The 67,479-nt window shown below is 41.7% G+C and overlaps 2 protein-coding genes across 2 annotated transcripts; both read left to right on the top strand.

The window, feature by feature from the left end:
- Positions 1-7,770: 7,770 nt before the first annotated feature.
- Positions 7,771-25,200, top strand: XK (X-linked Kx blood group antigen, Kell and VPS13A binding protein). The gene is made up of 3 exons (XM_086618648.1): positions 7,771-8,015; positions 15,292-15,554; positions 22,484-25,200. Exons 1-3 carry the CDS (start codon positions 7,771-7,773, stop codon positions 23,308-23,310), a joined length of 1,335 nt encoding a protein of 444 aa, XP_086474774.1. The 3' UTR covers positions 23,311-25,200.
- Positions 25,201-39,581: 14,381 nt separating this feature from the next.
- Positions 39,582-61,971, top strand: CYBB (cytochrome b-245 beta chain). Its single transcript, XM_009987330.2, has 13 exons — positions 39,582-39,698; positions 42,298-42,393; positions 44,522-44,632; positions 48,356-48,440; positions 49,673-49,818; positions 50,588-50,778; positions 54,591-54,720; positions 55,551-55,643; positions 57,106-57,359; positions 57,649-57,811; positions 58,651-58,797; positions 60,021-60,145; positions 60,870-61,971. The coding sequence occupies exons 1-13, from the start codon at positions 39,654-39,656 to the stop codon at positions 60,994-60,996; spliced, it is 1,713 nt and encodes a 570-aa protein (XP_009985632.1). The 5' UTR covers positions 39,582-39,653; the 3' UTR covers positions 60,997-61,971.
- Positions 61,972-67,479: the final 5,508 nt, after the last annotated feature.

Here is a 67,479-nt window from a genome sequence, read left to right as displayed (position 1 = left end):
GATGAATTGTTCACTACAAACCCTGCAAACAATGCAAACCTTGGGTGGCATACTGATCTTAAGAAAAACCTGGTAACAAAACTCAAAATTGCTTCTTTTCCTGGTTAACAAAATAATGTATATGCCCAAATGATTTGTAGCTATAGGCATAAATGAGTTGCTTAAAACTAGTTGCACTAGCACTTAAGATTGCAATTACATGCTGTTTTATATGTATTATATATATGACATGGTACTTGAAAGCTAAAGAAAATGCTAACATAGATTTCTACTAAAAAAACTATGAAATCAATATCTATATTTAAAATATATTTACTATTTATTTATTTTTATTTATATGCAAATAATGTAATGCAGTTACCTTTAAAGACAGATTGGGAAGACCAGTATGTCAAAAATTGCAGTTAGGGTAGAAAAAGCTGACCTACATGCACTGCCAAACAATGCAGTCTCTCTTCATGCATTCTCAGCTGGAGGAGATTACAATTTCTTTATTTTTAATGCCTAATGGATTAAAGTTCCGATTCAATTTCAGTGAGCCTTGATCAGGCTATAAGTTGGAGCCAGGTCTTGCAATGCTTCGGCATTTTAATATAGTAATCCCATTCCTACTTTTGCCACTGTTATTTTAATGAGATGGCTTGCATTATTATGAGCTGCAGATTAGGATTTCTGCTATTTTGTCTTGCACTGTGCAGCTCTAATTAATTACTTAATCATAGAAGTAACCTTATTTCGTTGGTGAATAAAGCAATGCAGTTCTGCATCAGTTTGTCAGAAATTTAGGGATATTTTGGTGAACGGAAATGTTAAAATTCAATATAGAGTTGTTATGTGTTTATTATTTGTGGGATAAAAGGTCTTTTAAGAAAGCCATTAATGTCACTCTGAGAAGTGGGATGCATGCACATAGGAGGATACATTTCACAGGGAGGTATACACGTGAGGCTAAATCAAAAAGTCAATGGAGATGCGTGTGCTCTGCCCAGCCATCTTTAAATGCTTCTGTTAGGTCAGGGCGAAGTCAATCATCAGTAGTGAAGATCCTAAGTCCATTAGGATTCTTCTCTAGTTGCTTCGTGTGATGTGAGTGTCTCATATATTTCATAACTGGAACCCTTTAAACAAATGTTTAAGGAAGGTGAAACTTGACCTATCCACTTTCTCCCTGTGGTCAATAGCTTTTCAGTCTCAATTTTTATCTTAGGGTAATGTCATTCACCTAAAACATGTAAGTAACAACAGTTGTGCCATAGCATGTAGATAGCTACTGTAACTGTGTTCTATCGTATTGTAAGACAGAGAAATAGGTTTTGTCATGATTTGGACTCAAGCTGTGGCAATCCTGCGTTAATGGCCAGTCATTTTATTTAGAGATGCAAACACAAAACAAAAAAAGCCTAGTGTTTTGGTAACTACACAGTCAAAAAAACTCAAACTCCAAACTTAAGCCTTAACAGAATCCATGCATATCAGCCTAGTAATCACGACCTTTAGATTTCGTCCCCAGTGGCTACTTTTTCATTATCACTGGGCCACAATATTTAATTGTTTCCAGTTAGTTATTTCTCAGGAGACGCTTGAAAGAGAAAATCTTTGCCAAAACCTCAATAGATCTAGAGCACAATAAATCAATACAGCAACTTAGATCCTAACCAAGTCAAGATTGTTGATACTGTAACATACCACATATATTTTAAAATTTACCATAATAGGTGTAAAAAAAATCACTCTTTTATTATGCTTAACTTCTAACTATGGTGTTTGCATTTATCTTTTAATATAATTCTTCATAAATGGCAGGAATATGTTAAGAACTCAGTGTCAGTTTTCTGGTGGCTTTCCCTCAGTGTCTCTTTGTAGAATTAATTCCTTCTGATTTACATTCAGAGAAGACTCCGCTCTGTGTTGTGTTCAGAAGCACCTGCAAAACAATCTTCTGTCTCTGCAGCCTCTCTCCCCATAAAGCCATGTGTTTGGCTTCATTAAATACTAATCCTGTGAGAAAGAAAAGAGTTATTTGAATAAGAGTTAGTCCACCCAACAATGAGAAAACCCATGCAACTCCCAGTTTTCAAAATCTAGGTCCCAAACATCTCTGCAAGTTATGCGAGTTCAGCGCTGACTTCAGCAAGGGCAGCACGTGAACTTTGTTTACTGACACTTCAATCAGTAACAGTAACATAAATACCCAGTCTCATGGAATGCATCTTGTACAATCTTGGAACATAATTATTCATTTGTTTCATCAGACATGGCAGTTTGAGCTCATTCGTAGAGCTTCATGGCTTTTCTTAGATGATCTAGCTGGGTTAAGGTGGCTACCAGACACGCTGTAGCCACAGCTTCTAACACAGTGTAGATACACCCCAGGGGTCTTCTGAAAATGCCAATCATTACATGAGAAGGTTTTTTTCATCTTTTTCTTTCTCTTAATTGTCTATCTGCTTTTTTCCCTTTGTACTAGATGTGCTGTTACATACATGCTGTTGAAACCTTTATTTGTTGCTTTTAAGACATTGACAGGAAAGCAACCTGAGCAGAGCCGTCCGCTTTTCAGTGTAACAAAAAAATAAGGTCCTTTGTGTTCCCTCCTCACTGCTTCGAGAAATCGATCGTGCAACCTTTGCTAGACGTTCTCAGCTGGATGCTCTCTCCTCCTGCTCCCGAATCAGGCCCTAATAAACTGGAAAAGCGTATTCCTGAACAGATCTTGCTGTGACAAAAGGCTGTGTTACCAGAAACTTGAGAAGCCTCTTTCAAAGTGTGAAACACAAGTTACTACGTCACGTTTGCACATTAGTTTCTTACTGTGTTTAGTTTCTGAAGTGTAGGCAATAGGAATTTCAGCGATATAATAGTATTTCTGATTATACTGTTAAAGCAAAGAGGATGCATTGTGTGGGTATTGGTGCTTATTTGTGATGTACCTGTGTTTGTGTGGTGCTGTTTGTGAGTAAAGTTGTAGATTACAAATCAGTTTAAAGAGCTATATACTATTCATGACTTTTGGTAGGTCATCCACAGATTACTGTCACGGAAAAATTTTGAGGGAAACTAGAGCTGTAATGTCCAGATTTAGTGATCTCAGGATTCACAGAGCCAGATGCAATAAGTTACATCAACAGTACAGTTCTAACAAATACATCTTAATTTTTTCCTGCCACTCACAACTTCTCAGCATGATAACGTATTTGTTTTGTGCCACTACTTTTAATATCTGCTTTGTTTGCATCGTTGTTTCTTTCAGTTTCCCTGCCTTTCTTTCCTAACCTATGAATAACTTCAGAAGACTGAAGCAGCAGCCCAGGTCTTTTGTTCTTGAAAATGAGATCGATTAATTTTGCTTAAGAGGGGTGTTCCACTTATTTGCGTCACATTTTTTTACACTCCTAGGTGGTCTCTTCTCATTGGCTCTGCCATTTCCCACCTGCTCTAAGGAAAAATCATTGTACTGTATAACAGCTGTCACTGATGTTTTACATCTTTAGATTAAACAAAAAGAGACTTTCTAGGGAGCATGTTCACTTCTGTAGTATCTCAATTCTATTAAGACAATCAAAAACAAGTGAAATGGCTAAACATCCCAAAATACACATTTAAAAAGTTCTGGGAAATATGCACAAATGAATGCAAGTAAAGTGGTCACCCTTTTCACTACTCTGTGAAATTAATTAATGCCACCTAGATGTTCTAATAATAATTATATGGACATGTAGAGAATATGATAAGAATGCTGGTTAGTTTTTAAAATGCTGTGGAAAAACTGAAATGTAGGTATCCGATGTATTCCAAAACATACAAGTGCAATATGTGCAAATGGAAACTTTCACGAGCAATCAAATTTTTGTACTTGCATCATTACCTGCATATACAGTTATAGCATCTGACAACATGTTGCATGTTTTGTGCAAACAGTGACCTATTTTAGCATATGCGTGCATTTTGAGAATATATCCTTGTTACTTGGACCTGTAAGATCCATGGACAGAGTGTATCTCAGATCTGCCAAGTAAACCTCAGGTGTGGTAATCTTCTACATACCTTGAATATTCACTGGCATGAGTTCATATGTTAATCTGTAGGAAGATTAGTATATCAGGAATAAGAATTGCCCTGTAGATTTTAACAAGTAATCTTCCTGTGAAGAACTACACCGATGAGCAGTTGCTCAGTCTAGATTGCTCTGAGAAGATATTTCCGTTTCTGTAAATATGTCCTGGATTACGTAGTAAGCAGCATAAAAGCTAAGTTGAAAAGAAATAAAGCAACCAAAAATCACATTACTGAAGGAACAACATAATTCAAAGCCATAAGCCAAAAATACTCAGGGCCCACGAAACAATACAGCAATTTAGGGATGCGAATAGGCGTTTTCCAAGAGAACAGCAAAGTTTGCTTCATTGCACAGATAGTGGTAGGTACAGTGTGCACTGTACAGGTTTTAGCTGTCTTGAACAACGCTTCATTGCCAGTATAGCAAAGTCATCATATGCAGAAAAAAGGCTGCCTGTGAAGGAGTTGCCTGTAGCTGAACCTACTGCCTACTCCTATCATTTAATGGAATAAACAGGATGTACGCTATCAATGCTTAGGCAGTTTAAAAAAAAATAAGATCCAAAAAGCCAACGTGCACCAACTTTTCAACCTGCCTTCGAGCTATTAAACCTCCTGACTAATCTGTACTGTCACTGATGTCACTGTTGGTCCTGTACCCTGTGTATTTAAAATTTTACATCGTGCTCTGAAGAAAGTCAATTTATAAATAGCTATCTGCTTGAAAATACATAAGGCTGTTATTTATTTGTAATACTTACAAGGGAGTCCCTTGACTTTACGCATTGCATGACTCAAAGAGAAGGTGGAGGCATTTAGGTCAAGTATAGCAATACCAACTAGAATGGCAGAAAATTAATTAAAAACTCATTTTGCCTAGTGGTATAATGATATTTGAATGCAAGATACTTTATAATGCAGGGGTCGTCAGCAAAAGCACTGCATGACTACACATGCATACTCCCCAGAAAATTCTACGTAGAAGTCCTGACATCAGTGATTTCCCATAGTGAACAGAAAACAAATCCTATTCAAACATTTCTACTTCACATAGAACAGACAGGCTGTCTGACCAGAAATTGAACTCTTGCTTCTGTCTTCATTAGCATGACCACACATGAGAGAAGAAAGATTTCCTCTAACAATGCTCTGATTTTGCCACTGATCTGGCCTCCTGTGCTCGTTTTGAGGGCCTGAAGTGCCACCTGCTGATGTCAACGGTGAACCTCCGCTTGATTTCAGGCATGGTTAGGTCCTGCCACAGGTGTCAAATAGGGGCAACGCTGCATCACTTTGGGCCCTAAGCCTGCAAACTTTCCTCTACACAGAGTCCCATGGAATTAGTAAGGCTTGTTTATGTAGTAAAAGGAAAGCACAGGTGTTTGCATATGCAGGGCCCTATTTGACAGCAGTTTTAGTCCCGTTTTCCCCTCAATATATCTGCAATACACATGAATGCCAATACCAGTAGAAAGTACAGGGAACTTAAATGGCATTACTAACAAAGGGTGTTATTTCATGTCTAGTTTGTGTTGATGACACTTGATTATTCAATATATTCCAACATACAGTGTTCGTTTCTTGAGTCCATGCCGCACCCTAGATTGGTTTGTCAGTGTAACAGCCATCCGCAGCCATAATGTGGTACAGGCCCTATAGGATCAAGATTGATTTGATTCTTTAGAAATGCACCTTATCGTTTAAAAGCAGGAGTCCTGCTCTTCTGATGTTTTAAACACTGTGATCTTTCAGAATGTGTTTATTGTATTAGTTTTGTATTGTATATTATGATAGAAACTAGATTTTATAGCTTTTTAAAAGCAGCGATAATACTAACCATCATAGTGGCAGAAAAAACTCTGTGTATATCCATATTATGAATATTAAAGCTGTGATTATATTTTGCCTTAAGTAAAAGCCCAACCTTGAACAGTATGATTTTGCATTGGATTGCTTCTTTCCATACTTCTCTTTCATAGCGCTGGCAACTTTTCCTCCTGGAGCAGTCATGACTCAGGGCTCCAAAAACTTTTCAGTGGTACTGTGTTATCAAAGGTAAAATCATTGCTCTGAGAATTAGTTAAATCATCCAGGCTACACACAGCGATGAGGTCAAACTACCTCACGGTAGTTTCCCACAAGATAACAGAAGATGAGTTGTTACCCACTTCGGTGTGTATTTTCAGGCTACTTCAATCCCTGTACACGTGGCCTCTTCTCTTTCCAGAAACACCCCTCCATTCCCCATAAAGAGCATTAGAGCATTAAATTCATGTAGGCCCAACTGAAACAAGGCTTCCATCTTTGCCTTCATCATCTTTGATCTCAACTAGGTGTGACTCCAGATTTGCCAGTACAGCAGTTTGAGAAATGGCCCAAACAAAACATTACTGGCATTTTTTTCTGTAAATCCAATGACAATCTAAGTTGCATTAAAGAATAGCAGCAGACATGCAGAAGTAGCCATTAGTGTTATCCCATTAATAGGCTAACAGTGTCTCAAACTCCATCTTGCCTTTCTATTGTGCTCCTCATAGGTCTCTGGTCTGTAGCTAATCTCCACATGCAGATCTGCAGTTATCTAGGAAGAGGCAAGGAGAAACAGGATCTATCAGGGGAAGCATCAGAGCCAGCTGGGCATGAATCAAGTATCTGCACCAAGAGAAGGAGAGAAGTGGCCATGATTGGAGGCTCCCACTCTGTGGGATACAGGCACCATCTGCCAACCTGACTTGGTACCTCAGGAGCTGTGTTTCCTGCCAGGTGCTCAGATTCAGGATATTACAGAGAGACTGCAAAGCTTGTCCTGCCATTACCTTTTGCTGCTCATCCACGCAGGCATCAGTGATACTGCCAGGGTGACCTTATGCATATCCAGAATGACTCCAGAGCTCTGGTGGCAAGGGAGAAAGGCATGGGGTGGTCTCCTGGCTCCTGCTGGTGAAGGGGAAAGGCTCAGGGACAGTAGGCAAATGCTGCTAGCTTTGCAGCAGGGCTTTGGGTTTTGTGATCCTAGGAACTTTTGTGGGAAAAGGTCTGAGAGGCCAGGGTAAGACCCACCTGACAAAGTGTAAACTAGCATCTCTACCAGCACGTTCATTAACCTGGCGAGGAGGTCCCTGAACGAGGTGCATCACGGGAGGGTTACCAGGACTCACAGCTCCTTTTCTGCATCTTTTTTAATCAGCTGTCCCTCAGCCTTTATTGTTGCACGGAGTTATCTTCTCCCAGGTGCAGGACTTTGCCCTTGCCTGCTTCTTCCTTCAGGCCACTCCTCCAGTCTGCCGAGGCCCCCCAGAAGAGCAGCCCCACCTTTCCACCGACCAATCCCCCCCCCACACACACACCCTTAGTTCGGTTACCGATCTTACGGCCAAAGGAGACGCGAGCAGAGGACGCTCCCCATGCGCCACCGAGGAGCGCTCCTCCGCGTACGCCCCAGCTCCGCCGCTGCCAGCATCAAGCCCCGTGCAGCGCCGAGCTCACCCGCACCGGGTCCGCCGCTGGAAGGGGCCCGCCGCCCCCCGCCCCTTCCGCGGCCGCTCCCGGGCGGAGGCCGCGGTGAGGGCGGCGGTGAGCGCTGCGTTTTCGCCGTGCCGGCGGCTCCCCCTGGCGGGCGCCGTGACGCGCCGCGCCTCGGCTCGGCGCGTGGGGCGGCTGCGGCGCGGCGAAAACGCGCCCCGCGGGCGGGTGGTGCTGGCGGCGACGGCGGCGATGAAATTCCCGGGCTCCGTCCTCGTCTCTCTCATCCTCTTCGTGGCCGAGACGGCGGCCGCCCTGTGCCTGAGCGGGGCGTACCGGGCGGCGGGGGACCGCATGTGGCAGTGGCTGACGCTGCTCTTCGCCCTCCTGCCCTGCGCGCTGGTGCAGCTCAGCCTGGTCTTCATCCACCGCGACGTCAGCCGCGACCGCCCGCTGGTGCTGCTGCTGCACCTCCTGCAGCTCGGGCCCCTCGTCAGGTCGGTGAGTCCCGCTCCGCCCCGCGGTCCCTGCCCGCCTCGGCGGGCCGGCCGGGGGCGAGCCCGGGAGGCGGCCGGAGCGCCCCGGCCTTTGCGCCGTGCGGGAGTGTCCGCTGCCGGGCGGCGGCTGCTGCTGCTCTGCACCCGTGTTAGCCGCCAGAACATCCTTCCCAGTCTTATTTCTGAAGGCTGCGGGAGGGATAGTTTCCTTTTTAAAGGTCCGAGGGGCGTGGTGCTCCCTGAAGGTCAGGGAGCGTTGGGGAAAATGGGTTAAGCGTCTTCTGGGAGGCAGGTGGCGGGCAGGCTGTGCCCCTGCGGAGAGAGGGGAGCCTGGCAGAGCCTGCTCCCTCTTTCTGGTGGCGTTTTCTGCGCTTATTTTCTGTCCTTGTGGCTTGCTGCAAATGGTCGTGTCTGTTCACTGCTGCTTCATCCGTAACGCTTTCAAATTACTGCCCAGAGAAAGGCAGACTTCCTCCGTTTCTACTTTGAAACAACGATAGTGCCCATCCCATCAGTGCATCTTGGAAATACTCGTAAGGCTTGAAGTCTCTCTCTCCCTTCCGAAAGTGAGCTTCTTGCCCCAAGTTGCTTTGGAGATTTTTCAACTTCAGTTCAACTTCTGACTGAAAACGTCCGTAGGAAAAAGATGAAAAGTTACAGAGGTGGTGCAGCCCCATGACAAAATGTTTGCTGGGGGCTTTCATTTTAAATTTGCTTTCCAGTCTTTTACTTTAAAAGGAAAGAGAATTAAATATAGTACCTCTCTAGTAGAGGCTAGGAGAAGTATCCCCAACTTTTTGAAATTCCTGGACAGTGTAGAAAAGGAAGATTTGTTCACACTAATGAAGGTGAACAGTTTGGATATTACAAAACATCTTACACTTCAAAAACATTGAATTCCTCTGTTTCCTGAAAAAAACACAGCTGGATTTTTTTGTTTGTTTGTTTGTTTTGTTAGTATTTTAAAGAGATTTAAGTTACAGCTTAACAGTTTAGTTCTTGAAGGGGTCTGGTTTTCTAAACGTGGAGAACAAAATACTTCCACGTTCTTTGGAACATAAGAGCGGAACCAAAGAGAAAGCAACTATCAAAATAAAGATCATGTTCATTACTTGTGTCATTCTAAATCAATTTCTTGAGGTCAGACAAGGAGAGAATGTCATGTCAAGCTGAGACATGTGAGGAAGCAAACAAAGGATGTAAGCAACAACAACAACAAATCGGAGGATTTTCTGAAAGAGACAGACTTTTGCTTTGGCCTTAACCACTAAGCAGGATTTCACTTTCTCTTTCTTTCTCAACATCAAGTTTATGTTTATCTGTTTACAACACGAGTTTCATCTTGCACAGAACACACTTTCTGCTGTGTTGGTGAGCTCCCAGCTGCAGTCGCTGCTGCAAAACTAGTGGGCATGCAGAAGCCCTCTCCTCTCCTTTCCTCCCCATGATGCTGTGGTGTATGAGTGGGTTGCCAGCTCTGCACTTCTGCCTTTCTTAAAGATTTACGAACTTAGCTTTTCCAGGAGGTTTGAAGATGTTCTGGAGGCCTTACAGCATGCCTGAGCCACAGTCCCCACGGCATCATTTAGGCAGTATGAAGTGATGTGTGTTAACTTCTCTGGAATTATGATTACCAATAAAAAGAGGGTATTACATTCATGCCACCTGAAAAAAAAATGTAGAGTTCTTACAGCCTTTAGCAGGAAACAAGTTAAGAGGAAAAGTTTCATAGAAAAAAGCCTCTCCTTGGATTCAGAGAAATGTGTCTATTTGTAGGACACAGTGCAGAAGTGTGGGAAGACGAAGGTATCAGTCTGAGACAGACATTAAAGGTCTTTTATTCTCTTCGTTGCCTTCCTACCCACTGCCACTAAACATTGTTTTATCTCTCGGGAGAGGAAACTGGTTGCTTCCCATTGGGTGTAGATCTGCCCTGTAGAAGTTGAAGTCTTTTCAGCACATGAAATACCTTACCTTTCCCTGCTTTTCATGGGAGGCTTTATATCCCATGAGGACTGGAATACACAGAAATCTGAGGATGATAGCTCAAAGGCAAACTATTTTTCGGCAGTATCATCACTTCACTGTGGCTTTAACCATTGTAAGCTGAAAAGGACAGTTGTCCCCGGAGACATTTTGTCCCATCCTTTTAGGCAAACCTCTGCTCCTTTGCACCAGAGAGTCTGCTGGTGTTAGTCATCTGCTTCCTCAGTATGAAGCCTCATTGCATCCTCTGTGTTCGATCTCTCTTATATCTCACTGGCACAGCCCAGGGCCTTTTAAGGAGGGCTGGGTCAAATTAGGTCAAATAGGACGCAGAGAGTAGACCCGCCCAGGCTCTGTCCGCTTGCGGCACCAGAATGAAATGTTAAAGAGCCTTGAGTAAAAAGCCTTGGCCTTAAAAACGCTAACTTTTTAACCATCTCTGTTGGGTTTGTGACATGATGCAGGATAGTATTTCTCCATTCAGACTTAAATACTCAAACATCAGTGCACTGCCTTATGGACAGCCCATGTATGTCGTGTGACCTTTCTTCATTATCTTAAGAGCTAGACATTTTTCTCTCCTTACTTTTTCCCTTAAAAAGTTAAGTTTAAATTTTAAGGAATGGTTTGGAAATATCTTGGCAAGGAAGGAGGCTATTTAGCTTTGCAAGCCGAATGATCCAGCCTATTTTGAATCCTCTGTGTGACAGGGAAAAAAGTACATTCTCTTATAAAACCTTCTTGCATACCACCACTTTCCCCAAACACCCACTCTCCACCTGTTCAGGAAGAACTCACTGTCCTGCTGCTGCCACTGGAAGCACTAAAATTAGCAAGCATCCCTCTTCCTGGAGAGGACTTTTGCTGTACTGGAAGAGTACTGTTAGCACACCCTTTTTTAATTCCTCCTCCCACTCTCCTAAGAGTTTTTCCATCAATTCGGAGCAATTTGTAGTGTAAATTTCCTGCCTTCCCTCAGTGGCCCGGCACTGATCCCTATGATGTAGATATGCTGGAGACTATGCAGAGAGTTGGCTGGAACAAAGTGACTCCAGGTTTCTAGGCACCATGGGGGATTCCTGCAGTGTTCCAGGTTGGGGCCGCTCCTTGTGAGCGCACTAATTTGTCTGGATGCTTAGAAAATATATTTGGATACTTTCTCTTTTTTCTTTGTGAAAGGAGATTGTTTTACCACATAAAGTAAATTATGACACAAACAATTACTTAAAACGATAGCCAATGTCAATGAGAGATTTAATGTATTTTTCTTTTCTTTAGAGAAGACCATGATGAGCTTTTTGGCTCGTTATCGGCTACTCCTGAGCCAAGGACTGTCTCTTTGTTCCCTGTTCATTTGGACAGCACCTGTAGCACCGAGATCATCTTGAGATTTTTAGGTGCTGCTGCAATTCCGATAAATAATAACTGGATGTATTTCTGCTAGTGTCCTGTTCCACACTTAGGGATTTGTTCAAAGCTCAAATAACTCTTCACGAAGGGTGCCAGAGAACTCCCTGTTAACTTGCTTGCCCTTTTCTGTTCTGCAAGTAATAAATAGGTCAGGAGCTGAAGTGAGGAGTGCAGATTTCCAACGAACTGACTTGAACAGTCGGGGCTTATGGTCACGAGCAGAGGGTGTTGATGGCATTGTACCGTAAGTCGACTGGATGTGGCGATTCCCTACCATCCGATCTATTGAAGGCAATACCCAGGTGGCATATCCAGAAGGGACTGGTGTGAACTTGGCAGTGCTTCCTTCTGATACCGACTTCACGGAGAGGAGAGCTAAGTGACGGCTGGTGCCTTTAAAACTATTGTCCCTAGTGCTCTATCAGCTAAATGTGGGCCTACAGATTCTTCCTTATGAAGAACATGCAATTAGGAGATGGCTCGGTCGGCAGAATGATGAACTTCTCTTGCAAAAAAAAAATCAAAAGCAAATATAACAGGCCCCTGTATAGAACACTAATGACTGTTTTCCTCAGGTTTCAGTGGGACAAGGATATAAACAATAGACTTTTTTTCACCCTTTTTTTTTTTCTTGGAAATGGGCGTGGGCTTTGTTTCTCAAGGCATAAAGGCATAAGGAGAAACAATTTCATGTGTCTACGTACTGTGTAGACAGTAGCAAAGCAGAAGCAGTAGGAAGTTTGCGTCAAACTGCCAAAGGAGCTGCTGTTACAGCCAAAGTTAGATTCTGTGAGTTGCAGGAAGTGAAAAAACAAACAAACAAACAAAACCAAAACACCTATAGGCTTAAATTATTGGAGTCATTAATGCTTTGGACACCTAATTCTGCAGTTTGAAATCTAGTAAGCTCTAATGGTGCAGATAGTGCTTTAGTCCCATTGTGCAGAAGCATTGTCTCTTGTGGGTAGTCTCTCTTTCCTAGTGACTTGCTTTGTTGTTCAGAATAACACAGATCTAAAAACCTCTCTTCCTTGTAGGACTTCCATTGGCAGACCTTACTGTAGGAGATTCTGCTAGTTCTAAACTTTACAACTGTTGATACATCTCCCTCTTTTCCAGATGGGAAGAATATGGCTAGACCCTCTTCGGGCTTTTTTTTTCTTCATTCTTGAGCAGATGTGTTAGGTGTCCATGATGGGATGAACAGAAAGTCAGTGCAGATGGAAGGTAGAACAATGAGTGAGGAACAAATCTTTGCCTGGTGCAGGTAAGTAAATATGCAGGACTGATAAGTCTTTTGCACACTTCTCTAAAGAAAAGGAATTACTAACAGTTGAGTCATTAGAGAAATCTGCTTGTACATTCGCAGTGAGCGTGTATGGATAGGTCTCAAATAGACGTTTGCTCCTGGAGCGCTTGTTGGCTGTGGGAAGTTCTCTGTTTTCATTGCCTGTTCCCCCTTCTAACCACCATTATTTTGCCTGTATTTAAATCCCACGCATCCGTGATTAAAAGAGGGAATGAGGTGTTCACTCTCAGCAGGCGTATAAGGATAGGATTATTCCTCCTACTGCCTGTGTAGAAGAATGTGTTGCTGCTGAATCACTCTTTGTAGGCACCATCAGGATCCTTGAAAAAGTATAGCTCTTCTCTCTGCCAAGACTTGGCAGCAGGGGAGAAAGCAGCACCATCTTTTTCTTACCTCTTGACTTTCACTGTAGAGAGTATTTTTCTTCAGAGTATTTTTAGTTCCTTCAGAGCCCATACTGCAACTGTCATTGCTTTACATTTACATGCAGTGAAAATGGCCAGCTGCGTGCCTTCTGCTGTTGATGCCGTGTGAGGATCTGTTGAAAAGGCCCTAAACATCACTGCGTTGCAGGAGATGGATTGTGCAGCAGTTGGGATCTCTCACTCCTGTTCCTCTGGAGTGGAGCAGTGATGAGCATTGAGCAACTGGGGCTTCTGGGGAATTCCCCATTCCATACCAGTTGGTAACTGTGGAGGAAAACTGGCATGAAGCAGTCGCCTTCTCGAATTGTCTCTTAGTTGTGTTTCATAATAAAGAAGAACAAGCCAGTCCATTTAAAGACAAGACGCCCAGCCCTTCAGAACGCACTTCATAGGCGCAGTCGTAACCTGGCACAGGTACGTGATCGGAATCGATTCTTCATCGCCGTTCTGAACACTTCTCACCTGGATAGTTCAAGTGCCTACGCACCTCTTACACACTATTTCTTCAACATTTAGATTGGTGCTCTTTCCTTCTAGTGTGTCAGCTGCCAGTCTGCTCCTGTGTGAAGTAGTTGCTTGGGCAGTGGCACCAGCTGGAGTCTTGAGTGCATTTGTTATTTGGCCCAGAAGGCGTGACATCCAGAGACATTCTTGCATGGGATGGGCGGAGCTTGGGAGAAGATGGGCATCATTACTGATGTAATCGGAGTGCTTGCACATACCGGTTTTATTACTCTGCGGTATTGGTAAAAGTCCCCTTTGGCTCTAAGATTTGCTCATCAGACTATTTCACATTGCCTTTGCTTTTCTATACAGACATAAAATTTCCCGTCACAAACAGTATACTGCTACTTAATACCTAGCTAATAAATACAAATGAAATGCTTGCTCCAAACCCCAAAATTTTGTTGATTATAGTATTTACTATAGTCTTAAGAATCTTATCATCTCTTTTATGGGATTACTGCATTAGATGGGTCCTTAGGCTATATCTGCTTCTAATCACACAGTTCAGAGACTGATGCTGAGATCTCATTTTCTGTAATAGCTTCAGACTTGCCCTCAGCTCAGGACGAATAGATGACTGTGAATACTAAGCGAGACAAAAATGTTCTGGGATCTTTCTTTTGGAATAAAATCAATTTGTTGGTTTCAGAATCTCCATTGGCTTCATAAGCTGTTGTGCTTTATTAATTTTTCACATTTTATTTTTGGCTATGTGGATTGTTTTACATGGAACAAGACTGGTAGGGACTGAAAGATTAACAAGGGGAAAACTGAAAGTCACCGCTGTGAATGGAGCCTCCAGCGCACGGCTTGCTTCAAATAGCTTTAGTGATAATGGTAGCTGACACCTAGTGACTCAAGGATGGTATTACAGGATCCTAAAACTGCTCTCCATCTACAGCAGTTAAAACTTGCTAGTGGTCCAGTTAGGGGGAAAAAAATGAAGTCAAGTTTATTAAAATAAAAATCAATATGCTTTTATTTGAATTTTTATCAGTGCTGCTTTACAGTTTGGTCCGTGAGTTTTCCCCTAAAGGCTGTGATAGACCCTGACTTGGCAATTGTTAGAAAACAGTCAAGCTGAGAAGGAAATGGGAGTTCAAAGTCTCAGACAAGCATAGCTCCATGCTTTGTAATTGTGAGATACTTTCAAATACAAGATAAGCCTTATTTGTACATTACAAAAACTCACTGGCCAAATCTGACCTGTTAGAGACTTGGAGATGCTGCATTCCAGCAAGTATTACCTTCAGAGGCAGCCAGGTAGAGGAGACTAACCCCAGCAGACACTATGGAAGGAAAGAAGGCAGCTCAGTCCTCATCAGAGGATAATGCTTACACAAGAAGAAGATGCCATGTGTGTCAGGCTGTGGGAGGAGATGTGACCAGGGATGGTGCCACAGGTCACCCTCGCAGCGGGAGTTTCTCTCCCCAGAGCTTCCCTCTGAGCTAGAAGCTAGCCCGCACCAGTTCTGCTGCTCACACTACAATTGTTTTTCTTCTTGAAGCCTGTACCAGTGTTAGGCATAACAAATGACTTAGGACTTGGTATGTGATATCTTAAAATATTAAGAAGCAGGAAGACCTATGCTTTTCTTTAATTTTTTTCCTGTTACTCTATTTACTGATTTGCTTGTAGGTGTGTGGAAGTCTTTTACATTTACTTCCGCGCTGGCAGAGTTGAAGAGCCCTATGTCAGCATCACCAAGAAGAGGCAGATGCCCAAGGATGGGTACTCGGAAGAAATTGAGAAAGAAGTGGGGCAGGCTGAAGGCAAGCTGTGTACACACAGGTCTGCGTTCAGCAGGGCATCTGTGATCCAGGCATTCCTTGGCTCAGCACCCCAGCTCACGCTCCAGCTATACATCTGTGTCCTGCAGCAGGAGATCACGGCTGCCAGAAGTAGGTAGAGCTGTTGTTATCATCTCCGTATTTTGGTGGGAGGGAGAGGAGAAGGGTCAGCAGTCAGTGTAGCTGCCCTGGACAAGAACCAAACATATTGCAGTGGGTTTCATCTCCCTGACAGCTTTTAATGGTGATGTTGCTCTCAAGTTTATATCATCATGTTTTACACTATGACACTTCCTGTAGCATACTTGGATTGCTATAAAAACACTAATTTGATAAAGTGACCATTATGGCATGAGAGGGAGGCAGCTGGAGGGACTGAGCTGTCTTCATGAAGAGGAAAAAAAGATGATTTACCTCTGTTCCGTTTTGGGTTTTGAGCAAACTTTCTGGAAAATTCCTTGGGGTACAGTGCAGAGCATGTTTTGCCATGCTGCATTAAGGAAGGTGTACTTTGAGGAATGCAGTTGCACATATGGACTGAGGACGTGAACTGTCTTTACCTGTGCCAGACTCTGAATTTGGAATCAAAAGACAGGACTCAATAAGCTGGTATGCAAATGTGGTCATATCATCTCTGGACCCAAGCTGTTAAGCCTTCACCAAGCAGTGCTGCACCACATGGACTTACCAGGACACATCTCTCTTACAGTGGGTCTCTGCATCTTGCTCCATGATGTGCTCCAGCTCCTTGGAAAAAAAGCCTTGATTTGCTGGTTGGCCGTTAAATGAAGAACCTACTCCAGCTAGTTGTAGGACAACCAGCTTTTTAGTGTAAGAAAGGACTTTGGCAGCTATGCAAACTGGAGGTGTGTTTCCACTGAAATACAAAATAGCTCTTGTTATCTCTGAGGCCATGAGAGGCCAGGGATCTTTAACAGCTTCACAGCTAGGGAGGCTGAGGCTAGGGTGATATGTTACGAATCTGAATGCTTTTTTCAGTTCTGGTGCCTTGGTTGGCAGTGTAGCAAGGTAAGGAACTAACATTTTTGGAGAAGCCTTTATAGTAACATCAGGGTTCTCCCCTCAACTCGAGGAATGGAAAACTTCAATATACTAAAGGGCAAGTCAGCACATAAGGGTATTAGAACAGGTTAAGGTCTTTATACAAAAGTACTTGCTTAAGGTCATAGCAGTAGTTACTTGAAAGACATTGCCTCTGATGGTTTGAGTTCTTCACAGCAAAGGTAGACTCTTCAAATAACTATGGCATCTGTGGCATGGGATGAGAACAAAGCAACTGAATCCTTTGCTGAGAGGTGCAATTAGCAAAATTACGAATCACTTCACTGCAGATGGCATTTGCTTGAGAAAGGTCACCTTTTTATCGTATTTCTTCTATTACTGATGTTGACCTTACTGGTCATGATTGCCAAGGAGAAGCGCTGTGTTCCAGATGATTAGAGAATTGCATATTTAATAATGATTCGTAATGCCCTATTACTTCTGACTTTTATCAGTTACTGCTGAGGCAAATTCTGAATCACAGACTGCTAAGTGACCTTCTGTGGGTGAAGTGAAGTTAAACAACCAGAGGTAAACTGGCTCACCAGGGAGTTCAGTGAACCCAACAGCAAATCCAGTAGTCATCTCATGTCTCCCAGGAGCCATCTCGATAGCAGGTGCCATTCTAAAATATAGAAATTAAAAGAAAAAAAAAGTTTTGGGTTTTTTTTTTTTTCTTAATCAGTGATTTAGGAACAATGGCAAGGTCTATTAGAGCTCATTCATCAGAAAAACAAGAGTCTTAACCACATTCCTCTTGTGTATATTTTACCTTCTGAAATACTGAAACTTCCTGCGATCTTTTTAGCCAGTTTATTTCTGTAGTAGTACCTTTTGTCCATAAGTATTAGTCATCCTCCAAGAGTATACAGGAATGACACATAGCACAGTTTCAGCTTGTTGTTTGTTATATGTGCATGGGGATTCTCATGTATAGGGACATGGCTTCAAACTTTTGATCTTGCAGCATAGTCAAAGTAATTTAACAGCCAGTCCAGCTCTTCTTCCACACTTTAGATGTCTTCAGCTTCCCCGTTCTTTGACACTGGCCCTCCAAATTGCATGCTCCTTTCCATTTGTTTCTGTTACAATTATCACTCTCTTCTTGTATTTTGATTTCCACACTTTTTGTCCTGTATCCTCATCAGTCTCTTATTTTTCTGGGTTCCTACACTACCCTGTCTGTTATTCTGTGCAAATCCTGCTTGGTCAGTGGTAATGAAGTCAGTATCACCTGTGAACCTAAAGCTGTTTACCAACATGCTACATAGCATAGTTTGTCCCTTCCAGATCTGTTCGAAACTCATTATTGCTTCCAGTACTGAGTTGAACAGTTCTGAAAAGAGCATGCATCCTTGCGTAGCCCTTTGTCAACCAGAGCCATGCTGCATCTTTCTTGTGTATTTCATGGCATTCAGTAAATTCTCTGGATGTTTTCTTCTGGATGATCAGATTCTTACCAGTGTCTGGCATTCTCCCAAATTGTCATTTCACTGTCTGCCAAGAACGTTAAGATCAAGAGAACTAAAGAGAGTTGCAAAAGGAGGAAAAAGCCTCTAGGTTAGTGAAAGACATAAAACTTTGGTGACTGTTTAGCATGAAATGTATAGAAATGTTGTTGTATGAAATGCAGCATTGGAAACCCCTGTGTAATAGTTTAATCTGAGTCCTAGTTCTAGACATTCAGCTCTTCCTTTGGTTACAGTGTAACTGGGAAAAAAAGCAGTTCCTGACTGGTTACTGTATGAAATATCCAGGCTGACTTTGTAAATGCTGCTCTCAGAACTGACACCAGGGTTTCTCCTGTGCATTTGGCCGTCACCCTGCACTAAATGCTCCAGCATCTGTCAGTATCCTGCATCGCCTGAAAGCCGGCTGTAACCTTCTGCTGACATTGGGCTCAGGTCCACTCACACACTGTTGGGCAGCTATCAGGGCCTCTTCACTTAGGTGGTACCACCTGGAGAAGCGCAAGGCCAGGAGGTGCCAAAAAGACCTGAGTTAGGGTTAATTACAAAAATAGCTAGGAGATCTGGAGATGGGGGATGTGTGACTTGGCCTCTTACGCTTGAAAAAGGGCTCGTTCTCTGTGCAGTACTGAGGGCGGAAGATCCACTTCCGTGAAGAGCGATCTTTTTGTGAGTTTAGTTTTTGTGCTGATAACAGCAGTCAAGTTATCTTTTTCAAGTGTTGCTTGCAGTGATAAAATAATCTCAAAATGGGGATTTCCTGCCATTTTGTCGTGGGTTAGGCCCTCCAGCAACCAAACTCTACACAGTCGCTCACTCACCCTTCCCCACCCCCAAGGATGAGGGAGAGAATCAAAGAAGAAAAAGAAAAGAGACACGTGGGTTGAGATAAGAACAATTTACTAGTACCGCTACCAATGTATATATGTACGGATATGTACAAGGATAAATATACACAAACGAGTGATGTACAGTGTAATTGCTCACCACCCCTTGACCGAGGCCCGTCTCGTTACGAAGCTGCAATCCCGAAACAGATGAATCCCGATACTGCAATCCCAGATGAACGGGAGGCCCGAAATAGAGAGCGGGAGAGAGAGAAAGCACTATGAGAGTCCGAAAGTGAGAGTCCCAGAAGGGCAAAAGCCCTTCTTTCTGGCTGTCCCTCACTTTTATACTGGGCATGACACTGCATGATATGGAATACTAATTGGCCAGTTTGGTCTCAATCTTAAGTCCAAGTACAAATCATAAGGAGAGTCATGGATCCCTTGTCCCGGCCATGCTCCCCTCTATCCTGTTGTGCTCCTGCACACTGGCAAGAACACGACAAGCTGAAAAGTCCTTGAGACCTCAGTGCCAACTACAAACATCAGCTTGCTATCAGCATTCTTCTCAGAGTGAGCCTCTGAGTAAAACCAAAACACGGAGCTCTTCTAGCTGCTAAAAAGAAGAGCTGACTCTGTCCCAGCTAAAACCAGGATGCATTTAAAAATAAAATTATTTTGCCAAAAGGTTCATTCTTTTTTTTTTTTTTTTTTCTGAATGAAAATTTGTAGCAGTGACTGCCATCTTCAAGAACAGAAGTCTTGGGCTTATGATTTTTTTCAACTTACTAGTGTTTGTAGTGTCACCTTCCTAATGTTCATGACGAGGCTTTGTATGTGGTCTTACTAAATGTCGTAAGATGCTTCTACAGTTGCTTCTCCTCAACTCATTAAGCACTGACCACAGAATATTTTTCTTATTGTTTGAACAGTATAGTTTGAGTCGTTTAGTTTAATGAACAGGTTTGAGTTATTGATTTTAATAGTGTTGAAATTCTATTTTAAGGCAAAAAATTTTGTATCTAAGTGTCTTGCTTAAGTAACAAAATAAGTGCCCTTATTTTTCAAGGGTTCTGATTGTCGGTTTAGAAAACTATAGTATATATAATAGATAACTTGCGATTCTTCAGCTGAATGTAAGATTACAGTAATTTGTGATATAGCTCATCTAGAGCAGAATTAGCAATTTCTGAAGTGAGAAGGACCAGATCTTGAGAAGACTTAAAACATGAAAAAACCCAACAAAGTAAAACAGTGCCTCCTTGAATAACTCTGTGAGTGTGCACCTTTGATTTGTAAGAAAAGTACAGCCTTTTAGGAGTAGGAAGGAAGAAGAGAAATGCCACATTTATAAGGACTGTTAGGGGATTTGGGACTGTTCCAGGGAAAGATACTTTGCCTTTTACATTTTCACTTCTTTGCCTGCTCAGGATGAGTAAAAGCAACAATAATGTCACCTACCACACGTTTCCCCTTGTGATTGCTTCAAACCATCTTTCTCACAGACTTAAAAGTGATGTTTGAACTGAAGGTTTGGTGACAGTACTGAGCTTTTGGGAAAGGAGTGGGACTCTGTATTAAACCAGAGTCAGCATGACCTGGATTCTATCAATGGAGAACTACCTTTTTTGAAGGCTTGGGTTTTAAGACAAGTTTGAGATTAATATAGAATCCTTAAAATGAAATTTGATAAAAAGATGAATGTCTCAGCTTATCAAAGCAGAAAGCAAGCGGAGTTCCAAGGACAGCAGCACTCTGTCCCAGTGGGTAGGTATTTTGTTTCTTTAACTCTTTATATTCTTTTGCTTTATTAGCTGCTGGAACTTATTTGTTCTTTCACAGTTCTAAAGCCAGCTCAATACTAAAGGAAAGGTTTTTCTAAAGAGCCGCAGGATATCAAGCGGTATTCTTGACTGCACTCACTTGCTCTTCTGCTTTCAGTCAATGTTTTTCTAAGACATATCATTTAAAAATTCTCAGATCAAGTACAGTACTGTAAGAAAGATGTTTAAAAACACCTATGAAAAATTTAAGTGTTAAACAAGCAAATACATCACCATTTTCAGAGAATATATGCATCACTAAACTGGCATGTACAAAATTACCACATGACATGGCAAATGTTTTCAACTTACTGAGTGTTATTGGAAATTTAGATATAAAGAATTAATTAATTATTTTCCAAAATAATTCAGAGGTGTTTCAGGATAAGGGTGGGAGAGAGGTTAGCTAAAATGATAGAGAAAATCCTGTTAGAAAGTTGTTAGAGATCATAAAATACACTTGTTTCTTTCAAAGTCATGCTTAGAAATCAATAACTTTAATTAGAAAAAAACTCAGTCATGGCTATATAGCTATAGGAAAGCAGGGAATCTGATTCATTAGTAGGATATTGCAGAAAGCACTTTTTGCTAAGAATTGCAAAAGTAATTGACATAATCAAGAATTCTTAACTCTGATTATTTTGTTTTATCTGATGTAATATATTGCCCTGTAGCATGACCAGTTAGCTGGTTAGAGTTTCACTGAAACTCTAAAAGAAATGACTGAATCATTTTTACTGTTCTTAATTCATTTGCATTTGAAGTGTTCCTTGCATGGACAAAATGCTAAGATTGAAACTAAAAGTATTGATTGAGGGTGCCTAAAATTAGTCCACTAAATCAGCTATTCAGCGTGTTGGTAAAAATTGTGAAGAAAGCATGCAAATGCTAACAAAACCGTGGGCAGTTAGCACTTCTGTACATCGAGGTACTTCTTTACGAATGCTTATTCTATGTATCCAGGGTTCTTATACATCTGTACCTACTTAATGTAGCAAGACAGCAAGACAAGACTCCCTTCTGCAGTGCCAGAAAGCTTTTCGCCTACTGCATCGGGAGGGGAGACCAGGTAACAGCTGGCCTCTGCCTTCGCTTTCTGCAGAATTTAAATGCCATGAGACCTTCTCTTGAGGGATTCTGGGTAGATGAGAGATACAGAAAGTTGATCTGAATTTAAAGACGTTTTTAAAAGGAGTGTTGTTTTTAAATGCATGATATAGCTATATGTATAAGGAAAATAGATGTATAGGAAAACACAGTGTAGACAGATGAGGAAACATCTGTCTACATGGGCAGAAAAAGTGCCGGTGGTTCTGGGTTTAAATTGCTTTGGCTTTCAATTTTGAGCTCCATCGCAGAGCTCTTCTGTGAGCTTAGATAATTTGCTTCGACATAGAACTTCGCAAGCACTGAGGTATTTGCACGCCCAAGTAACTCCAGAATTTCAGCTTCTGTTTCGCAGTTCTTTATCTGTACAAAGGGGGAGTAGCTCCCCTGTGCCTTGTGGAGTACTGTGAGAGTCTGAGAGCAACTTGGATACATTTACTACTGAGCTGTGTAACTACCAAAGGCAGTAAATGTGTGAGCAGCCCTGGGCAGGAGAAGGAGGGAGAGACACCTGTGACTGTTAATTGCCTTTTTTTATTTCTAGCTACTTGGAAAAGTAACAAATGAGGGCCAAAAATAAGAGATAGAATTAGAGTAAGAACCCAGAAGCGTATACAAGGAATAGCTTTTTTGACATTACACCATGCTAGGAATGCTCAGGAGCGCTGTGAAGACAACTACTGCACTACCCTGATGCGGTGTCTTTAACTTCTGCTAAGCTGAAAGTCCTGATTTGTCTTTTCTCTTTGTAGGTATTTTTATGGTCCTTTCTCTCCTCTCGATTGTATATGGTGCCTTACGCTGCAACATCCTGGCTATTAAGATTAAGTACGATGATTATGACGTCAGTGTGAAACCAGCCGCCTACCTCTGCATATTCATGTGGAGAAGCTTTGAGATTGCTACGCGGGTTACGGTGTTGGTCCTTTTCAGTTCAGTCCTTCAAATCTGGACTCTCCCCGTTGTGCTAGTGAATTTCTTTGGTTTTTTCTTCTACCCGTGGATTCTCTTCTGGCAGAGCAAGTCCCCATTTCCTGAGAACATAGAGAAGGCATTGAGCAGGGTCGGCACAACCATCGTCTTGTGTCTTCTCACCTTCCTGTATGCTGGCATTAACATGTTCTGCTGGTCGGCGGTGCAGGTGAAACTCAATGATCCTGACTTAATTAACAAATCCCAAAATTGGTACCGACTGACTGTGTATTACATGCTGCGATTCATCGAGAATGCATTCCTCCTGCTGATGTGGTACATCTATAAAACTGATATCTACCTGTATGTCTGCGCCCCATTGTTGGTCTTGCAGCTCCTGATAGGTTACTGCATGGCTGTCCTCTTCATGTTGGTGTTCTACCAGTTCTGTCACCCGTGCAAAAAGCTTTTCTCATCCAGCATTTCCGAAGGTTTGCTGTCCTGTTTCAAGTTCCTCTGCTTTATTTGCAAGCCTCCCAAATCCACCGTACTCACGGACAAGGCAGAGGTGAAATCTCCTGAAAATACTGACGAAGCGTGGAGCAGTAGCAAGACACTGGATTCTCAAAAGGGGAATCCTCATCAAAGTGTGTCTTCCAATGCCTAGTACAACTGGAAACAAGTAGGTGCCTTTGGAAGGTGGCAGATCACCTGCTGGGAACGTTGTATATCTTGGATGTTGTTTCTTGCGGATGGGATTTCTTTCTTGCAGGTGTGGCACTGCATGACACCTGACAAGCCTACCTTTGTGGAAAACTTAGTGTATGAGTATGTGTATCTGTGTGTGTTTGTGTACGGAGAGCAGTCATGGTTTGTAGACTTCTGTTTCAGAGTCTTTTGCACATAAGTTTATTATCACGTGCTTATTTTGAAGTCATTATAGGAGACATCCTTCAAAAACTGACCTGATGCTCATCTTACTCAGGAAATCTGAGGATGGAAGGAAATGCATTTTATTTCAGATAGGATGTCATTATGGCATGCCACCCTAGCATGGAAACAGAGCATAGATCTTGACTATATATTGACTATAGCTGTGCTCTGCTTTGATCAAATTGCAGACTTTTTTACACTCTAATCAGTGTAATAAGATAATATTTCTCTCTGTGGTATAAGAAGTGGACTTGTACAATGCACTGTAGTCTAGGTTGCCAAGAAACAGCCAATTAGCCAGCACTAATACTGAAATGTGACTGTTACCCAGAATAGACAGAGAGGTTATTGGCTTTGCACTGTTTTACCCTTCATATTTGCTGCTTGTTAGTAAGGGAATTAAATTTAACACATTAGTTGTGATGTTCTGGAATAGCCCATTTTTCTGACATTATCATTTACCTAAAACTTTGTTTTTGATGTTCTGGTATTAGGGTGGTGTTCACTTCATATAACTTTAAATATCTAGAAGTTGGGCAGATAGTGTGAACTAGTCATGTAGGTGCCCTCCAGAGCACATCTTCAGGGAGTAATCCAACCCATCTTAAAACGTCCTCTAAGGCAAGTGATATGAATCATTCTCTGGAGACCTATTACTCAGTGTTAACCAGATGCCTTGACAATTAGTTTTGACTATCTGTCTCCCTTTTAGATGGCCGAATTTAAGAGATGAGCACTACCCTGATCGTTAGGGCGTTGGTGGTATACCAAAGAGGCAACTCAGTGACTCACCATGTGGGGACAGAAGACACTGAGGCCTTCTTTTTGAAGCTGTGATGTGTTATGGTTAGTTTAATATCAGTAGTTCAAAACCCTCTGACTTCTTTACCTCAGAAGTATCCCAGGCTTGAAATCTGAAAGAGGAAATGGAAGTCGTTGACTTTTTCTTCTATGCACTATATCACCACAAATAAAAGTGTTTCTGTTTTCTGCAAGTTGCTGAGAAAGCTTTAGCAGATGAACACCCAATAATTGAATGGAAATACACAAAACCAACTGTAATTTCAAAAATTAAGTGAAAGCTTTTTGCACTTTGTTTGCTTAGCACCTTGCATTTCTTTTGAGTCTTACACAGTATGGCTGCTAGTGGAAACAAGTAATTCATGAGTCAAAACGTCTCCTAGTGTCCTAAGCTTAGTCCTATCCTATCGCCACGGAGGATGTGAAGTTCTTCAGTAAGGATAACATCAGCATCATTGTATGTCTCAAGTTCAGGTCTGAGGGCATTTAAATGAAATATGTCACGTGCACAGCTGCAATTTTTATTTTTTTCTTTATTGCACTGTAAATGAATGTCTTAATTCTTCAGTTTCATAATGGAGTTACGTTTTTTCATTTTGCTTAATATATGTGTGTGTGTGGTATATGTGTCTAGATCTCATTAAATTATTAGTGGGTGATAATGGCAATTTTTGGCCTGAACTTGCCATGGGAATGTACCTCACGTATCTGGGGAAGACACCAAACACCTCAGTTCTAATTTCTCTTTCTGAGGAGCATAGAATAGTGAAGTGACTCCTTGAAGACACTACAGTATTTAACTGTACTCTTGTATGTAGAAGTATAGTATTTCTCTGTACTTTCCTAGATGTAGAAGAGTATTTCAGATTTTTTTTTCAGTAGTGAGTTAAAGGAGTAAGTGAGATTGTAACCCTTGCTTCCAGACATGCAGAGTTCAGCACACAGGGCCAAATTTTCAGGTGTTCTTAGTTAAAACTGAGTATCCGACTTTGTAGTTGGATACTCATCAATAATCAGGGAATTATGGTAGTTGCCTATCTACAGATGTACCTACGTCTGAAATGTTAGTCAAAAAAAAAAAAAAAGTGGCTTCATATGTAGAAGTACTTCATATCTAAAGAGATCTATCTCAAATCCTTAAAGCAGACTTTGGACACTGTAAGTGATGGTGCAGTTGTGATTTTGCCATTTGGAAACTGTGGAAGCTTCACAAACCTCAGCCAGTGAAATGTTTGTGCTACAGTGAAGTCAGCAGCCAGGAGTCCCGTATGTATACATAGTGAGTACCATTTAACTTCACACACCAATGATGAAGACTACTGTTTATGCATATTTTTAGAAAGCGTGCCATACTACTTCCTATTTTTATACCAGTCTCCTAAAGTGCATGCATAGGGAACTGAATATTTAAATCACTGTTATGAGAGGGGAGGGGAAAAAAATATTTATATGGGTTATATTGCTGTCCTGTGGTTTTGCCTTGTTGTACAGGCTAACCAGACATGGTTCGAACACTCCACCAACATGAGGGCCACTGCTTTTGCAGTGCCTCATGTCACCACACAGCATGGAGTGCAGATTAACTAACAGTATTGCTGCTCTAGGTATGTTTTGCAGCTCCACCGAGAGGATAGTATTAGCTACAAAGGGTGTATGTGTGTGAATGAGTGATCTCTTGCTGCCAGTTTACTGTGGTTTTGCTCTCCTCTATGAATTTTAGAGGTGTATGTATTCAATGGAAGGGTATAGGGCTTCTGTTAAAAACTGTACTCACTTGAGTATACTGAGTATACTTGTAAAACAACACAAATTAAAATGTTGAAACACTCCCTTAAGTTGTGTTGGTGTCAGTTCTTAGTCTGCTGCTTTCAGAAATCCAAGGTAAAGGTTATTTAGCACACTGTCATCTGTTACCAGGCAGCAGAGGAAATGTTTTCAAGCAGACCTGACAGAAGAATAATCTGTGATTGACTTGGGACTTCCTTACCTCCAACCAGTGGTGCTTCCAATTCTGTTTAGCTAGTTGGGGTCTCAGCAGAAAATTTCGTAGGAGGCAGGCAATTTGAGACCAGCGTTATATAGAACAAGATCAGTATAGGTTCTTTATTGTCAAGATGAGGATGTTTAGTTGGTTTATATTGGGAATCCGAAAGAAGTCATTACCTTATAAAGGATCTTTTAACTTTTTTGTGCACACTTGTTTCATGCTCATCTGGATTTATGGTGTGCTTGTCTCTGACCTTCGGAATAGCCAGGAAAATCCACGGTGAGGACTACTGTGGAGGCACATGAATGCATAAAAACTTTGTAACACATTTAAGTGTTTATATATATAAAACGTGTATTTTATAAATACAGATGTCAATAGATACATTGTAACAAGTTGTAATGTATGCACATCACTTGAATGAGGAGCAGTGAGAAAGGATTTTAGAAGTCCTGATGATGATGGACACTGCTATCTGCTAGTAAGAGCTGCGCTCCCCAAAACATAGAAAGTAATTAATCCTTTCTTACAGGCATTATTATTTTTAGTCTAAAAGGATGATTTTTAAATTAGTATCCAGCATATTTTTTTAATCAAATATAGATTAAAACCTCAGTCAAAAATTTCAGGTTTATGCACAATGTTGATAACTTCTATTTTCAACATGGTTTCTTAAAGAAAAGCTTACGTGACCACACTGTTGCTTGGTCAGCCCTATTCTCCCCGATACACATCAAACTCATTGAACACATTAAAACTAAATTTTTCTGAGGGCAGATATCTGAGGAAATAAAACAGGTTTATAGAAGCTATTAGCTTCCAGGAGGAAAATATAGGAATTGATAAAATTATCCTACTGATAAGAAGGGTTTCAGCATGACTTTCTTACTGACCACTTTGCAAGCCAATCAATCAGCACACTTTAGGTGTTATAAACCTGTGTGTCACTCAACCATCCACATACCTGCTACCTCTTGCCCTTAGGGTGAAAGAGGACTAGAAGTTGTGAGGATGAAGAGATACAGAGGGAAAGAGGAGGAGAGGGAGAAGGAGGAGATCCTAAAGTCATGAGATGTAATAGGAGTCACTTCAGTTTAAAGGATGCAGCATGGACTCTACAGGACATCATACTTTCTGTATTGTTCCATTGGATGCAGAACAACTTATTTAAAGTAAGTTTCTAACCATTCTAATAAAAGACAGGGTTTTGTTAGACTCCAAAAATGCATGACAACTAAAATGAACCCTTTTTAAAAAAGATTAATTATTTGCAAGCCCATCTGGTACATATTTGCATCCTGGCTCAGAACTGTTGAATACTTGGGGTTGGTAGACTGTAATCTAATTTTTTCAAAAAATGAAAACTGGGAGATTACTTTTTTTAACTTCCCCAGTAGTTCCTGTATTTTTTCCTATAGTAGCTGATAATATCTATTCTAAAACAATAAACCATTTTCTGTTGCTTTCTGCCTATTTGAAGGGCTTATGTATCAAGGAAAACAAGATTTTGAGCTGAGATATTTGCAATCCAAACATCATAGTGCATATTTATAATCCTGTATTTTAAAATGCTGTTGAAGTGACTGCCTCTAGTCACTCAGGAATCATCACTGACACATGAATATATAGTGATTTGGCAGAGATGGTAAGTTTGATTCACCAAAGGCAAAAGACTTGAAAATAAGAGATGTTAAGGATTATGTGATTTCTTACTGACCAAGAAAAATAAATATAATAAAACTGTTAGTTTTGAGGTGAATCCAAGAGACCTAAAGTTAAAATGAAAGGTAAGTGCTTCAAAATGACAATGTGCAGGTTTACTGAATCTCTCCCTTGAATGAATGACAACTTTATATCCTGGAAAAAAAGAACAGTTTTATTCTTTTCTGAATTTCTTACAGTCATAAGAAAAATCCGTTGCCACTGAAATTACATTTTAAACAAATGATATCTGTATTCAAGTAAAAATTTTGCCTTTCAGGTGTGAAATTCAGATGTGAATGCTGCTGTGTGTAACGGCTTCTAATCACAGGCTAGCGTTAATGGGTTAGCACATCTCAGCAGGGGACAGACACTAATTAGTTCATCGAATCATAGAATGGTTTGAGTTGGAAGGGACCTTAAAGATCATTTAGTTCCAACCTCTCTGCCATAGGCAGGGACACCTTCCACTACACCAGGTTGCTCAAAGCCCCATCCAACCTGGTCTTCAACACTTCCAGAGATGGGGCAGCCACAACTTTTCTGAGCAACCTGTTCCAGTGTCTCACCACCCTCTGAGGGAAGAATTTCTTCCTTATATCCAATCTAAATCTTCCCTCTTTCAGTTTAAATCCATTGCCCCTTGTCCTATCACTACACGCCCTTGTAAAAAGCCCCTCTCCAGCTTTCTTGCAGGCCCCCTTTAGGTACTGGAAGGCTGCTAGAAGGTCTCCGTGGAGCCTCCTCTTCTCCAGGCTGAACAATCCCAACTCTCTCAACCTGTCTTCATAGGATGTTGCTTACTGAGGTTTTTCTGGAATAACATCACAGTTGTAACTTTTTGGTTGTGAAGGTGAGACCTAATTTAATGAACTAGAAATAGCCTGTCTTAAGCACATTTTGTGCCTTCACATTTGTGATTAAGTTCTTATTTTGACAGAGCAAACAATGTGACAGGGAATAAATGTTACAAGTATTAATTTCTGAAAATTCTTTCATCAGCTATGCTTTTCATCTGATTAATGTGCCTGTATGGATCAGCTCATAGATCTTAAGTTTCGGCAATGTCCAGCACGCAGGTGAATCACGGTGGGATTGTTAAAGTGACCCAGCCTTGGGTTGCTTTGAGGCATTATCTCTGCAGAGACAATCCATGGGGAGCTGTGTAGATAGCTCTGCCCTGAGTTGTCTGATGAGCCCTAGACTAGACAAAGAAGTGCTGCATTATTCAAAGAACCGAAAACTTGAGTTGAGCCTTGAAATCACTCAATCCAACCACTATTCAGTTGCCTGGTGAAGTACTCAGACAGTCACAGATAACCTAAAGATAAGGGGAAACTGCCAAACCGCCCAAGACCCCTCAGGCATAGTCCTACACACAGGTGAATCAGGGGCTGAGAATACCCTAAGATTCCAGTTGGGAACTGGGAGTTGCTCCTCCAACTACACAGCTAGCCTGTGAGGAGATTCTTCCCAGCTTGATGGGGACGCTGGCCAAGGTACCTTCCCTGGGATTGAGAGCCCTTACCTGGAGGGGTAAGTGAATATTTAGCATGCTTTAAGTCTAGTACGTTGTGTTGTCTCTCTTGTGTGCTGTAGTAGTGCATTCCGTGACTCTCTTGTGTGTTGTAATAGTGTATTCTTGTTTTTATAGTGAGTTTCTCCATTGTATCCGTAAAACCTGCAATAGTGGCATATTGAATCTGCGAGTGTAGCTCAAATAAATCATTTGCTTGAACTTTGTAGTCGAGTCTCTTTTCGCCACAGTGCCCTGTCAGTACAGAGCTTTAATCAGCCGCAGATACTTTCAGGAAAATGAACAGGCATAGATTCAGACAGAGAGCAATGCCAGACGTAGTCAAGGTGAAGATTAATTCTTATCTGGCTTCTAGAGTGCGAGCTAAATGTCAAAGCAGTAGCACAGCACCTTCCAAACAAGATACCAGTGTGGCATTTTGTTGTCTTTCTGTATGGATTTGCAGTTCTTGTAAATCTCTGTTGTGTAAGATGTGCACTAAACTCAGCAGCTGACACAAAAGAGAGGTGCTTGCCATTGCTTTAGTTTTGCAGTTGGTGGCCCTCATAACACCACTTAGGTTTTTTAGAATACATCCTACCTAGTCCAGCTTCCTCTCTGCTGCCTCATGGTGGTTGTTTTAAATAGAAATGGAGAAACAAGGCACAGGGAAACACTCCTCAGCTGCGTTTTTCAATAGATCTGCTCTTTAGAGCCAAAGTTGCGTGGCCGTGCAAAGAGCTGAACTCATGGAGTGTGTTGATTCTTCATTGCAGTAACTCAAAAGCCATATAGGTGTCATTTAAAAAAAAATAGAATGAAAAGGAGATTTTCAAAAAGGAGTAGCATCAACTTTGAATCTACAAGGAAAGCGAGAGAGCCTTACAACCGCAGAGTAATCAGATGTTTCTTAAACATTTTTTTTTTCCATTGTGTTTGCAGAATATTGTGGGCTTTCTTCTTTTTTTTAAAAAAAACCAAGGAAAACAAAGGCCAAATATGAGAAAAAGAAATATGTTATTGTCCTAGTTTTAGCTGGGACAGAGTTTTTAACAGCTAGAAGAGCTCCGTGTTTTGGTTTTACTCAGAGGCTCGCTCTGAGAAGAATGCTGATAGCAAGTTGATGTTTGTGGTTGGATGTGAAACTCCAAGGACTTTTCAGTGTGCCGGAGTGCAGAAACACGGCGGGATAAGGGGGGAGCATAGCTGGGACAAGGGAGACACGATTCCCCTTGTGATTTGTGGTGGAACTTAAGACTGAGGGCCAAACTGGCCAATTAGTATTCCATATCATGCAGCGTCATGCCCAGTATAAAAGTGAGGGTCAGCCGGGAAGAAGGGCTTTTGCGCTTTGGCTCTTTTGCGCTTGCTGCGCTGTTGCTCTGCTGTTTTTCTTTCCTTTCTCTCTCTCTCTCTCTCTCTCTGCCCCTCTCTATTTCAGGGCCTCGCGTTCGTCCGGAATTGCAGCTTCGGGACGAGACGGGCTTCGCATGCGAGGGGGTGGTGAGCATCTATACTGTATTAAATCATCTGTATTAAATTGTTCTTATCTCAACCCATGGGTTTCCCGTTTATCCTTTAATTCTCTCCCTCATTCCTGGGGGTGGGGGAGGGGGAGTGACCGGCTGTGTGTGTGGGGGGTGGGGTTCAACCTAACCCACGACAGTTATGAAAAAAAAAAAAACCATCATTGCAAACCTACAGAAACATGTGGGGCAACTCAGAAACATGTTGCATTGAGGGTGCACCTAGATTTATCCACTAGTGCTCTCTAAGGTGCATGGTGCAAGCCCCAGTATGGAGTCTGGGTACAGCCAGGCAGTGTACCCAGCCTCAGAAATTTAGAAGGTCTATCTGATCTAAACATGGCCTCATTTAAAAAAAAAAACAAACCCACAAATCTATCTTTGTTGTTTGTCTGTTTTAATATCAGCATAGTCTCAATTATGTACATTGTGTTGCAGCACACACATTAGTGTTGATTCTGCATCTCAGCACAAATAGGTAATTTCTGTGCTAACGGTCAGAACAGAAATATTACTCCTGATACAATATATGCAGTTTGCTTAGCTGATTTCACCAGAAAAACAATGACCTCTGAAATGTATCAGAGGGGTTTTAACACCATGTGGTAGCTGGCTGGTTCCTGCTTGGATCATGCTGTCTTCATCCGCTGACAAGATGTGATTCCCTGAACAATCACTGTCTGTTCTTTACGGAAAGATAAAATATAATCAAATGGAGAAACCTAAGACATTGTGCATGCTAAGTCTTATTCATGGTGATTTGGCTGTGTACATCAGAAATGAACCAAACTACTTCAGAATAAGGGGAAAGTGAAAACAGTGCAGGAGAGACAGGTTATCAGGTGGGAACAGGCAAGGAATGCAAGAAGTGAAAAATTACTTCCGCCTTGCTATGAAATATGGACCTCAGTAATGATATTGATGCTGTGTCATAAAGATTGATAGTAAGGCAAATTCAGGGAAGGCTAAAGAGTGCTGTACCACTAACTTATCAAAGGACTCAACTGCCAATTACACCTGACTCTTCAGCATAATTGACCATTGGTACAAAATGAAATGGAAGCCCCCAAGGGTCCCAAGCAGGAATCCATTAGCGAACACCGATAGATCACTTGTCATATAGCAATCAAGGGCTTGTGTGTTTCAGCTGCTGTCTTAATAAACCATACATCACTGTTACATACAACAACAAATGAGTAGTTGTCTCTTCAAGCAAGAAAAAAAAAATCATGAAGGAAAGGGAAGATTTACTAATGAGAGATCTAAAATTAAAAAACACCGTCTATGGTCTTAAGTGTATGACTCATCCTCAAGAAATTCCAGTGTACTAGAAAATTACATGCAATTTTAGCATGTGTAAGGGCATATTTGTATGGGAAAAAATATTGGCAAAGGATTGGAGTATGATTTGGCAGACTTTCCCTGCTAGGTAGCAAAAGTCTCAGTGAGGTGGAGTTGTGTCCCAGACTACAAATAGTCGTAGGTCAGTGTAATTAAGAGTCAAAAGCTGTGATTTTGATCAAGTGGACACAGCTGTTTTAGCTTTGACAGAAAACTATGCGGAGAAGGATCTCTAAACCCAACTGAGAAAGAACTGAGGTATCTCTGGTCTATTGCTACTCCTAAGAAAACCTGAGTAATGGAAATGGCAGAATATTGTTAAGCCATCAAACCTTATATTAAAAGGTCATAAAAGCAAGAAAGAGAATGAATAAATAATATTGTGGAAATTGTATTTCTCAATCTAATCCACTCATTTTAATTTCATTTTTAATAGTGATTTCTCTGGAAATGCTGGAAGTGCTAAAAATGTATTACAGGAGGGAGTTATGTGTGTATGTATAAAGTGCTGTGAACAGTCTTGCAACAGGAGGCTTCAGCAGCTATTAATCAAATGGTAATTCAGCCTGGAAGAAAGTCATCCCAGTTCAAAGCTCAGGTTGTGCATCATTTGTGTTTTCATTAAGTTTTCCAAAGAGATGAATGGATGCCTCCAAGCTTCTCTTGAGTGTGGCTTAAGCCAGGTAGGGCTTTGCAAGCTACTCTCAGACAAGTGTCCAAGTTATCAGGGTTAATCCAGAAATAAAAAAGCTTTATCAAGACAAATGAGCGAAGGAAAACATGTAAATTCAGTGGCTGTGTGGCTGAAGCAGTGTAATTCTATATTAAGAGGCAGTTTAAGTATGGTTTAGCAGCACGTAGGCTTCCTGCTGAGTCTTGGCACAGGGATGAGGCACATTTTACTAATCCAGCTGAAGGGTACTTTTTATGCAAAAGCTCTAAGCAAAAGCCTGTTCCTTGGTGCCACAGTTCATTGTGTCATGTTGTCTTACTTAGACATCTGTGTGAAACATGACATCGTTTGTCAGTGTTTACTGATATTAACTGAAAACTAAAAATCCTCGGTACAAACAGGACTGAGCCAGAGGCTGTATCTGTCAGGTGTCTGAGCATGGCCAGGCACATGCTAACTAAACTGGGTCACCCTGTCACTCCCATCTGAGAACTGGGAGAGAGAAAAATCAGCACTCCTTTGTATTTTATAAGAAATTTCAGAGCAATGTAAAGTAATATAGACCTGTGTATCTAGGGTGTGGGCACTACAGTGTTCACACCTGGGTAGCTGTTCCTGTACGTGAAGGGGGATACTGGAATACTTCTATGGCTGTGTGGTTATATTGATGCCATTTCTTCCACTGCTGTAACCCAGACACTCAGCCAGTCAACAGATAAAGCTGTATCAGGGCTTGGTGCCGGTATAGCTTAGACCTGGGATTACAGACCCTTCTGTGAAGTGATGGCTTTTGTTTGCATGTACATGCTCTCAGGCTACCTCCCTGTATAATATCATGACATACAGGCAGTCATGTCATGGATCCAACTCTAGCCACTGTGCAAATGCAGTGAAAAGAGACATTTTCAAAAATGGTTTTTCCAAGTCAGAGACAAGAGACAGGTGATAGATGTGCTAGGAAAATCCTAGCACAAGGCAGCTTGCCTCTAACGCCAGAAGGCTTGTAAGACAAGTCAAGTCTGCTAGATTTTCAGGACCCACCAGGGAGCACACAGCTGCAAAAGTCAGCAGTGGGCCATGTGAGTGGGAGCTGGGATGCTGAGGGAAACGGTGAGGAAGTGGCATTTTCAGTTAAAAGAGAAAAAAAAAGCTGGTTTTTGGAGATTGTAGGCCATGATGGCTGGTGAATCAATGCTGTGCTGATATTTTACCTAAGTTTCACATCAGTGACTTTCATTCTTTTTTCTGACTTACTGTCACCTAAAATATTTCCCTGTGGAGATGCTGATCCCTGAATGGTGAATTAATATTTGATGCAAAATGTAAACTTACGTTTACTGACATTATTGGGCTTGTTTTCTTCCTCAGCTTTTATGGGACTCTTAGAAAAAAATTACAGACTCCCCAGTGTCTTTAGAAGTACTGCATGTAGCCTAATGAATGAAAACATGCCCCAGTAGACACCTAAGGAAAACCTGCCTCATCCCTTACCACTACATGCTATGCCAGCATCCCCTGGGGAGCAGAACAAGGTCTCTCCCCAAACAAAAGCATGGGAGATTCACTGCCAGAATCGGTCCAGGGACTGCTGCAAAAGGGAATACGTGCAGACCCACACAGATTTCACTTCTCAATGCCCGACCCAGTCCACTAACACCATCTGAGCAGACCTCTCCTCTCATGCATTTTCAAACGGACTCCTCACAGTTGGAAGTTCGCATCTTGGTCATGAGCTACTAAGGGACACCTATAGTAGACTGCAAGGCACCTCATGTATTTGTAATTGTGGAAGTAGTGATGCAAACGCGTGTCAGGAGTGATGCAGTTCTAGCGGATCCTATCTGGAAGCACAGACGTGGGCTAATTGATCTCTGGAGGCCCTTTCCCAGCCTGATCATGAGCTGCTAATTCGAAATGGGATTTGACCACCTGGCACTGAAAAAGAGAGGGGAGCAGCAGGAAAGAGGTTTTGAACAGGGACACGATAGAAAAGGTGACAGGAGGACAGGTGCCCACGCTGGGAAGGTCTGGGAAAGAACGGGCACGTCCCCTCCAGCTCCTTCAGCGGAGCTGGAGCCCACGAGCGATGCGGGGTCCCGGCTCCGGGAGCTGCGGGCGGGCCGGGCCGGGCCGTGCTGCCCAGCGGGTGGCATTGCCGAGCCACCACAGCCCGCTGAGCCACCGGCTTCCCCCTCCCCGGCTGCAGCTCCCGCTGAAACCTCAGTGTGTTACGTCTGGGTGGGAAATCTTCTAGGTGACGCATGGTAAGAGCACTGGAGAAAAACGTTCTCACCCTCACATCTTTCGAGATGTTTTCTTGAGTGGAAAATTGCCGGGCAACAGCTTCTGGTGAGATTCCCCTCTCCAGGCAGAGAAGAGTTATCCCGGGCTGTCACAGGCACCTGTAAAGGTAGCGGATCTGAAGCCATGGGAAGACAAATCAAGCTACATAGGGAGAAGCAAACAGACAATAGTTGTGTTCCAGTCCCAGAGCCAGACTAGCAGATGGATCATAAAGCCCCATACCCTGCCGAAAGGTACTGCCTTTATGCATAGAAGGTTACACTATCCTAACAACCAGCTCTACCTGATAACTAGTGCCAGCTTAATGTAATAAAATTTCCATCTTTACTTAGAGTACATTGCTGGTGGTGGCTCTTCCTTCCAATAATGTAGCAGTGTGCAGCCACCCTGGCCTTTTTTGTGACATTGCTGTTTGGCCTCAAGCCAGGACTGATACAGCAAACAGCATCCGGATCATACATGGATTTTTTGAATACAGCACGTGGGTCTCTTATGATCATTGCAAAAGGAAGTGTGAGGAAGTATCGGAGCAGGGAACTACACTGAGGGTTGCAGTGTAAAGCAAAGACATAGAAGGATTTTCCAGTCCTTACTGGAGTCTCACTGGCATTTTTTTCCTGGCTCACATCTCTCTGCTTTTCTGCCCTCATCTCAGCATGGAATCATTTATTTTGTAAACAAAACAGAAGGAGCAGAAGTTCCAGGCTTTGTCATTCCTTTGAGTGAAGGCAAGTGCATACAGTGACAGCTTGGGGCTGCATATGAAGGCAGTCCCTTCAGGAAAGACAGCTTGACAAGTCTCTTGTCTGCTTCTTCCTCTTTAGCGTAGAATGAAGGGAAGGTTGGTAAACAAGGATTGCAGAGCATTCAAAATAAACCTTTCAGCCTACAAACTAAAAGAGGCTAATCGAGGTCTCTCCTTGGCTTTCCTCCTGCTACATGGGAAGGACCTCAGCACCCTCAGCTCAGCTACATTCTCTGCAATACAGGAACTGGGTCTCTTTCACACTGCTCTTCATCCCGCTCTCTCTTTCGGGGTTTATAAATGCAGAATTTTACATTTTCCCTTTTAGGAGGCAAGTGTGAAACACCGAGGCCTATTACAACTGTCTGGCATTAAATTTGTGCAGGAATATACGGAATACTATTGCACAGAGCAGGAGAGGAACTAAATTAATTCCTAAGCAAGAGGGTAAAATTGCTGCAAGGAAAGGAAGAACCCTGAGACCTGAGTACTTTTGCAAAACCGTCATGCTGCAGAAGGATCGCTGTTCACTGAACTTCTCAGTGCAAAGGAGGATGAAAAATGCTGTGCGTAATCAGCTAGCTTGAAAGAAATTTTAGAAAGAGAATGAGAGAGTGTTTAATTTTTTCCGTACTCTGGTTTTACACACTCCTACGCAATTAATACACAGCTGCCAACGTTGCCTTTTCTTGTACAGGATGCATTTTTCAAATTAGACCAGAGTACAAACCATGCAAGTCTTTGTAATATTCTAGCAGAGATGTTTCACTCATTCAGAAGGTGCAAGCACCAGAATTAAATCAGGGGTGACACGTGGGTGGTTTTGATACCAGTTCTACTCACACCTGTCACTTGCAGCAACCAGGCAGTTTGCTGTCTATTGTCCTATCGCTTTTAGAATTAATGGGAAATGTCACGAACATCAGGGAGCACCAGAACTCACCAGCTGTAGGAAGGCCCAGCACCTCCACCCTTTCCTTTGAGTTCAGGTGATGAGATCAGCTGTGTGCATTTGATAACTGCTGGGCTGGGAGCAGCTGAAATATATTCTGATTCATGGCCTGTGTTCAGGCTGTTAAGAAGACGCTAGACTTTGCGACTGCTGTCACTGATCTAAGATCAGCCCCTGTTGGGTTTGTGACCTGTCAGAAACAGCTTCCTGAGACAGTAAATCTGTGTTTCAGTGGCTCTGGTGCCTGAGGAGTTTCCAGGTAAGGCAGGGCTGCCAAAGCTCAGAGCATCCTGGCTGCCCACACTCACTTACCCCAAAGAAGCTGAGAGCAACTTTGCCTAAACTAAGGGGAATAAAAAGGCGGCGAAAGCGCTGCCGTTTCTGGGAAGGGAGAATGGACTATTCTTCACAGCAAGAATGGACATCCACAAACCAGAACTGTCCCCTTCCTTTCCATCCCGACCACTCTAGCTGTTTAGCTCCCAAAGGCTACCTCCATAAACGAAAATATGGGGAACCAGACCCTCTGCTGACATCTGCTTGGGACAGCCATCAAAGCGACTGATACCACATGAGAGCCTGGCCCATCACAGAGCCTCTCAAATGGGGCTGCTGCAAAGGCCATTTAGCAGGTTTTGAAGACTTCGTTTTGGTTTTCAGCTGCTGAACCTTGGGAGGCACCTGTGGAGGAAGATGATTAAAACACTGCCAGTCCTGCCTATGTGAGGAGGTGAAGGACTGTGGTTTGTCCCTGGGCTATGTTTGAGCTGTCATTTCTATAGATCTCAAGAAGGAATAGTAATGCAGAAGTCAGCTGTATCATTTAGACAGCTGTGTTTATTTGTTTTAGAAAAATGTAGAAATGCATGAGGGTTTTTCTGTAATGGATCTTTGTTGAAATCACTGTTATGTCACCTTATGGAGGCTGTATTCCAGAAGAAATTGAATGAAGGCAGTGGGATGTTGGAAGTAGAGGCAGGTAGACAGCCGCTAGCCAGGCCACAGGTATTTGCTTCAGCTTCCCCCATCCTCATTTTTACATTGTGACCAAATGTCTCATCGCTGTCAGAATCAGGTCCTAAGAAAGCCAGTTTCTCAGTGAGTCAAGAGTAAGGTAGGCTGTGCTGAGTCACTTCTCTGATGGATGTGAGTCACCCAGGTTTTATCCCACCTCTCCAGCTCTTGCCCTCACTGGCGGTTCACTATCTTGCTCTCAGTTGCGGACCGGAGCAGTGTTTGCTTTGGGGAGCAACCTCCAGTCCCACGAATGCGATGAGAAGCTCACTGTTTACTCCAGGAGCTGCAAGATTTAAAGCTGTGAGCACAGCGTGAGGCTGCATGGGCTCGCTCAGGCTTTCAGAGCCACGAAATTCTGCAGGGTCCAACATGGTGTCATGGCTCTGGCAGAGAGAGACCACCGCTCGCACTGCCCTTCCGCTGCACTCTGAAGTCTAAAAAGATCTTTCAAGAACATCATACAGACATATACTTCACTTTTTGGAAAGGACGCAGGCTTGTGTTGGTCACTTTTGGAGGAGGTCTGTATTTCCACAGCGCTGTGGATGGAATATACAGGAGAAGGAGCCAGCGGGAGGCATGTCTGGATGCCTTGCTCCTCCCTAGGGCCTGGACCTTGCCAAAGGATGGTCCCTCTTAATCCCAAAGCTTCCTCCAAACTACCATTTTGCACTTTTTATGGCAGGCTTGGTAATTGTGATACCACAGAGGCAAAACATTCAGAAATCTCTAAACTCCCTTAATTTTTTAAATATATATTTTTTAAACAAATGTACTTGGGATAAATATCCTCTGGCTTGTGAGCTCTAAAATACATTTAGGCAATTTCCTGTATTTTTCTCTCAAATCCCAAAAGCAAAATGCTCACTTTAATATTTTTTTCTTATATAGTGACATGATTCCTGGTGTTGGGGACTCCATGAGAGTTTAAAATATGAAAAATAGCCTATCTAGTGACACATGGCCTCAGTTTTAGCATGAGCAGAGAGGAAGAGCAAGGCTTGCATGTGCCAGACAAGAGGAGTGTTAGATTACATTTGGAAGATTCTGTGGACATTGAATTACTGGAAGAGAAACAATTCTAATGATTATCTATCAAAGAGGATCAGCAGAAACGGCGACTCAGACCTGAGGTGATAAAAAAAAGACAAGACTGGGAAGAGATAACTCTTCTGTGCATTCCATATTACATTTCAGCATTGAAAGTTATATAAAGTGGCAATACATTTTTTAGCAGAAAACCTGACCATTTATTTTATCCTCTGTATCACAAGGAAAAAACAGTATATTTCAACAGTTTATATATGTTTGAGTTATGAAAAATTATCTGTAAAGATGGTAGAAACATGTTTTAAACAGAACTATGGACATGATTCAATGGTTAACTTATTTCCTAAATGAATGAGAAAGGAAACATGTTGCTGCAAGCTTCTGCTCTCACTTCCTTATGAGACAAGACATAGACGCTGTCCCAGGAAGAACGGAGCCGTTGTGCACGCTCATCTCAGGCAATCATGGGTAACTGGGTGGAGAATGAAGGACTGTCCATCTTCGTTGTTGTAAGTACAATTTTTATTGTGATTCGTCTCTAGTAAAAAGTTCTGCAGAAAGTTGTACTAAAGCAGATCTCGCTGTGCCAGTGAACAATGCATCTGATTATGCTGAAACTAGGGCAGCAGGTGCAGTGAAATGCTTCAAGAGTAATTTTGAAGGAGCTCTGTCTGGTATCTCGATTGCTGCAGGCTTCATTGTCAACTGAGAAATGATCGTATGTTAACTTTCATTTGCTTTGTTAGAAACATTGAAGTATCTTGGGTTTTTGGATGCAACAGTGACTTAAGAAAACAACATTACCTCTCACTTAACTATGTGCACTTCATCAGAGAAAGCAATTAGAACAGCAAACCTTTCTGGCACTTTTATAGACAAGGTGAGCGTAACTGAAAGCACAGTGTCTTGACGGTATAAAATTTGCATTAGAGTCAGATTCCAGAATTTAGAGCAGAGATTCATGAATCCTTCATTAAGACAACTAGTATTTGAACTGAGTTTGTAGACAACTTGCATAAAATAGCTGTGGAAGTAGCTTAAATTCATTCTGAGCAAAATTTAAAAGTACTGAAAATCCGGGTTGCATTTTGAAGTGCTAAAATGTAGGGCAGGGCAGTCCTCCTTGGAGAAAACTTATTTAGAATTTAGTATTTCGGTGTTTTCTTTTTTTTCACTTCACAGTGTGATACAAGAGCTATAGATACACAATTTTTTATATATACACATATATATATAACATATACAACACCAAAATGTAATACCAGTTAAGGTATTGTTGCCAAGTGTGGTTAGTAGATGCAACTACTGAGAAGAAGAAAAAGAAGATATAGAACTTATAATTTCTGGTGACTGAAATGTGAACATTTTTATTCAAAAAGGTATTTCTACTGCTATGAACGATTGATATTTCCCTTTTCTTTGTAGATGTGTAGCTCTAGTTTAGCAACATAACCCTGGCACTTTAGTGCTTTAAAAAGGAGTAACTATGTTTGCTGTTACCTTCAGTGACTTGAGGAAGTTGAAACCGGGAAGAAGTGAATTCTGGCATATTTTTTTTTGTCCACCAGAACTGAAATATTCAAAGAATTGAGTAAGAGGCCCTTATTTTTTTCACATAAGGAATTTGGTTTTAGAGTCTCAAAGCTATAACAAGATCAGCTAATAGGGAAAGAAATTAATGAAGTCACTGATAAAGAAACCACCTAAAAGGACAGTTCACTGAAAGCCCTACTAAAGTGTTCTGCATTGTTCTCCACAGCTTTACTGCACACTAAGTACAGTGTTGTCCAGTGCCTGATGGAAACAGGACAGCCACAATTTCTATTGATTTATCCTGATAAAACAGAAACAGGGCAGCCTAAACCCCAGCCAATGCTGCCTTCACTGGCTCTAGCTAAAGAGCATGGATGGCTTCTAACTCTGCAAGTCAACCCAAACTGCCAGAGGGTGCTGCAGTGTTTTTCAAAGGGTCCATGTTCCCTATGGGTCAACACCAAGAAGAACTGTGAGAGACCATCAAGGATCATGCCAAACATCTTGGTCTTCTAGGCATGCTGTCAGGCTACTGTACATGAGAGTGGCACATTCTCACTTTAAATACGTATCCTAAGCATTTATCCTGAGATGAGCTTAGTTTTTTAATGAAGATTTGGGGATTTCCCATATACTGCCTTACCCTGATGGAAATCCCTTCATTTCCCTGCATTTATGCCACAAGGGTAAAACATTTTCAAGATCTAAACTAATCTCAAGTTTTTTACAGTGTCAGCTGGGCCAAAGAACTAGGAAAAAGCATGGGTTAGGAGGAATGAGGGACTGTAATGTCACTGTTTCTGGCATCCTTAACTTATAACCAGAGACTGGGTTCTCTTCGAGTTCTCAGACTTTCTTACCTCTGTTGTCATGCACCACCTAGTAAATCTGCTTAGTCTGAGGGTGCCTCTGATACAGGTTGGTTTCACTGTGTGATGTGAAATAAAGCCAACTATCTCCAGAAGGGCAAATGGCCAGATTCACTATGATCTCCATGGCCAAACGGGCTTGTAGCTGCCTGAGATAGTTTTGAGAAGTGCTAATAACTTCTTTTTTTTTCCTAAAGGAATCTGCAGAGTAGGATATGCAGTACAGCTATGAAGAAGCCCAGTTTTGGGTAGTCTAAACACTACCAAAGTGCCTGGCTTGAGTATTTCCTTCAGGCTAATTTCAGACCTGAGTCTGCAAGTCTGAGGAACTGCCATTTGGAAAAACCCCTAACCTTTAATGATGTTTGGAGATTCAACTAGACTTGTAGGCTTAGCTAAATAGCTGTGATACTACGGTCCTCATATAGTCATGTCTAAAACCCTTGAGCTATGCAGAAGTTTGTGCTACCCATTGCTGCATTTTGGTATAAAGCCTCTCCTGTACTCCTGTGTGCATACATCAGAGCCCAGTTTCACCAGAAAAATTTCTATCACCCCTGCTGAACCCTTCACACCCTGCAGTACACCTGCCTCCCTCTGCAAACAGGAGCACAATGAACCAATTGACCGTTATCTAAACTGTGTAAATTCAGATGTATGATTTCTAACAACAAACTGTAAAGTTTCCTGTTCATTTCTCTTTCAGCTTGTGTGGCTGGGCTTAAATGTCTTCCTCTTTTGGTGGTACTACCTGGCATATGATATCCCACCAAAATTCTTCTACACCAGAGTACTTCTTGGCGTAAGTACAAAATGTGTTACTTTGGCTTAGACTGCGCACATAGCATCTTTTCCCTTGTTTTATTTGATTGAAGCAGAATCAAGTGGCTGGAGCAGCAGGTTCATGTAGGAGTTAAAAGTCACGTACAAACAGATAACTGAGTGCAGATAGATGTCCAGTGCTTCTGAATAGAAAGCTGGTACATAGAGAGATCCCATTTGTATTGGGTCTGGCTGAGATGGAGTTAAATTTCTCCATAGCAGCCCTCATATTGCTGTGCTCTGTATTGGTAGCTAGAAAGGTGTTGATAAGGTGTTGATAAGACACCAGTGTTTTGGCTACTGCTGAGCAGTGCTTGCACAGCATCAAGGCTGTCTCTCCAACACACCCCCCTCACCAGTAGGCTGAGAGTGGGCAAGATCTTGGGAGGGCACATAGCCAGGACAGCTGACCCAAACTGACCAAAGGGATATTCCATACCATATGATGTCTGCTTAGCAAAAAAAAATAAGAGAAAAGAGGATAGGAGGCATTTGTTATTACAATGTTTGTCTTCTGGAGCAACAGCTAGAGGTACTGAAGCTCTACATCCCAGGAAGTGGCTGGACATCACCTGCTGATGGGAAATAGATAATAAATCTTTGTTTCCCTTTGCTTCCATGTGCGGCCTTAGCTTTTGCTTTATTAAACTGCCCCATGAGGACAATTATTAAATTGACCCATGAGGTTTTTTCCATCTTATTTTCTTCCCTCACTGTCCTGATGAGGAGGAGAGTGATAAAGTGGCTTGGTGGGTACCTGGCATCCAGCCAAGGTCAACCCACAACACCATTCTAAAGATGTTTCCAATTAACTATTATGCTCCTGGTAATTAAAGTGAACATGCATTGTGGCTGCTTTATTAAGTAAAAGATGAATAAAATATTGCCATTGAACTACTGTGCAATCATTTCCCCATGCAAGTATTTTTCATAGCATGAATAGTTTACAAAGCTATAATCTCTGAAAAGCAATCATCATTCACATATTCATCAAGCATGTGAACAGTAGTCAAGTAGTCAAGTAATCCTGAACCCTGGGCTATCCAATGTAACTTAACTGCCAACGCAGGATTATGTGTCCTACTACAAACTTGCTTCCAAAGCTACTATAGGTCATGACCAATTGACAGTGAAAATTCATTTGTTCACGTATTTTAAAAGCCTAATCACAGACATAAAAATCAGCCTAAGCTTCAAATTACAGAACACAGCACTTTGTAAAAGGTTTGCAAAGCCATGGTTTAATTCAACAAAGCATGAAATCCCATTCTGCATACGGCTTCAGATCTATGGATCAACTTCTGTCCTTTGCAATAACAGTGCAGTTGCCTTTGAAGTCACAGAAACCTGTGTTTGGATAACTAGAGTTCAGTGTAACCTCAAGTAAGAAACTGTGATTTGAAACCTGAAAGGGTCCCAATCAATGCAAGGAGAGCAAACATTTTCTTGTGCTTCTCCTCATTGTGTTTGGATTAACATGGTTATTATTCCCTCCTTTCAAACAGTCTTTGTTCAAAAATCTACAATCAGTCAGGATGTGAAAAGCAACATTAAGGGAACATATTCCTAAAAGATGAGGCAACAAATTTCACTAGACTTCCTTTACTGACAACAGAGAACATAAAACCACCTCCCTCATAAGCTGTCCTGTCTACCATAACCCCTCAGCCAACTGAAACCACAGCAGCGAGACTTTCTTTACAGCCTTGGGACAGAAAACTCTACTAATGGCTTAGACTTGCATCTGTGCTTGGCCATTGATTGTCAGACATGACAGGGAGCTTTTCGTACAGTCATATTATTTCAAAACTGGAAATTGAAGTTGTCTATCTGGAGGAATGTGTTCCACCTGCATATGTGGCTTTAACTTACTTACAACTCTTTAACGGTTCAACTCGATCTTCAAGGTCTCTTCCAACCTAAACAACTCTGTGATTCTATGACTTGGTCAAAGCATGACTACTGTGAAATGTGAACATTGTTAATGAACTCTAGATCCCACACTCATGAAAAGTTGCGATATAATACGTAAGTGAAATCTGTGTCTATCCATGTTCTGAATAATGTCTTAGGTAATGCATTTAATAACAGCATCTCTCCAATTACAGCGTGCTTTAGCTCTGGCAAGGGCCCCTGCAGCTTGTTTGAATTTCAATTGCATGCTGATTCTGCTGCCAGTATGTCGAAACTTGCTCTCCTTCCTCAGAGGATCAAGTGCGGTAAGATGAAGAAAGAATTTCAAAATTAATGAAAGATGATAACCCAAGCAGCCTTGCAAATATGCCAAGCAATGTTGTCCAAGTTCCCCAAATATATCATGCTTTGGGGATGTCCTCTTTTAAGAAGTAGACGAGCCTGGAGTTTTGCTATGAGCAAGACTGAAGTCTGTGTGCCAATGGAGTATCTAGAGCTCTGTTGAGAGGTTTAGCCTTGAATTATCCTTCTTTCAGTCTTCCCTTTTTTCTTGCTGTATCATGCTGCCCTGGATGAAAAGTCCCTCCTCCAGCTGGCGGCAGCCGTTGGAGGTGCTCACACACATTTGCTTTGTTTGTCACCGATGCAACACCCATTTATGTGTCTTCTGTCTTTGCATGTTCAGTTCCTAAAGTAAATGTAGTCTTTCACAGACTTTCAGAATGCGACCTTTTTTCAGCGTGTTTCCATTTCCAGATGAAATAGTTTGCAGGCCTTTTGACCATTTCTAGCTTCCAAATGCAAATGTTATATAGAGCACCGAGGAACCATCACTTAGAAAAGGACAACTGATTCTAGGTGACAGCTGGAGAGGCTTCCTATGACAGCATCTAGATCGAAATCTAGATCTCTGGTTATTACAGCAGAAATTATGCAGACAATACATGCCATAGTGCAGTGAAAAAGCAATATTCTCCTCAAGCTCATGAACTGTCCTTCCAAATATATAACGATTCCTCCTTTCTTTCTAGCCTCTTTAATATACACATGGTCAACAAAACCAGTTCACAAAAGTCGGTTTTCATCTGTAGATCTAGCATAAATTCTTTCACACAAATGAGACAGCCTGCAGAGGCTGAAAAAGTAGAGCAAAAGAGGAAGCAATAAAACAGATGCAGTGTTTCAAGAGTCCTTCATAGAGGAAGAGGGTGGTTTGCAAAGTAATAAGAAAATAATCAGTCAACCCATGCTGTACCTCCATCTAGCACACAGATTCTGACAATCAGTGTGGCTGAATAAATGAGATGTCTGCCACATTAAACTCCTAAATTACATTTAGGAGTAAGGCTTTTTAAGGCATAATACTTGGGAATATAAAGTAGGAACTACACAGACCCGGCTTTCAGTCTTGTGCTATACCCCTTCAGATTTGGAGATGCTACAAAAGCAGACAGCCGTACCCAGCATGTATGTGAAAGGAAAAAGAATAGTAAGTAAAACTGTAGGATTAAAGTTGTTCTTCCTCTGCCTTGGGAAATATCAACTAGTATCTGCCAAAATTCAGAGCTGAGTTTCCAGGCTGCAGAAGTCAATAACGAACATAACTTTAGTAAAAATTAATGTTCCTATTGGATGAATGCAACTGGAAAATATTGATGAGCTTTTGATCATACCAGGCCTCTATGAGGTCTGCAATAGATTCCACAGGGGTCGAGCTGAAAGCCGGTCGGGCAGAGGTCTCCTGAGGTCAAAGCCATGAAAGAGCTGAAGACACTTTTTGAAACACTTTTTTACTGGAAGGCTAAAACTGATTCCAAGGAATCAGAGAAGGGGACTTCAGGCTACTTGTCCTGAATAGCACATCTCCTATCATCTATAGCTTGACTTTTCTAACCAGGATCCCCATAAAGCCATCCCTCTTATCTTAGCATTCAAGCCACAGAGGAAGTCCTTCTGCCTTGGGCTCTGTGATAGTCTCACACCCAATTTGCAAGAGAGAGCCATGCAGAGAGCTACAGCTCCTTTTCTGCTGCCCGCCTGCAGCTCACTATCTTGCTGATAGTGCCAGGCTGCATGAGGAAGCTAAGGGCTTTGAGGATGGGCGAGGAGGGAAGGGAGGGGCATGAAATAGGACTGCTAGACAGTTGGAGTTTGTTTAACTTCAGTTGCTTTTTGTAATAAAGCTATAGCTCTGGAAGGAGGTGATTTTATATCTTAGGCAAAACATGCTGAGCCCAGCGTGCCAGTGGTAGTGTCAGGACTATGGTGGCCTTAGCGCAAGGGCACAGCTGCTTGTGCCTGTTGTGCTGTTGTCTCTAGTTAGCTATGCTCTGCAAGTAACACCTGTGAGGATCTCTTCAGAAAACTCAGGATTTTAAAATGTCACATAACTCACTGAAAGGGTAGTGGCCTTTCCAGCAGCAATGTCATTGGGGTTAAGGAGAGGGGAGAACTGTTCAAACTCACAGTTCAATAGGAATGTGCTGGCAACTCTTGCCCTTTACCTCCTGCCATCCAGAAATCATATGCTACAAAGTTATTTGCTATTAATTGGAAGAACAGCTGTGTTGTCTTTGCATGTCCTTTATTGCTGTATTCATTGCTGCTGTTAATGAGCCCCACTACTGAACCTAGCTACAGCATCTTGCCATTGCTTGGCCTTCTGCTTCGTAAACAGAAAGATCAAGTGTTTTTTGCAAGACAGTCAAGCAGAGTTGGCATTTCCTCACTATGCTACAGTTTATTCTGCAATTTTTTTAATTGTGTCTCAAGATACTTGATACACAGAAGGCCAAATTTCTCCTGGCTGTTGTTAGAGTCTACTGAAGTCATTGCAATAGCCCCGGAGTGTTAGAGTTTGCCCTTTAATCAATGTCACAGCTGGAGAATAACCGAAGGAGAGAACTCTTTCTGCTCATCTATTTATCTGTATAGTTAACACCCCTGGGATATTTAGAAATGGACTGGTATGGAAGAGTAAGGCTACCGCTGGTATATCTCTACCAAGTAAAGAACAAACCAGAAATTAAATTGTTCTGATGTTTCATTATCCTTTCTTCTGTTTCCTTGCTGAATGATTGGGATGATCAGCTCCACTCTATTAGCTGGGAGATATGTTACTTGTTTGCCATCTGCAAAGTTAATGCCCAGCAAACACAATATTTTGGTCTCTCTTAATTTGTTGTGTGAAACATCTACATGGTTCTGGCAAGGAAATGTTTGTGTTAGTTTGCATAGTGTTTTCTTCCCTTTGCCAGTCAGCAGAAGCAATATAAACATACAATGCAGGATAATCATGCTTTCTACTGTGTGGAGACAGCAAATGCTAGCTTTACATAAGAATTACTCTTTACTTAAGAGTTATAGGAAAATTCCCACTGACTACAGCACAATTTAGATGGTACCTGTTAGGAGCTTGTTGTCATTCTTAATGAAAATATAATCCTGTTTTTCTTAAGAACCAACTTCTCCAGCTTGTATCAGCAGAGATTTTTCCTTTCTGTTTCTCTTTGGGTAATTCCAGCTGGTTACCCAGTATTTTGGAGACCTTCATATTACTGACCATAAATGACTAGCACATTTGAGGTGGGAAGTCCCTGAGACAGTTATGCCCAAACTTTACAGTCCATTTCTACAGTGTGAACCACAACAGGATCCTGATGCTAGGTGGTAGCTTGAGACTCTACCAAAGTACTCTCTCTGCCAGGGCAGACTGTGATCTCTTCTTCTGTTTATAATGTGTAATTTAGCACAGATAAGATATATACACTTTTGTTATACTGGATGTTAAGTTTTTCCTCATCATCAAATGCTTTGTTTCAATGGGATATGTTAAAACACAATCTGTTATTCCCATATTCTGAAGTATGGAGGGAAATATTTTTGTCTATATTTAGGAATTCTAGGCTTTTATTAGCAATGCCACCAATTGTTGTGCTCAGGGCCTCTGGTTTTGTCCCTGCATTTAAATAAGTATACACAGACATCAAGAATAGTCTTCAAATACTTTTTTTTCTTCAAACCCAAAGTGCTGCTCTACCCGTGTCAGACGACAGCTGGACAGGAACCTCACCTTTCACAAAATGGTGGCATGGATGATCGCCCTTCATACTGGTTGGTACTCAAATGTTTCTTTGTTTTTCACTTTCTCATGCATTTTATACAGAATCCAGGTGGGATTCAAGTTCTTAAGGATATGAGCAGAGACTTGATTTCATTTACCTAAAGGAGTTGTCTGTGCCAAAGCTTAAATCAGTTTCCAAATATTATTCTAAAACTGGCAGAGCACAAAAGATAATCAAGAAAGAATACTTTTCTCTTGAACCGTTGGCACCATTTGTGACACTGGTTCATAAAGGGTGTTTGCACAATGCCCTGAGAGCCAGATACCCTGGCTTTAATTCTTGTTTAGACTTATTTTTCAGTTGACATGTTGGAAACAAAAATTAGGAAAGATGAAAGAAAAGGGTATAAAAAGCTTGGGCAGACCATGTTTTATCTCGCGTTTCCTAAACAAAGGGGTTTCCATCTTCTTTTTTTCATCAAATTTATCATTTCTCAATACAAGTACCTTACAAATCTTACATCCTAGAACAGTCTTTGTATCAGTAGGTTACTTGAGCTGAGCAAGTTCGCCTTCTGAGCTGTGGCTGAAATCTCACCACCACTTCATAGACAAGGAACAGGGCAATGCAGTCAACACAAGGGCATAGCGGAGGTCTGCAGCAGAGACGGAGGATGTTATCTCTGTACCCATCAAGTCCTGTTTTGAAGGTGAATAAGTATCTGGTGATACAAAAGGGAGAAAATTTTGAAAAATGTTATACGGCTTACCCTTGCATTAATGTGTGGTGAAGTAGCGTGAAACACCTCAGCTGCACTAGGTTTATGCACATGTCCAGCTCAGCAAGAACATTATTAGTGATTATTAGCAATAGAGACGAACAAAGCAGCACGAGCAAATGTGACACCAAAGAGATCCAGATTCACTTGTCGGCTCTTCTACAGAAATCCTAGATGAACCTGACAAATAATTTAAGATATCCTATGCTTCAGTTTCCCATGTATTAGAGTACTACTACTTGAATTGTTGAAAGCCTTTGTTGAACAAAGACGTGCTGGAAACTTCCCTCTACTTCTTTCCTTCCTCCACCCAAAAAAGTGTAAACTTCAGTAAAAGTAAACAGTAGAACACATCAGTGATCTGAAATTGTGATGAAGAGGGTGAGAGTGGCAAAGGTCTTAAGCTGCAGTTGACAAATGTTACGAAGTTTCAAATGTTACCAAAAACCACTGAGTGCTTTTCTTGTGCTTAACCCTGATTATTTCTTTCCTGTCACTCCTAGCAATTCACACCATTGCACACTTATTCAACGTAGAGTGGAGTGTGCAAGCCCGTATTGAAAAGAAAGAAACCCTGGCAGCTGTGCTTTCTAGACTTGGTGATAACCCAAATGAAAGCTATGTCAACTTTTTTAGAAAAACTATTGGGGTAAGTGACATCAGGCTGTGAAGAGCCATTATTACATTTGTTTAGATGATCATGTAAGATATTTGAGCAGTGCCTATTTCTGGTGCACACTGTCTGGGTTTACAGCAAAACCTTGTATAATTCATTCTTCTGTATTTGTCAGTAATATTGTTGCTGAATTTTGGTAGTCCTTTAAACTTTTTTCATCTGAGGACGTCCAAGTAGTTTTAAAACATTATGTAGAAACAAATACTCTGTAAAGCAGTCTTCTGACTAAGGTAGACATGATACACAGAAATCAAGGCGCAAGTTTTGAACTTGGGCTGCTTAAGCTCTGAGTTAAAAACAAAAACAAAATAAGGAGATTGCCCATTCCTCAGAAGCACCAAGCATCCAATCTCTACACGAGTTACAAGATCCACAGCTGCACAATGCCACTGAAAAGGAGAGTTTTCATTTTGCTCCCTAAATATGGATGTAGGACTCCAGCTTTTAACAACAGAGCTGTTCAAATGTGTTCACCTTCCCCAAGCCCATACTGCTGAGCAGTGGCAGAGTAAGTTGCCATGTTTAGTGCGTGAATTGGTGGAAAACCTCTTCTCTCTACTTCCACTTATTTAAATAAAGTTTAATCTGCAGTGCAACAAAAATGGAGTAGGATTTTGGCATTGTTGGCATACAAATTCACAGAGGATGACTTAAAGACTTACAACAAGGTAAAGGACTTGGCGGGTGGGACAGATTGATGGTTCAGCTAGCTCTGCTTTGATGTGACACCTTTATTTCACAGAATCCTGTAGGGGGCCTATATGTGGCTTTCACATACTTGGCTGGTCTCACTGGCGTTATCATCACACTGGCCCTCATACTAATCATCACATCATCCACCAAAACCATCCGAAGGTCGTATTTCGAAGTATTTTGGTACACCCACCATCTCTTTGTTATCTTCTTTATTGGCCTTGTCATCCATGGTGCTGGGTGAGTATTTGCACTTATCACACAATACATGATAACTACTGTATCTTAATATAAAGCCCTCTACATTCATAAGTATAGGGACTTAAGTCACTAGGCAGAAGTTACTTTTGAATGGTAATGATTGGCCAATAGGTAATGGTAGGTAATGGTTGGTAATGGTAAGGGTAACGGTAAGGGTAATGGTAATGATAGACTCTGATTGCCAAGAGGCTCTTACTGATCCATACAACAAGCTATTCACATGCATGAGGCTTTGTGACATTCTGGCATACTCAAGCTCACTGATACCCAACTGCTTCTGATATTTTAATTGGAAAGCTCTTCCAAGGTTCCTGTTTCTAATTGTTAATTTATCTTTCTCTCCTGAAAGGAATTACATCACATACATGCACACATGCACCCAACTGGCAACTGAATGCCACATAGCTGCTTGCTTACTCTCCCCCACCCCTGGGGAATGAGGAAGAGAATTAAAGGAGAAAAGGGAGAGAGATCCATGGGTTGAGATAAAAACAATTTTTTAATAATAATAACAACAATAATAATAATGAATTTAAATAAGAAAATATTATTAATGAATGTATATATAAAAATTATAAATATATATAAAAACAAGTGATGCACAGTATAATCACTCATGACTCAGTGACCAAGGCCTGTCTGTCCCAGCAAGTAGTCCCAAAACAGATAAGTCCCAACACCAAATGAGAGCTAGAGAGAGAGAGAACACTCAGAGTCTGAGAGAGCCCTTGGAAGAGCAAAAGCTTCTTCCCAGTCAGCCCTCATCCATATACTGGGCATGATGCAGCATGATATGGAATACTCCATTGGCCAGTTTGACCCTCAACCCTAAATCTAAGTTCAAATCATAAGGGGAGTTGTGGACTCTCTGTCCTGGACATGTTCCCCCCCAGTCTGTTGTGCTCCTGCACACTGGCAAGAACACGGGAAGCTGCAAGGTCCTTGAGACCTCAGTGCCAACTATGAACATCAGTGCGCTATCAACATTCTTCTCATAACAAATCCCATATTAAATCCAAAACACAGAGCTCTTCTAACTGCTAAAAAGAAACCAGGACAGCGTGTAAGGAGACCTCAGCATAAAAATGACAGAGGCTAGGGTTTTGTCAGGTAAATGAAAACTTTAACACCACAGATGTATCTTTCAGACTTGGATGAACTTTTAATATGAGCAGAATTTCAGAATGGATTTTTAGCCGTTGCAGCTCAGATACAGGCAACTGTAAGTTTTTGTAACTTCCAAATGCCAAACATTTTTTTCCACTGTTGGCTCATTTCATATCTTCTTTTGAAATAGCTGAAAAGCCTAATGAAAGAATTTTAGCACTACACAAGAACAATTTTATCACTTACAAAAATGAACTTTAGTTCCATTTTATAAAACCACAGAACTGATGTGTAAAGGGAAAAAAAAAGACAAGTATCCAAGCCACTTTTCATAGTTCATAATTATACTATACTGTCCATTTTAAAGGAAATTCTAGGGGCACTAGAAAGTGTGCTTTAAAAACGCCCAACAAAAATGACTATTCAAAAACACTTCCTTTCAGTCCAGTAGTGCCAGAAAGAGAAATGAGAGTACAACAGGAAGAACAAAAATAGAAGGCAGATAAGAATCACCACCAGCATACTTGTCCATTCCAACTTCCAAAATAAGAAGATTTGAGCAAAACCTGTTGAAGGAAAAGAACAGGTGGTTCATGTCTCTTGCAGCAAATACTGTATAGTTACTGACAAAAAGTCCAAACTTGCCAGTAGTTACTACGCAATGCTATCAGAAAGCAAGCATTGCTCTTTCTAGAGGTCAGTGAGAGCATGTATTTCATAAAACTTGACTTTTTATTTACTTGGATACTTCAGTATACTTCCACCATTTCAGTTGCCCTGCACTGAAAAGACAAGTTCAGCTATTCTTTGGAAAGAGATAAACACGGGAATATCATTATTTGTAGAGGGGAGGATGCTTTCTGGCTGTGAACTCAGTGGCCTCACTTCTTTGGCCTTAAAGGCAAGAATGACATTTTGAGTTTAGAGAAAATACTAATACAATGAAAAATATTGGACGGGCTTTTTACACTCTAGGAAGACATCTTAGGTGTACAAAGATGGAAGTTATGCAGTAAGTATGATCTGACAGTCTCAAAGTAACATGTTAGAGAGAGGCACAGATGTCAGCTTATCTCAGAAGACAGAAGGCTGTGTCATACATACGTATACACGTATATGCAGAAAACTGAACCAAAGATAATTAGTAGAATGAAAAGGGTAGATTCTTGTCTGTTACACGCTGTTACAACACTTTTGTAGCACTGATGGATTTTGTGCATGAGCTATGTGTCACAAACAAATGTCCCAAACTTCCCATCATAGTAGATGTAAAGAGGAGAGAGCACAGAGACTCAGATCACTCTGACTTGGAAGCTAAAGTAAAACTTTCAACTGAAAAAGAAGTAATTAGAAGGCTATACTGCTGAAATCTTAATTACAGTGGTGGAAGAGCATCTACACAGAATAAGAAAGGAAAACAAGTCTTTTCTTTCTCTTGTACAGGGTACTGGCATCGTCAAGCCTTGAATAGTGCATAAGGCAAGGCAAAAACATTCAGGCCCACTTGCCCTTAAGCAATGGGGTGAGGAGAGGCAGGAAATGGGCTCCTCCTCTTCCCGTAACTCATTCCAGAGGGCGGCTCAGCTGAACGCGTTGGCCACTAGTGGGGAAGTAAATTGCAACTGGTGATGTTCCCACAAATTGCGACTCATGATGCTCCTGGGACAGTGTCATTCCTTCCCTTTATTTTTCAGGCAGGATTTTAATCAAATCTTTAATGAGGAAGAGGTTGATTAGTAATATTTATGAGCAGTGCTGCAATCTTCTAACTTTCAAGCCTGTGCACAGGCTTTCTAATAATCCACTGATAAATCTGTCACTTAAAGCTAGGCATACATACATAGGACTTAGATACCACATGGTTTTAAAACATCAGAAACATAGCCTAGTTCATGGAAACTGAGCTAGAAAAGCAGAAAGAGAAGTAACGGGAAGAAGATATCAACAGAATCATACTGGCATAAAAGTGAATAGTCTGATCCGATGCAGACTGTTTCTCGGGAAAATAAGCAAGTCTTAAACTGAATTTCTCTACTATGACCCTCATCCTACTAATTACCATCATTTTTGGAACTCTCACACACTCCTGAGGTTGGCAGAACTCTAGACAGAGGCAGGAAATAGTGAACAAGATCAATATATATTTTTCCCCCTCAAAACTGAAACTGTCTTTCAGCACTAGCTCTGCCACTGGAAATACAGCTGAACTAGAGCAGTCAGGCTTCTCTGTAATAAAACAAACAACAACAAACCTTAACCAAGCAAAAATATAGAGGCCAGATCATCAACTGACATAAGCTGGTATAGCTGGCAGAGCTTTATTTCTGGTCACCAGAAAATTTATTACCATGCCCACTCCAGGTTTTGTTTCTATTGAAGAAAAAAGTAGGCTAACCCTGTAAAGAATGAAGCTTTCCTATTGTGACCACTTCCTGGAAATGGTAATGGACATACCTCTCAGTTCCTCACCTGATCTTGTAGTCAGTAAAACTTTCCTCCCCTTTTTTTATCATTTTAATAGCTATTTTGTGGGTTTATTAGAGCAGTAATGCTGTATCGAAGCTGTAGCACTGCAGAAGTCCACAACTCCACATAAATAGAGTAGTATATTAAATAGAATAACAATAAGGGACAGATACCTTTATTTTCATTTCATTACCTTAATGATTTTCATTTTTTTCCAGGCGTATTGTACGAGGGCAGACAGATGAGAGTCTGAATGAACATAATCCAGAGATTTGCTACAAGAACTTCACCCACTGGGGGAAGAAGGGGGCTTGCCCCGTCCCCCAGTTTTCAGGGAATCCTCCTATGGTAAGAACAGCTGTCTTAAGTGTAAATCCGATCTAAAATGTTTACAGTTTACTCTTTTTGTTAAATAACATATGCACTTGCTGTAGAAAAGCAGTTGCTTAATCCCCAGAGCTTTTCAGTGGCAGCTTTCTTTATACAAAGAAGTAGATTTCAACACAATGGATTATAGGCAGAAATAGACTACAAACAGACAAACAACCCACTTCCAGTGTGCCATACAATGAGCACAATTAACAGGCAAAGCAAAAGGGCAAATCGTTTCTGAGAACTGTTTACCCAAAATGGATTTTGTGGCTGGTGGAGATTTCTAGGAAGTGCTATAATCCACATAACAAATAGTTCCACATTATTAATGGACTAATGCTTTTTAACAGAAAATTAATTACTCTGGAAATGTGACATTGAAACTTCAGATTTTATTGACTAACCTGGCTGGTTGTTCGTTCACATTTCAGACTGATGTGTTAACAGAAACCACATCTTTTCCTGCAGTAACACAGACCTGAGTCAATGATACATTCAGAGCTTTACTCCACATTTCACTTAGTTACCTTAATTCTTAAACAGAGACAAAATCACTCATAGGAAAATACCTTGCTGTAACTCTAGTAGCAATTAAAAAGCCAGCTGCAGCTCTCAACAGAGAAAGAAATTCCCTTTCTGACCACAAGTATTGTCAAAGGTGTCATATGTCTTAATGGGTTCCCTACTCTAGATGATAAAGAAACTGTATTACTTGAATTTCGTGTCTGCTCATAGCATTTCCAGGACTCGGTTTACTCTAAGTTGCCACCTTCATTGTCTGACTGTTCATGCTATTCTGCTTACAGACATGGAAGTGGGTAGTAGGTCCCATGTTTTTGTACCTGTGTGAGAGGCTGGTGCGGTTTTGGAGGTCGCAGCAGAAGGTTGTTATCACAAAGGTATGTGTTGATGCTATGCTTAACACCGGGCAAAACATTACCAACTTTTCTAAATGGTGCAGCAGAGCCAGTGGATCCTATATGACAGACAAAGTTTTCAGTGAAAGGCCTCTCAGGAATGTTCTGGCTGTTATCATGCAAAACTAATGCCAATCTCTAACATCTAAATGCAGCCTGTCTCTAAAAGAGAGCAAGAGGAGGAAGTTAGCTAAGCCACAGGACCGAATCTTAGGAAAGAGAAATTAATCTTCTTCATATTGAGTGAAAAGTTACGCAATGTAGAAATTACACAGACTTAAAAGTAATGTAAGATACGAAATCTCTGTTTTCAAAACTACCCAGATATTTAAGAATTGTGATTTTTCAGCAGAACAAATTACTCCTGAAAATGAGTTAGGAAGTGCCTACTTTGTGCAGCCAAAGCTAGTGTTGATCTTCCGTTCCTCATGGTGTGTTGCAGAAATATTAATGCTGGTTCTGCACGTATGACAGCCAAACTAGCATGACACTAAATTCAAACGTATAAAAACTACCCTGGTCTTTCCCAATGCAATTTCCTCACATGGCACTGTGCTGCATCTTGTGGACATACTCTGTTCAAGTCATAGCAAGGTTTGGGGGATGACGTTAGATGTCTCTACTGTGCCCTGGCACAACGCTGACATGCTGGAAGGCTCCTATATATTAGTGTGCTTTTTGGTAATTTTACCAAAATATCTCTGAGCCATTTATACACCATATGTCTATGGCATCTGCTTAGCTCCTTGTTGGCAGGAAACTTCTTCCATGATCCTAAGCGTTATTATTAATACCTCCATTAATAGGTAGAGACACTTTATTCTTCCTCTTGCAAATCTCTTCTGAAAATTGAAAATTACCTTGACTGACAACCTTAGGATTAAAAAATCATAGTGACGGAAATACTAGCTTTGCTTCTAGAATATTGTTTCTCTTTATTCTTGGCTAACGATAGGTGGATTGCAAACGCCCACACTGTAGGTCTCACTCAGCTATAACATGAAAACATCAGTTTCCAGTAGTAATATCTATCCAATTCCCTATCTATATGATAGCCCTGTGATTTTGCCCATATGTATACAGTCAAATTCATGAACACTGTGGTCTGTGCAACTGTGTAAGGTGCATCTGGAATTAACAGTGTGCATACATAGATCTGGTGATGTGTTACAAGATGTGCCAGTCTGACCTGTTTCTTTTGGAATGACTGCAAGCATGGTGTGAAAGAACACTTCAACCAAAAAATTTGCATCTTCTGCCATCTTTCGTCTGGCACTCAGCTGCTGTTCCTCACTCCCAGTTCTGCTGGGAACAAAGTTGCACCTGCTTTCCTTGCTTTCATAGCAGAGAACGATGCTAGTGATGAAGTATGTAGATAGATCCAGTGAATAGCAAAGACAGCCTTTTTCTTTTTCCTTTTTTCCCCTTATCACTCTTGCTGTAGGTGGTCATTCATCCCTTCAAGACAATTGAGCTCCAGATGATGAAGAAGGGCTTCAAGATGGAGGTTGGGCAATACATTTTTGTCAAATGTCCAGCAGTGTCTAAACTGGAATGGCATCCATTTACATTAACCTCTGCTCCAGAAGAGGATTACTTCAGCATTCACGTCCGTATTGTAGGGGACTGGACAGAGGGCTTGTTCAACGCCTGTGGATGTGATAAGCAAGAATTCCAGGAGGCATGGAAGTTGCCCAAGTATGTACAAAGAGTCTCCATGGTAAAGCCAATCAACACCTACGAGTTTAAATTTTGCTCAGCCAGCTTGGTGGTACCTGTGATAAAATCCTTAACTACTTACTTGGTAGATGTGGGCCTTAGATGGCTCTTTCCAGTTTTTGCCTATCAACTCTACCTCTTCTTTTGCTGACTAGTATTCAGCTCGAATGTGCATTGTAACCAACAAATGCCTTGCCTTTTTGTTGCTATTTTAACTGATGCTAATAAACATTCACTATTGATTTATTAAGTGTGCTTTCAATTTCAGGATAGCTGTGGATGGCCCCTTTGGAACAGCGAGTGAGGATGTATTCAGTTATGAAACTGTTATGCTTGTTGGAGCTGGAATAGGGGTCACCCCCTTTGCATCTGTACTGAAGTCTGTCTGGTACAAATACTGCCACGATGCGACCAACCTAAAACTCAAGAAGGTGCGTGTCCCCTTTCCCAGAACCCATGTAACTGTTCAAGGGCCGACAACCCAAATCAAAACGGGCCCAACAAAGGCAGTCTGGCTCCAGACATGCATGAGTCCTACGAGCAGAGTCCAGTTACCTCACAAGACCAGCAGGCAGGGAAGTGGGAGGATCAAAATCAAAAACATAATGAAAGGAGAAATAGCCTACGAGTGAAATCACACATGCAAATCCTGACTGTGGCCCTGGGGATTTCCACTTGCAGTGGAGATGCTGTTCAAGCTGCGTGAGAAACACGAAGTCCAAGGCACTCATACAGCACGTGCAAATATTGCATTCCTTCCCTAAGCAGAGAAAGAGCAACCTTATGCCAGTGAAGAGCATTGCTACCATTCTCCTCTCACCTCCTGCCCCTGGAAACTCCCTGTGCAGAGGTGTGGGTTCACGATCTGCAGTTATGGCCATATTCAAAGAATCGAACTCGTTTTGCTACATGCTTTAATTTACCTTGCCCGCCAGCAGAAGGGAGGCAGAGTCTACCTCTAAATCATTAATTTATGTCCTAACAAACTCTTTTACAAGGATGTAAGTGAGGAAACATCATGAACTAAAAATGTAACCTGCTAGTGGAAGAGAAATAGAAAGATGTTTCCTTGTTCTTGCAGTCACTCATTCTGCTTCACAACCCTCCCAGTCTTCAAACTCCTGAATAGCTTTGATACCAGCCTCCTCATCTGCTGAAGTGGTCCGGGCAATTTCTACTAAAACTCTACAATTCTCATTCTGTCAGCAGAGGTAAACCCAGAAACCATAAGTGCCTATGTCCCCTGACAGCTCACTCTTGTCTCTTCCAGATCTATTTTTACTGGCTTTGCAGGGACACTCATGCATTTGAATGGTTTGCTGACCTCTTGCAATCTCTGGAGGCTCAAATGCAGGAGAAGAATAACGCTGGGTTTCTCAGCTATAACATCTACCTGACAGGCTGGGACGAATCTCAGGTAATAACATGGTGGAAAATATTACTTCCATATGCACTGAGGTTGACATTAGCAAGTCTGTTTTGTTTTGATAAATGTTCAAGTGGTCTTTATCCTGGATCTCCATCTGTCTCTTAGAGGTTTTAAATGCAGATAGGGGTTAACCATCAGAAGTTATATGAGTTCAACCGGTAAAGCACAATTCGACTTCCTTTCTGGTTTACTCTGGCTGTGCATGCTGGGAAGCAGCCTTTCCTCACAGCAGCAACCTCAGCTGACCATGCAAGTATATCTAAGACAGCTAATACTACTTAAAGCATTAATTAACAGCTTTTGGAACTGAAGAAGCTAATGCACGAGGTTTGAGCAATGGCAGAATATTGGTTTGAGGACTCTCATAAGTTGTCTATCTGGTCCCCGGCATGTAGGTCTCTGTAGAGATACAAAGGAGCAGCTTTTCCATGAGCCACTTGAGAATGTGTGATTGAGTCAGGAAAAGTGCTCACTCTATTACTTTTAGTGATGTTTTATTTTACTTACATCTCATCATTGCAAAATTCACCACGTGCCTAAAGTGCTTGTAGCTCAGCTACACGGACAAGGAGTGGTAGGAGCAAGGTAAAGTTATGACACGGGCAGTGGAAGAAAAGGAAAGAAAGAAGAAAAGTCACACAATTCTTGCTTGGGGAGAAAGTTACCTGTAACTTTTTCGTCATATAAAAGTGCTGCAGAACTCTGCAAGGTCTGAACATATGCCTTAACCACATCTTCTCTTCCTGGCTTCACTTAGCTTAGCTGGTCTAGGTGGAAGTTACACAGGGAGGGTGCAAAAGACCTCATATTGATCAAACGTTCCGGAAATCAAACTGGCAAGACTTCATTAAGGTCAAGGGAATTGTGTTATTGTACTTGAAGGGAAAGATTTCTTTTAATTTACAGCTTTATTTGACAGTTCTTAGACTAAACCAGTTCACTGCAAAAGAAACATAATTAATTGCTGTGTTCAATGCTTCATAGCTTTAACTCTTGAGATTGCCCAACTTGGGGAAAAGGAGGAGATAGACAGTGATAGTCAGGACTTTACCAATGTTAGCTTTCCTTGCTAAACACCATAAATTCCACATTTTCAGTTTGGGAATAATTCAGGGTGTACTGACATTATTTTTTTTTTTATTTTACCAGGACACAATGCTGTCATATCTCACTTTGTCTTTACGCTGTCCTTTGTGTTTCATTTCCCACAGGCCACTCATTTTGTAATGCATCATGAAGAAGAGAAAGATGTGATTACAGGCCTTAAACAGAAAACCTTGTATGGAAGACCTAACTGGGAAAATGAGTTCAAAACTATTGCTGGGCAGCATCCTGGGTAAACCTGTATAAATTAGGCTTCCTCTATCTAACTGCCATAATAGCAAAATGTTGTTCCTGTGGCTGATAAAGTTTGAAGAGCAATTTTTTTCTAATGGTCTCTAGGTATTTTCTATTCTTGTTCCAGCCATGGACATGATCTGTGGTCTTGACCAAATTGTTTAACACAATTTAAAAAAAAAAAAAACACACACATCTCTTTTTGCTGAGGTACTTCATAGAGTTTCTAATTACTAGCAGAAGTTTTAGAAAAAACATATCCCATCATTCCAGCTGAAGTAGATAGGAATATCAGGTGACATCTAATACCTCCAAAAATACTGTCTACCTCAAAAAAAAAAAACCAACCTGAATACGTATGACCTTTAGCTGAGCACTCAAAATTAGTAGGAAAAAAAAACCAGAACAGTTCCTTTCAAGAATTCGTGCCATAAGCTCTTGGAAGCTCTACTTCCTTGATTCCACTGAGGTCAGTAAGCCTGTTTTCACTGACTTCTGCCGAGCTGAGATTTAGCTCACCATTTGTTTTAGAAGCAGCAGTAAGTGCCTTGCAAGTTTTAAGGGGTTATATGAGTTTTAAGGGGTAGACATCCAGTTCTACTTTAGTCCCTGTAATTGAGAAAAAAACAACTTTGCACCTATAGAACATAAGATGGCTTTACATGAAGAACATCCAGCTGTTCCATACCTAGTTCCTGACCATATTTTCATTTTCTTAACAGCTCCAGAATAGGTGTTTTTCTCTGTGGACCTGAAGGCCTAGCTGACACACTCAACAAGCAGAGCATCAGCAACTCAGAAGCTGACCCACGAGGAGTACACTTCATTTTTAACAAGGAAAATTTCTAACTCCCAGGCACGTGGGAGTTATTCAATACAAAGTCTAAAGACTGGATCTCTTTTTCTATTTGGAGACTGGGAAGGACAGCCCAGCTTCTCTCTCAGCTACACTAACGCAAATCCCTTTGCTTCTTGGGAATAATTTTGGCACTATGGTAGAGTAGAAGAGTCAAGTTTTACCTTAGGAAAGTGCGCACTGCCCTCCGGGTGCTGGCAATTTAGCAGAAATCGATTTTCTTTGCCTGTGTGAGGAGGATTTCCCCTCAATTAACTGCCTTTATCCTCCTATTATTCATAATGACTGCTGAAGGGTCTAGGCAGCCATATCCATTTGAGAGTCGATTCACACTGATAAAGCTTAATGCTATTAAACAATAAGGCATAACGCTTGCTATTAGGAGACCGCTTATCCTGGCTGCAGCCAGTCCCTGGAACGAGGTGGGGTTGGAGAAGGGTGACTGGGCAAGATTGTCTCTTACAAGAGGAAATCTCCTTTGTGCACTAGCATCTTTCAGGCTTTCGAATACAAGCATAAACGTCTTGTCCAAGAGATAGCGCAGGCAGCTGAAAAGCAGCCGTTCCTCTTTAGGAAAGCGGAAAACTGGAAAGGAACTACCTGGATATATGAGCACCACCCCAGCTGTGGGGAGGATGATAAAGACAGAGTCAAACCAAGTCCTGCACCCAGCACAGGAGCCATTGTTCGGCTGCTTCCAACATTCTCAGTTTCACATCTTCAAATTCACGGTGCAGGGATCCAAACAAGAAGAGGCTTTGTGTTTTCAAGACTGCGGTTTCTGTTTTTCAAGGCTGAAAAAACTTGTTGCTAAATGATTTAATGAGTATTTTCTGAAGCATTCTTAAATGCATACAGTGCTTTTGGCCTATTGTTCAGTTGTTCCTCTTTGATGGTGAAACAGGTTTGAGACAGCAAAGATCATGTGGGCAGTATCTGGAATAGCTATGAATAAAGTTTCTGATATGTATAAGACACCCACACACAGCACAGTACTTCTCTATGTACATTACAGGTAACAGGTTCTTAAAAAAAAAAAAAAAAAAAAAAAAGGAACCAAAACTTTTAATACCAGTAGCAGAGAAAAAAAAAAAGAAAAAAGAAATGCAAAAAACCTTGAAATAGCCACAGCTTAGTACACCATGGGTCTCCTGTTCAGCCCAGTCACCAGCTTACTGCCTTTTAAATTCCAAAGCCAAGCCCCCTGGAAGGTCCTACACAGCACAAGACCTTGCTGTCAGGTTCTTGCAGTCACAGAAGAAAGTGGTGGCCTCCTCCTGCAATTTCAGGCAAGTGTGTGTAGCCATCTGGTTGCATGTAGCATATTTTACACCTCAACTTGCCAGACAGGATATGTTCTCCCTTTACATGACTTTTAAATGTTACCCAAGCACTCCATGCTACTTCAGAAGGACAGCTTACCAGTTCATATTTATTAATATCAGTTTCTGTGAACTGTTAAATGACGCAAAGAATTATGTCAACATCTGAAGGGGAGGAAGCCACAGTTAGCAAAGATCAACTCTTGGAGGGGAATTTTTCAGTTCTTTGCCTCAGAAGGGCCATATTTAAATCCACATAATTCTATTTTAAACACATCTATTAAATTAGGTATTAAAGGAACCATCAAAATAGATTTTAAGCAGAATTAAAGAATTTTTTCTGTGAAATAATAAAAAAAAAATGCTACTGAAACATAAGCAAGGCTCTCATTCTGTGCAGAGAGCATTGAAATATTTGGCTTTGATTTTAATGGAAATACGATCAGACTTCCATGCCGTTAGAAAGCGAGTAAAGAGGAATTGCAAGGGGTCTAATGGAGACAGCATGTTTATCTTGTGAAGAGTCTTGGAGGGTGTGTATTTTAATTCACCCATTAATTTTCTAAACATTGCCATGTTTGTTCTTAAAATTCCAGGGATCTTTGCTTACTCAGACAGTTGTAATGAAACTCTCTGACCTGCTGCACACTTGTATCAGGGGTTTTTTTGTCACCTCCAACTCAGTAAAAGGAGTTCTGTGCTAATTACTAAACCATTGTCTTCCTAAAACACGTAAAAGAAAAAGCAGGTGAAAGATTCTCAGTTTATGAAACACAAACGTAAGGAACGAACTAGCTTGAGTTCTCCCTCCTCTTCAGCAAAGCATGGAGGGATGCCAGTGGTACTGTTGTAAGTCAATGCTACTGTCTTCTAGGGTGGTAAAGCAGTAAAGCCCTTCCTCCAAATGCTTGTCTGGTCTACAGCAGTTCCCCAAATCAGTAGTCTAACTGGTGAGTTACCTTAGACACAGACCTTTTCTTACTAAAACATCAAAAGGATTGAGAGCAGCCCTAAGGAGAAGGACTTGGGAGCGTTGGTTGATGAGAAGCTCAACATGAGCTGGCAATGTGCGCTTGCAGCCCAGAAAGCCAACTGTATCCTGGGCTGCATCAAAAGGAGCATGGCCAGCAGATCAAGGGAGGTGATTCTGCCCCTCTACTCTGCTCTCGTGAGACCCCACCTGGAATACTGCATTCAGCTCTGGAGTCCCCAATACAAGAAGGACATGGAGCTGCTGGAGCAGGTCCAGAGGAGGGCCACGAAGATGATCCGAGGGCTGGAACACCTCTGCTATGAAAACAGGCTGAGAGAGTTGGGGCTGTTCAGCCTGGAGAAGAGAAGGCTCCGGGGTGATCTTATTGCAGCCTTCCAGTACTTAAAGGAGGCCTACAGGAAAGCTGGAGAGGGACTTTTTACAAGGGCATGTAGTGATAGGACAAGGGGCAACGGCTTTAAATTGAAAGAGGGCAGATTTAGATTAGATATAAAGAAGAAATTTTTCACTCAGAGGGTGGTGAGGCACTGGAACAGGTTGCCCAGAGAAGTTGTGGGTGCCCCATCCCTGGAAGTGTTCAAGGCCAGGTTGAATGAGGCTTTGGGCAACCTGGTGTAGTGGAGGGTTTCCCTGCCCATGGCAGGGGGGTTGGAACTAGATGATCTTTGAGGTCCCTTCCAACCCTAACCATTCTATGATTCTATGATTCTATATAAAGCCCGCACTTGAGTTAAATTCTCAGACAATTGTGGCTGTGACACCACCACAGCTTCCCATACAGGAAGGACAGGACATACAGTGCTCCTCACTCACCCAGACGAGAAGGCTAGGGCAGCAGGCTACAGATGAGCTTAAAGGACAGTCCTCTTTTGTGGCCAAATGCCACTGCCTGGAATCTGACCATTGCTATCGGCTGGGCCTCTTGCTGAAAATTTCCTCCTTCTGAGTGTTTGGGGAAGGCATCACTTTCACAATAAACTGATTCTTTTGCTGTCAAATTGCTGACTCCAAAGAGCCTGCCTTGGAGACAAAGGGTAGCTTCTCACCTTTGTTTGAGAAACTGCACAAGGTACACAGCAGTTTAGGCAATGCTATCGGGCAGCATGATCTTGCTGCAGTGGCACCAACAAGGTTTTCTGAACAGCAGGGATGTCCCAAGGTTGCTTCTGCAGACAGCTGGGGGGAAAGCAGCCTGAGGGGGATGGCAGCGAACAGTTGAATGTAGGACTTGAAGGAAGTTCCATGTTTCATTGACGAGGGTCATTTGCCACCACAAAACTCTTCCTCTCATCTTTACTAAGCTCCTGATTTGCTGGGAGCCAAAGTAAATGAGCTATTGTGCTTGCTTTGGCAGAGCTCTGCCACTGTCCACACTCACCAGGGTCTCCAGGCACTCTCCAGAATTATCCCCACTTCCAGTGGGATCCGAACACTACAAGAGGCTCTCCCATTACTGCTGTTCTTTAACAGTAACCTTCAGTCCTAGCTCTGTCTCATTTGCAGAGATCACTCTAAAAGAGGTAAGAACCTCTTAGCACTCCTGACACCACCAGTAGAGGCAGGAGGGCAGTCTATGATCTGACACACACTGTTGAACTCACGCTGTACCTGAGTTTAAAAAGTGGACCGACGTCTGATCTGTCCTTCCATCCAGTTCCACAAATTCCCTATTCAAATGAAAAATGCTCTGCTGATGGCAACAAAATCCAGTCGTTGGATTATTAAAATAACTGCTTCAACTAACTGAAGCAATTAGGAGTTCAATTCAAAGTGACTGAAAAGTTGGTCTCACTTATGGCCTCAGCTCAGCATGTTTTCCTTCCCTTCCTATATAATACTTTTTCTGTCTTCCTATATGTAGTCAGTGGAAATAAGCAGTTAATTAATTAATCCATATCCTTGATCTCCAGTTCACTGTAGTTAGTCTAAGAGTTAAAGACCCTGACCCTTTGGAGTGCTGGGCAGCTCTGGCTTCCATCAGCCTCATATTGATTTCGGAAACTGGAAGGGGGCTTTGGAGGAAGCATGGAACCTGGCCATATTCCGATAACATACTCAAGTAAGACCTCAGTCTGTACTGAGTCTCATCTAGTCTTCCTTCCTTCCGTGGTACATACTTGCTAAGTGTGCAACATGGGCAAATGTAATCCAAGTTTTCGTTAAGTTTTAACCTACAATAAAAATGCTACTCTGCCTGTTCACCATCATGCATGTCCCAGGGGGAAACCAGCCTGGTTGCAAAATAGGTCTTCCTCTTTTCAGTCTTGTAAGACTTTCTCTGCTGGGTGGGGAATTTCTGCCTCTCAATCCTCAAATGGTGGGTTAAACCAAATTAGAAACAGAAAAACAAACAAAAAGCTGCCTGTGAAACACAAGGTTTTGAACAAACAAGAAATAATGTTAAGGTCTCATTATGGCACTTTTTCTCAGGATCCTGCTCTATTTTGGAGTGTTCTTAGAAAATTAATGTTGACTGGTTTTATTTTTTCATCTTTCAATAAGTTCTTTGCAGAATTCACAGCCAGATGTAAGCCTTCACACCTCAAACACATAGGTATATTATATGCTCGAAGGAAGTTAGGAGCATACATAGATGCTAATTGTTATAAGCATTGACAGGATCAAGTTCCTCGTGTCCGACTGTACAACAGTGTCAGCTCGACAGACACAAGCCAGAGTAGTTATTTGTCAGGAACCACACGTTTGTTTTGCATTTCATACAGACTTTAGCAACCCACCGGTCTCATTTACATTCACCGCACACAAACCAGCCCAGACTAGCAGCAAAATTAATGACAGTAGAGTGGAAAAGTGTTGAGAGACTTGCTGAAAGCTTACAAATGCTTTCTGGCCCCGTTCTGCACCTCCATTAAGCCTATTCCCCCCTCCCTTTCCACTGGTACTCTTCTGCCGGGCTAACTGGTGTATCTCTGCCCACCCAGCTACCACTGATTTCTCTCCATCCATCCTTTTCTAACAATTGTTTCTGTCACCCTTTCACTCACCCACTCCTTCCTGCTCCCCAGCTCTGCAAGTTTCCTGAAATTCTCCAGCTCCCACAATCTTTTTGTCAATTTTGCAGGTGCTTGTGCCCTGTTGCAAGTGCTGAGAGAGGCACAAGGGCTTTGCTCTAAGCTCCAACCAGTGCAGCGCATTTCTCACATAACGTGATTCAGCTGCAACCTCCCCGTCACTACAAACAGGCCACCTCTGCATTGCCCAAACAGGTTATTTTGGTCCCCTCCCATAATAGTCTCTCCCCCCGCTTAATGATTTTTATTTTAAATTCTATGATGAAGAAAATTTATGAGCTGCTCTGTTTTAGTATTTCAGCATGTGTGGGTCAAATTAAGTACTTTTGTCCTGTAAAACATACCTGCATTTGATGCTATATTTCATTTGCATTGTTCAGAAATGAGGTAAATGGAAAAAAAAAAAAATCACTCCCCCCTAAATACCCACCCACTTTGCTGAGCAGTATTGTAGAGGGAGGGAGGGAAAGGCCAGCCAAGCGGGAGTCAGACCATCTTTCTCCCTTGGAACTGGTGCTTTATAATTCTGGAAACAATTTGCAAAGCAAAAAGTGCCCTGCAAATAACTCTGTGGTTGATTTTGTTTTGTACTTCTAGATCAACTGGTGTTAAGACTAGAAAATATGAAAATACCATTCACCGTGTATTTTATGGCCTTCAAGACAAATGGATTGCAGAGACATCTTTAGTCAAGTCACCTTTGAAGTAAAGTGTAGATGCTTCTTCTGCTGTTTTTGTCTTTTTACACTCCTGTGAGTTAGACTGGATCATGCAAAAGCCCAGGGTCTTCACTGCAGCTCTGTAAGGTTTCTCTTTGAATAATGGACAGCACTGAGAAAATTCAGGTGGAATTCTCCTGGGTGCAGAAATGGCATAGGGAAGAACTGGGACAGGGCATCTTGCAGTTAACAGGCCAAAACGTAGTTGTCAATATCGGTGTTAATAGCAGGGCATTTTGGCACAGCAAGTGTCCAGTTTCATATCACAGACACTCCACCCTTCTAGACCAAAGAGATTTCCACCCTGCAATCCCATGCAGCCAGGGCATAAGTGAATATCCCTGCAGGATGACCCAAGGCCAGGTAAGTTCCCATGAACAGCTAAGGAATACAGTTGCTGCTGCAGTTT

This window comes from Tauraco erythrolophus, chromosome 1 (genome assembly GCF_009769465.1).
Source record: "Tauraco erythrolophus isolate bTauEry1 chromosome 1, bTauEry1.pri, whole genome shotgun sequence".
Lineage (NCBI taxonomy): Eukaryota > Metazoa > Chordata > Aves > Musophagiformes > Musophagidae > Tauraco > Tauraco erythrolophus.
This window is presented reverse-complemented; position numbering and strand designations above follow the sequence as displayed.

What these genes read in the sequence shown, in the direction of transcription:
- XK (XM_086618648.1), top strand. Translation starts at nt 7,771, where the DNA reads ATGAAATTCCCGGGCTCCGTCCTCGTCTCTCTCATCCTCTTCGTGGCC. An exon ending in CAGCTCGGGCCCCTCGTCAG is followed by an intron (nt 8,016 to 15,291) that starts GTCGGTGAGTCC and finishes ATTTGCTTGTAG; the next exon opens with GTGTGTGGAAGTCTTTTACA. An exon ending in GGAGATCACGGCTGCCAGAA is followed by an intron (nt 15,555 to 22,483) that starts GTAGGTAGAGCT and finishes TTCTCTTTGTAG; the next exon opens with GTATTTTTATGGTCCTTTCT.
- CYBB (XM_009987330.2), top strand. Translation starts at nt 39,654, where the DNA reads ATGGGTAACTGGGTGGAGAATGAAGGACTGTCCATCTTCGTTGTT. An exon ending in GATGATCGCCCTTCATACTG is followed by an intron (nt 48,441 to 49,672) that starts GTTGGTACTCAA and finishes TGTCACTCCTAG; the next exon opens with CAATTCACACCATTGCACAC. An exon ending in ATTGCTGGGCAGCATCCTGG is followed by an intron (nt 60,146 to 60,869) that starts GTAAACCTGTAT and finishes TTTTCTTAACAG; the next exon opens with CTCCAGAATAGGTGTTTTTC.